A 72,089-nucleotide genomic window follows, 5' to 3' on the forward strand; every position below is an offset into this window, starting at 1 on the left:
TCTGTCCCTGGCCCAGTGCATCATGGGAACAGGGCAGACCAAACTACCAAGCCAATTCTTCACCAGAAAGGAGACAAGCTACCGGGGACTGGTTTCTGGCATTTCAGCCTCTTCGGCCCGGCTTGCTTGAATCCTGATGGAGCAGTGAGAAAGGGACTCATGTCTGAGTATACCCTGCCACACCTATAGTGGCCAAAAACTATACAGAAACGGATAAAAAACGGTGTTGGATCTCTGTCCATCACCACCCCTTGTTGTAAATAATTTTGTCCACCCTAAGCGTGGAAGGGTATACTCAGATGTGAGTCCCTTGCTCATTGCACCATCAGGATTCAAGCAAGCCGGGCCGAAGACGCCTGAAATGGCAGAAACCGGTCCCCGGAAGCTTGTTTCCTTCCCAGTGTAAGAATTGGCTGTTGTAGTCTGGTCTGCCCTGTTCCCATGATGCACTGGGCCAGGGACAGACTATTTTGCATACAGGCAGGTTCTGAAACTGGGATGGTGCAATGAGCTAAAAAACGGTGTTGGATCTAGCCCTGATCTCTTGACTGGGTGAGAGTACTCTGCTTAATTCAGAGACTCTGTCCATCACCACCCCTTGTTGTAAATAATTTTGTCCACCCTAAGCGTGGAAGGGTATACTCAGATGTGAGTCCCTTGCTCATTGCACCATCAGGATTCAAGCAAGCCGGGCCGAAGACGCCTGAAATGGCAGAAACCGGTCCCCGGAAGCTTGTTTCCTTCCCAGTGTAAGAATTGGCTGTTGTAGTCTGGTCTGCCCTGTTCCCATGATGCACTGGGCCAGGGACAGACTAATTTGCATACAGGCAGGTTCTGAAACTGGGATGGTGCAATGAGCCAAAAAACGGTGTTGGATCTAGCCCTGATCTCTTGACTGGGTGAGAGTACTCTGCTTAATTCAGAGACTCTGTCCATCACCACCCCTTGTTGTAAATAATTTTGTCCACCCTAAGCGTGGAAGGGTATACTCAGATGTGAGTCCCTTGCTCATTGCACCATCAGGATTCAAGCAAGCCGGGCCGAAGACGCCTGAAATGGCAGAAACCGGTCCCCGGAAGTTTGTTTCCTTCCCAGTGTAAGAATTGGCTGTTGTAGTCTGGTCTGCCCTGTTCCCATGATGCACTGGGCCAGGGACAGACTAATTTGCATACAGGCAGGTTCTGAAACTGGGATGGTGCAATGAGCTAAAAAACGGTGTTGGATCTAGCCCTGATCTCTTGACTGGGTGAGAGTACTCTGCTTAATTCAGAGACTCTGTCCATCACCACCCCTTGTTGTAAATAATTTTGTCCACCCTAAGCGTGGAAGGGTATACTCAGATGTGAGTCCCTTGCTCATTGCACCATCAGGATTCAAGCAAGACGGGCCGAGGACGCCTGAAATGGCAGAAACCGGTCCCCGGAAGCTTGTTTCCCTCCCAGTGTAAGAATTGGCTGTTGTAGTCTGGTCTGCCCTGTTCCCATGATGCACTGGGCCAGGGACAGACTAATTTGCATACAGGCAGGTTCTGAAACTGGGATGGTGCAATGAGCTAAAAAACGGTGTTGGATCTAGCCCTGATCTCTTGACTGGGTGAGAGTACTCTGCTTAATTCAGAGACTCTGTCCATCACCACCCCTTGTTGTAAATAATTTTGTCCACCCTAAGCGTGGAAGAGTATACTCAGATGTGAGTCCCTTGCTCATTGCACCATCAGGATTCAAGCAAGCCGGGCCGAAGACGCCTGAAATGGCAGAAACCGGTCCCCGGAAGCTTGTTTCCTTCCCAGTGTAAGAATTGGCTGTTGTAGTCTGGTCTGCCCTGTTCCCATGATGCACTGGGCCAGGGACAGACTAATTTGCATACAGGCAGGTTCTGAAACTGGGATGGTGCAATGAGCTAAAAAACGGTGTTGGATCTAGCCCTGATCTCTTGACTGGGTGAGAGTACTCTGCTTAATTCAGAGACTCTGTCCATCACCACCCCTTGTTGTAAATAATTTTGTCCACCCTAAGCGTGGAAGGGTATACTCAGATGTGAGTCCCTTGCTCATTGCACCATCAGGATTCAAGCAAGCCGGGCCGAAGACGCCTGAAATGGCAGAAACCGGTCCCCGGAAGCTTGTTTCCTTCCCAGTGTAAGAATTGGCTGTTGTAGTCTGGTCTGCCCTGTTCCCATGATGCACTGGGCCAGGGACAGACTAATTTGCATACAGGCAGGTTCTGAAACTGGGATGGTGCAATGAGCTAAAAAACGGTGTTGGATCTAGCCCTGATCTCTTGACTGGGTGAGAGTACTCTGCTTAATTCAGAGACTCTGTCCATCACCACCCCTTGTTGTAAATAATTTTGTCCACCCTAAGCGTGGAAGGGTATACTCAGATGTGAGTCCCTTGCTCATTGCACCATCAGGATTCAAGCAAGCCGGGCCGAAGACGCCTGAAATGGCAGAAACCGGTCCCCGGAAGCTTGTTTCCTTCCCAGTGTAAGAATTGGCTGTTGTAGTCTGGTCTGCCCTGTTCCCATGATGCACTGGGCCAGGGACAGACTAATTTGCATACAGGCAGGTTCTGAAACTGGGATGGTGCAATGAGCTAAAAAACGGTGTTGGATCTAGCCCTGATCTCTTGACTGGGTGAGAGTACTCTGCTTAATTCAGAGACTCTGTCCATCACCACCCCTTGTTGTAAATAATTTTGTCCACCCTAAGCGTGGAAGGGTATACTCAGATGTGAGTCCCTTGCTCATTGCACCATCAGGATTCAAGCAAGCCGGGCCGAAGACGCCTGAAATGGCAGAAACCGGTCCCCGGAAGCTTGTTTCCTTCCCAGTGTAAGAATTGGCTGTTGTAGTCTGGTCTGCCCTGTTCCCATGATGCACTGGGCCAGGGACAGACTAATTTGCAAACAGGCAGGTTCTGAAACTGGGATGGTGCAATGAGCTAAAAAACGGTGTTGGATCTAGCCCTGATCTCTTGACTGGGTGAGAGTACTCTGCTTAATTCAGAGACTCTGTCCATCACCACCCCTTGTTGTAAATAATATGGTTTCAGAGGAAAGCAGGAAGTGTGTGTAGCGTTCAATCTGAGCCATACCAATAATCACAGCTGTAAGGGCATGACAGTAAATCACCCCAAACCACACGCTTGTTTGGGCTTTGGATAATATTGATGGGTTGACTTTCTGAACAGACATGGAAAATGTACCAGACTCACAAGTTCACACATCCTACCCTCAGGGACATACCCATTTCAGTGTATGAGGTATTCTAACTTCCCTTAATCATGATGTTAGTAGTATACCTTAGTAAAAATTGAATTCTTTAAATGAAAGAAAATTAGCTAATTGACAATTGGTCAGTATTAAATGAAGATTGAAAAACACAATAAAAGGATTCAATTACTATATCTGTCATAATGCCATGGGCCTTGCTGATCAGCTGCCTTACAGAAGGCAAGCACCTGTTAAAGGTACTGCACTGCTTTGTTTAAATGCTACTACAATCTATGTGTGTATTTCTCAAATTCAGGATGGCCATCTACAAACACACCCAGAGGTTTGAGGTAGCTTACCTATTATTATGAAGATGCGCCTTTGTTCTTGCACAGCGGGTACCTTTATCTCTCATCAACCTGAATCAAGTGTGGGTAGTACTTTTGATGGCACAATAAACAGGAGAACGCTAAGGTGATGTCAGTGATGTTCCGCGCAACATTTACCAACCACAATTGAGCGACACAATCATCAAAAACCTAAAATATCTTGTATTGCAAATACTGCTCAAGTGTTTGGTTAGTTGGTTTTCCTCTATCTGCATATCAGTTTGAGGAGGGATGGCTAGAGGAGATTTGATTATCAATTATCATAATGTTGTACCAGCTTCACTGAAAAGGGGAAATAAACTTTAAATCTTTATCGGCTATAAATATTGATGGAATGACACAAGGACGTACTATATTCTGTGTGAAAAGTGTAACAAATTTCTGAGTGGATGGTAGAACATTTAGCGGTATAAATTGGGCCATTTTGAGGAAGTGCTGAAGAACGACACTGACGTAATGCTCGCTCTTGTAGTTCCCTATATGTATGTATGTATGTTTTGGTATTTCTAAGGTGTAAACCTAGCTGGTCAGCAGTGGGCCACTCTACATGTGGCAAACCTGGTGGGGTTACATTGGAGGGATGGGACAGAGGGTGATGGTAGAGCTAGTGAAAGGGATGAGAAGACAACCTATCTGAGATAGAATTCTAGTTCTGAATTGAATTAGAATAAAGCCTTCCCCTGAAAGTATAGTCTATCATACATGATCACGTCGGTTGCACAGTGTGGGGATGTAATTTTATTGTGTTTTACAAATTTGGTCTAAGAAGTCCATACTTATTCCTCCAAGAAAGCTTCACAGAGGCATAATGGGGAAAATGTCTATAAAAATGTCTTTCCCTAAATCCCTTTTCCATTTCGAGAAACACTATCAGGTTTTTTGTCCTTCTTACCTGGTTAAAACACAATGGCAAAATCAGTGTAATTAAGAATTGTGACCAAAGCAGCAGTCTAGCAGCTAATTTCATGTATAATTTAAAGACCTGTAGGAATCTATGGTAGATGAGTATGCTAACTCTGATTTTGCATCCCAGCAGATAATGGCACTATTCTTCAAATGCTCTGTTAAGGGCCAGTAAATTATGATCATCCCGAGCCTAGTTGAGTTCTGCTGGTGGATTCTGGGACAAGAAGGCTACGGGATACATTAGTTCTGCATTTGTATCTTTCTGCAACAAGTCACCTCCAACCACCACATATGAAACATCTGCTTCAGTAGGGAAGGGCTGCACAGTGGTCAAGTTGTGTAACACCGATGCTGTGGTAAACTTCTCAATGAGAGTTTAAAATACCTATTTTGCCTTTGAGGTCCAGCAAGATTTTTCTTTGGATCATTTTGTATTCCCAAAAGAGTGATTATAAATGAGAGGATTCCTCTGAGTCCTTATAAAACTCAATTATCTCCACTTAGTTATGGTGTTTTCAGGGCTGCAGGATTATTACTTGAATTAGTTTGATATTGTCTTCCATAGTACCTGAATAAATCAAGGTGCCATCAATGTTAACAAGAGCATACTAAGTAGTCTCTGAGCCCATCATTGATGAAGAATTAGAAGGCTGCAGGACCGTAGCAAAGACTTAAGTGCATAACCTAATATTTGTAGAGACCAAATTTTGTCCCGAAGGCTGTTTTCCATTTAGTATCTTCTTTGAGTCTGACTACATGGCAAGTCCCTTGCAGTTCTAATTTGGAATCTACTGTCTCATCCTTCATATGATTCAGTAGCATCAGAGTGGGTAATTCGTATTTATATTGATCAAGTCAAGGTCTCCAAACTCAATTCAGGCCCTCAGCTTTCCCCTTTTTTGAATATGAGAAAGAAGGGAAAGGAGACTGCCTAATTAGAGTGCCTGGAGGACCAAATTTCCCTTGCTACAAGTCTTCCTGTGCTAATTTTCCCTAGTTGTCAAGGCATAGATTCTACTGTATGCTATTGTGAATCTGGGCTGAAGATTAATTATGCATTCAAAATCTGTATGAAATGGCATAGTACTTGCTTTACCTTTGTTGAAGACATCACGGAAATCATGGAATTTAATTGATCCATAGGGGTTAGGTCGTACTGACATGAGGTTGATTTTTGTTCTTTGGAACAAAAGCATGTTTCTTGACAGAACTTGCATTGAAGTGTCAAAATGCCCTTTCTAAAGTCAGTGCCTGGATTATGAAAGAGTAATCAGGCTAGCCCCAGAATTAACTGAAATTATACTATTCTCTATCAGGTCTAAAACAAGGTTCTGAATATGTTCAGTTTGCATGGTTACAATTACAGGAAGGGATGTAAGGGGTCCTGATGTCTTCTCTTGACCATCAATTGTTTGTACTAATTCTAGAGTAGTATTTTTGTGTTTGGCCACTTCAATCAACTCAGCATATAGGATAGATATACGATTTCCTGTTGCACTAGAGTTAACCAGGATTTATGTAATGGTTTTACCTAATATACAATTCAAATGAACTGGTATTGATGGAGCAAGGAGGAGAAACAAAATTTTGTGCACCCCTTGTGAAGTCATACTTCCATATTTATAACATGAACTAATGGAATGACGTGTGGAACTTATCAATTTAGAGTAAAATTACTCCTACACAAGTACAAGTGGGAATTAACTTTGCTTATGTTGCAAATTAACTAACTATGTGATTTTGTCGTGTCCTAAACTAATCAGCAGCTTTGAAATAATAAAATGCAGCATAAAAGTGATTTTGTTTACATATTTTGTGTCAGAAACCGAAGGATAAATAAGTATATTATGCCTAGATGTCGCTTATCTGCTAGGTAACTACTAATGGGGAAAACCTTAGTAAGGGGGGAGGTAAACATAAGGGCTAAAATTCAAAAATTAACGTTCGTTTGTGTTTGTTTCTATGATAGTTCCCATTTTGGCCTGTGAGGCCTGACAAAAGAAGGATGATTTGCTGAACTGCGAATAGAAAATGAACTGAGCATGTGCAGGCCCGACTCCGAGTTCGAATGCGAGCTGCTTGTGCTTGGAGGGAAAGAGGTTCAAGGACAGAGTAGCCTGGAAGTATAGATGGCTGCCAAAAGATGAGCACAATGGTTGAGAACGTGAGAAAGTCCGTCAAAGTAGCTAAGTGAGAAACAGGACTAGGCCGGACGAGGTCCAAAACAATGACCCATTTAAAATCAGGCTGACGGAAGCGGAATAAATGTTGTAATGATGAGATGATGCTCATCCACCCCAAAATTGTCCATTCAGAACTCGAATTTATGTTAAAATTACACTTTTAGATAGATAGAGCTAGTGAAAAAGGTATAAAAAGTGCTGATTTTAGTGAACAAAAAACTCCTTTTCGATTTCCTCCAGAGATGCTGTCCGTATGCTGATTTTTCCTGAGATGTAAGACTTTGAATAATTTTCTATTTCTCTTGAATGAGAGTTACACTCTAGCTATGGGTTTTAGTTAGGGAAGTTAGGAGAAAGAATGAATTTTGGGAACTATCTGTCTTTTGCTAAAATACTTGCATTTCTGAATTTTCTAAAATAAATGAAATTAACTGTTTTTGAAATAAAATTCTTATTTTCCTTTAATGTCGTTTTGAATAAAGAAATAAATAAAATGAATACACTTTTAGACATGTTAAAATTTGCTTTTAATAACAATTAGATAAATGGAGAATTACGCTGTTCTTGAGTTTTCCTACGCCTAATTTTTTACTAGCAGATCCGTCAAACCACAGTGGCGGCGTGTCTAAATAAATGTTTTGTTAAAGAAAACCATGGTAAACTCATTTAAACTGCAGGTGTAAATAGAATAAATATTCTGTTATAGTTTAGACATCCTGCTATGATACAGCAGCTCTCCTTTGAATCTCACTGATCCATGGAGTAAGGTGTAAGTATTTTGTGAGTGACTCGCAGTGTCACGGGTCCCACTGTCGAGCATATGAATGATTTTGTACTTCAGGGAAAGGTGTCATGGTTTTAGAAATTATTTCCAGAGAACCGCTGCACCAGTAATTAGCTTGGTAGCAAAGCTTTGGTTGCTATAGAATTAGCTAGGATTATGTATAAGGTGTTATATAAGGGTTTTTGATGTACAGAATTATGACTAACATCTTTTGAGTTTGTATTACGTTATATGTAATCCTGAAAGGGCTTCCGAGTATTGCATGAAGCTGGTCACTCTGTCTGCAGGCAGAGGAAGTGTGGCAATGAAGTCGCACATCGCATAGTCTGTTTCAAAAAGTAGTATCGTCGTATACTGCGGTGGTATCGTCGTATATCACAAGTGTTGTTGTCGCACATCACTGGTTTAGGGACTTTCCGTATGAAAGGGAAAATGAATAGCGAGGGCAGTCTATAAAATCTCGGCTTTCAAGTACAGGGATCATTGTGTATCCTGATTTAAAACATACTACTGGGAGAGTAATAGAGCTTAACCTGAGCTTGTAAGAAGGGTAAAGTAGAGGAAGTGGTGCTACTGTATTGATGAGTGTAAACATTCTGTGGTAAAGAAGAGGTAAGTGCTTCTACTGGAAATACAGAATACTTGTGTGATTGAGAAAATTCTATCACTTTGTTTAGCGAAACAGACGAATGGACTTGTTTTGTGTAAGTTACTAACCAATTTTGTAAAATATCTTGTAAATACGGCTTCTTGGAAAAAATCTTGTAAAGGAGGGGTCAGTCGGCGCTGCAGAAGCCGGAGTGCTGTTGACGTCAAAAGTGTCATGCTGGGATTGGTCTTCGTGACCAAGACAGGGCAAAGAGCTGATTGGTGCATCACGAAAAGCAGCGAATTATTGGTTAAGCACTAAAGAGACGTATCTTGTTCTAATTGGTATGCTAGTGTGAACCGCGCTGTGATAGGTTGGTGTTACGGAACAGCAACAGGGAAGTACGTGATCTTTTGAAAGACTGCGGGGCAGATTTACAAGCCCCTGGCGCCTCTCTTACTCCACCATTGCGTCACCTTTGTGACGCAGCAGCGGCGCAAAAGATGCACCATTGTGCGGGGTATTTACAATGTGGCGCATCTGGGAGATGCGTCAGGTTGTAAAGCCCTGCGCCAGAAGGAGGCGTTCCATCGCAGGGGGAGGCATTCCGGCGCAGGAACGCCTCCCAAAAGTGGCTGAGTGAAATCTACAAGATTTCACTCATTCACTTTTGGGCCCATGCTGCGTCAAAACCCTGCACCTGCTTGAAGCAGGCGTAAGGATTGACGCAGCATTGTGGAGATAGAGCCCCCCAGCATGCGACGCAACTCCAGCAATGCGTGACGCATCTGTGCCGTTTTTCCCCTATGGTGTGCCGCATTGTAAATGCGGCGCATCCACGGTGGCGGAGCTGCGGCGCACAATCACTGGCGCATCCCTGCTGATATGCAGGGATGCACCTGAAATTGTAAAGCTGTCCCAGGGAATTTACAGAAAAATGGATTACTATTATGGAGAGGAAAAGAAGAAACCTTCATGGCTTAAGAAATTGAAAAATGTGTTTGTGAAGGACAAGGCGATAGTCACAAGAGAGTGAAAATTACTTGCTCTGCCGAAAATGCCTGCTTCCTATATGTTGTCAAAATATGGTTATCATACGTGTTTTTGGTTAGAAAATTGGGTGAGATATACCAGAAATGATGGTGTGTTAGCTTTCCCGGAAGGAGGATCTTTTGATGTGGCAGTTTTGAGAAATATGAGAGAAAAGATGATGAATTTTGACCCAAGACCCAGACCAACTCAGTTCGAAGCTTTAGTTGAATGGGAGGATGAGATGCATAAATTAGAAAGCGAAAGATTGAAAGGACATGTCAGACCAAGAGGTAGATTCCAACATTTATGGGAAGAGACAGATGAGAGTAGAATGCGTAGATGGAGAAATGCTGACATGTGTGATGGCATGTATCCAGTCAGATTAGTGGATGATTATGAAGGGCGGAAATGAACAGAAAAGAGGAAAAATATAGAAACAGGGAGAAAAGGTTATGGTGACAGTGAATCAGAGGATGCTGTGTTAGAAGAAATATTAAATAGGAGACCGCCACCATATCAACCAGGTTCTTTATGGACTACACTTAATACTCCACCCGTAGATGAAAGGATTAATGAAACACCAAGACAATTTTCTAATTTCAGAGATGTACCAGAAAGACTAGAAGTGAGATATAATCCGAGTACTTCAATGACAGAACCAAGACTTACCGGTACTCCAAAGCAAATTAATGAGCAAGGAAGTGTAAATAGGGTAGAAAAACGAGCTGAAGAACAAACAAGTACTGATGAATATATACGAACTACAAATGCGCTGACAGAAAAGATACAAGAACTTACAAAAAATATAGAAGCAGTAACAGTCCCAGTAACGATAGAACCTATAATTCCAGTGTTTGAAAACCAAAGAATAAAAGAACCAAGTTTGACAATCCCTTTACAACAGAGTTTTCAAAAAGTGAGAGGAAATATTTATCCAGATTTGTCAGAAGTTAGACAAACCAATAATTTAAATCCGCCTGACTTAACTTTCAATCAGAGTTTTTCATATGCATATGCAACTGGAGCTGAATCTGACTTGGCTACACCGGAAAAAAGTATAGAAAAAATAGATTTAACGCAGATAGCTGTTGGATCATCAGAACAGGAATTAAGTGATTGGATTAAAACTCTGAAATTAAAAGAGCATGAACCTAAAGTACTGGATGTAGCGAGATTAAAAGTTGACATGGAAGAATTAATTATTGGAACAATTGGAACAGACAGACTAAAAACGTACCAAGATGATGAACTCATGTTCATGTGTAAAAGCATAACATGGAAAGCAAAGTCTGTACATGATCAATTAGAAGGCTTGGCAAATGAATTTGAAATAGAATTTGCAAAGAATAAAACATTTCAGAAATCCTATAGAGTGGATTTTTCAGAAAAAGACATTTTCATCATGAATACTGCCGGAAGGTTAACCCAAATAAAAGAATCAATTGTGCTGTTACGCAGATGGGGAGATGTGAACAAACGGAAAGTAAAATGGACAAAGAAGAAAGAGGAGGCTAGTGATAAATCCACATTAGCGTTTACAGTACGAGAAAGAGAGACAGTCGCAAATGAGTTCCCTGTGAGAGAAATACCTGGAGGAGGATATGTACATATACCATGGAGTAGACAGGATATATTATCATTTACAAATGATTTCCCCAGATTAACCCCTTCGATGCTTGTGACGGAACTGTTCCGTCATCAGTCACGGCTGAGCTGTGCTGATGATGGAACGGTTCCGTCATGACCGCACCCTGTTCTGGAATGTCCAGCACAGGGGCGGAATCGGCGCCGCACGGAAGCGGTTAAGAGAAAAACCAGTAGAATGGTATCGACAAGTGGATCGATTTGTGAAAGTTTCAAAAGTACTATGGGTTGATCTAGATGGATTATTTGACATAGTTGTGCCAGCAGATTTATGGACCAAATGCAAGATAACTGTGAATTGGCCAAAAGAGGAATATCCTCGAGATAAAGTAACAGGTGCTCCATCACCTGAAGTAATGAGCAAATACGAACAAGTGATTGCGTTTTTGAAAAATAAAATTCCACCAAAAGAAACAGATTGGGTAAAGATAGACAGAACTACACAGGAACAAAAGGAATCTGTACATGCATTTTATGAAAGACTATTGTTGATATTTAAACAGAACAGTGGATATGAAGAGTTGAGTGAAAAGGACATGAGTCTTTTATATATTCATTTGTGTATGGATTGCGTTCAGAAATTGGAGATATGATCAGACATAGTATGATAGGATGGCATTCAAGTTCTGTGGATGATGTCTTAAGAAAAGCTAAATATTGTAGTGAAGAGATTGATGCCAAACAAAAGAAGTTAAAAGAAAAGGCCATGTGGGCACAAGTGAAAGTTGCAGAACACCAAGTGGCACAATTGGAAAATAAAAATGCTGATACAAGTCAGGGAAAACCAAAAGGAAATTTCCCTAAAACAAAATTAGTAGGAAACATAGAAGAGCTAAAGAAGAAGTTCCCTTGTCATATTTGCGGCAGAATAGGGCATTGGAGAAAAGAGTGTAAATATCCACCAAGAGATAATCTAGAAAATACATCATTGAATCCACAGGTGCAGAATGAGGTAATTCAGCAGCAACTGCAACAGCAGCAGATAGTTACTCAGCAAAGTCAGGTGCCACAACCGCCACTTCCACACAGTGTAAACCATCAGAGATACAGTGCAGAGACAGGATTCAGCAGAGGCGAACAGGTAAATAGATCGCCCAGAGTGAATGTGAGTCCCCAGTATTGGTTACAAGAGGAAGGTGGGAGTGAGTCGGATGAAAGTTTCTGACGGTGCCTGAGAGGGGAAGAAGAGTGTGTGCTTGGAGCCACTCTTGAGGTAGATCAGTCTGGTCCATTTGTGAACGGAAAGGTGAATGATGTAGAAATAACTTTCCTAGTGGACACTGGTGCTACCCGTTCTACTTAGATCAATGGAAGTCCAAAATCTTCCTCTCTCGGAAGGCCAAATCCAGGTTGCAGGCCTAGCTAATAGGCAAATTAAAACTGCTTTGACACAACCAGTTGAAGTAGAAATCGGACATTTTAAAGACATGCACCGATTTGTGGTGTGTGATAGTAGCCCCGTAAATTTGTTAGGAAGAGACATTTTGTGTAAGATGAACTGTGCCATATATTGCTCACCAGATGGCATAGAGTTACAAACCCCAGATGAAGATAGCCTGTATAAAATGACAATGCTTATGATTGAAGCAGAGCAAAACAAATTGTTCCCTGTGTTTGATCGAGAAAAGATACCTGATGAATTTAAAGAGGTAGTGAAAGAGAGAGTGTGGGATTTCACGGGAGAAGATATTGGGTTGATGAAAGATGTAGATCCTGTAAAAGTCACTGTAAAGGAAGGTGGAAATTACACGAATATTCCTCAGTACAAAATGACTGCAGAAATAATTGAAGGAATAACCCCAGTGATTAACAAAATGATTGAACCTGGCATATAGAGAGAAATAGAGAGTAGTCCTTGTAATTCACCGATTATGGGATTGAAAAAGCCAAATGGAATATTTAGAATTGTACAGGATTTGAGAAAGGTGAATAAAATAGTTGTACCATGTTGTCCGATTGTACCAAATCCAGCAGTGATTTTATATCAAATCCCCATGATGCAGAATGGTACACTGTGATCGATTTGTGTAATGCGTTCTTAACAGTTTCATTGCACCCAGAAAGCCAGCCAATTTTGCATTCAGATTCGGTGATCGTATCTTGGCATGGTGCCGAATTCCTCATGGGTATACGGAAAGTCCATCTATCTTTAATCAGTTGCTAAAGAAATCATTAAAAAGTTTAAGCATGACTAGAGAGTCTGTATTGGTTCAATATATCGATGATCTCCTAGTGGCATCAAAGACAAAAGATGCATGTGTAACAGATACTATTGCATTGCTGAATCATTTGGCAGAAGAGGGATATAAAGTGTCTCCATCAAAATTACAATTTTGTCAGAAAGAAGTGCAATACTTAGGTCATAAGATTGGCAAAGGAATAAGACAAGGTACTGCAGAAACAATTAAAATGATACAAGGAATGCAGCCACCAAAAACCAGAAGGCAAGGGAGGATGTTTCTGGGAATGGTGGGTTATTGTAGACAATGGATTAGTGGATTCTCACTGATTGCAAAGCCATTACAGAGATTAACCAAAGCAGATATCAGAGACCCTATAGTTTTGACCAAAACTGAGATGGAAGCATTTGAACAGTTAAAAATGAGCTTATGTGAAGCTCCCGCTTTAGGGATGCCTGACTATGACAAAGAGTTTGAACTGTACTGCAGTGAACGAGAAGGATGTGCATTGTCAGTACTAATTCAGAGACAGGGAAAACTGAGAAAGACAATAGCATATTTCTCAGCTGTTTTGGACCCTGTTGCAAAAGCATTGCCAGGTTGTCTGAAAGCAGTAGCAGCCACAAGTGTCAGTCTAGAACAAAGTGAAGGAATAGTGATGGGATTTCCTGTACGAGTGTTTGTACCTCACTCCGTGGAGATTCTCCTCACTAGAACAAAAACACAGTATTTGACCAACAATAGGATGACCAAATATGAAAAGGTAATTCTGGGAGCAGAAAATGTGACAATCTCTAGATGTGTAAATGTAAACCCTTCCACATTATTGCCTGACACCATGGAAACAGAAGTGAGAAATGAGGTTGATCACAAGTGTTTAGACGTTCTTGAATACTGTACCAAACCAAGAGCAGACATTAGAGATGAGCCATTGCCTGAATCCGACTATGTGATGTTTGTCGATGGTTCGTGTCTGAGAACAGATGAGGGTGTTCTGAGTGCAGCATATGCTGTCTGTACAGTGGCAGATGTATTGGAAGCTTCTTGTCTGAAAGGAATTCGCTCTGCTCAAATAGCAGAGTTGATTGCCTTGATTCGAGCATGTGAGTTGGGAAAGGAAATCAAGGTAACCATAGTGACCGATAGTCAGTATGGTTTTGGGGTTGTCCATGACTACAGACAACTGTGGTCCCAAGAGGTTATTTGACTTCTGCAGGATCCCCCATACGTAATGCAGAGTTTGTGAGAATGTTGATTGATGCAATTCAGCTGCCTGACAAAATAGCTGTGGTAAAGTGTGCAGCACACAAAAAGGGGGATGACTACATCACCCGAGGTAACAGGTATGTAGATTCAATTGCAAAATACTGTGCCAAAAATCTTGCATCCATTAATCGAGACAGGAAAAAGGAGCATGTTTCAAGTCTTTTAATGGTAACAACTGTCGTTGAGACTTGGCAGGAGGTGAGGCAAATGCAGGAAGAAGCTGATGAGGAAGAAACAAATGTCTGGTTAAAAGCAGGATGCAGACAAAGAGAGGAAGATGAAATCTGGGTTTACAAAGATGAAAGACCAGTAATGCCTGTTAGCATGATCTCAAATATGGCCCGAATGTACCATGGTCAAGCTCATATAGAAAGAGATGCCATGCTTTGCCTATTTAGACAGACATGGTATAATCCAAAATTCAGGATGATTGCTGAGAGCTTGTGCCAAAGATGCCTTGCATGCCAACAGTTTAATCCAAACAGGAGAACAATTGTAAGTTTGGGAACCATAGGACGGGAGGGAGGTCCATTTACACGAATGGAGTTGGATTTCATTGAGATTCCGCCATGTAACAGACTAAGATATGTTTTGGTGTTCATCTGTTTGTTCTCCCGATGGGTAGAGACCTTCCCCACGAGGAGGAATGATGGGCTAACTGTTGCAAAGTTACTCCTAAGGGAAATAATCCCTAGGTTCGGCTTTCCAGTGACGATCGAGACTGATCGTGGCCCCCATTTTCAGAATGAACTCATGCAAATGGTATGTGAAGCACTGGACATTCGACAGAAACTGCATTGTGCTTACAGACCTGAGGCTTCAGGAGCAATGTAGCAGGTAAATGGAACTATTAAGAACATGATTGCTAAAATGTGTTTGGCAACAGGACTGAAGTGGCCAGATGCTTTGCCACTCGTTTTGATGACCCTAAGAAGCATACCTGACAGAAAAACTGGATTGAGTCCACATGAAATCTTGATGGGTAGGGTGATGAGACAGGCATTTGTACTAGCTGAAAAATTGTTGACAAAAAATGATGACATCATACTGGATTATTACAAAAACCTATCTGACGTGGTGACTTCTGTGTTCTATCAGGTGGGAACTGAATCAAACACCAAAGAGAAAAATCCAGCTCATGACCTTGTTCCTGGGGACTGGGTGTGTATAAAGGTGCACCGCAGAAGAAACTGTTTGGTGCCTCGTTGGCAGAGACCACGACAGGTCATTTTGGTTAGCACCACTGCAGTTAAGTGTGCCGGAGTGAAAAGATGGGTACATGCAAGCCATACTATTTGTGTGCCTGAACCTGAAAATCTAAACGAAGAAGGTGAAAACACAACTGACTCAGACTCTGAAGGTGAACCAGAGAGAAGTCCAGATACTGAAGATCTATAGGAACGTTGATATCTGAAAGTATCAGATACTAGCTCTGCATCTGAAGGAGAAGGAGAAAGTCTTGAAGTACCGAATTCTGAAGATCAATCTGAAGATCAAGAATTGGTAAAGACTACCACTAGTGAAGACACTGAGCAAAGTGAAGGTAAAACTGATAAGGGAGAAATCTCTGAAGAACAGTCTGAAAGCTCTGGAAGCAGAAACGAAGATCCTGAGACTGGAAAAGAAGAAAAAACTCACGATAAGGATGAGATTCCAAGTACCAGCTATGGAGATGTTCCTAACAGAGTGAAAGAACTGCCAAAAGAGAAAACTGACTCTGAAAAAGAAAAAGACATTGTAAAGTTTGTTGTAAATGAAACTGTCAAGCACACTGAAAGTGAAACTGATGACAGTGAAGATGAAATTCCATTAAGAAAGAGTTCAAGAAAAAGGGCTTGGAGAGTGGAACATAACACCAAAGACAAAAATAATTTGTAAAGGAGACAATTGGCCTAAAGGAAATGATGGACTGCGATTCAAACTGGTTAACAAAGAAAGAAAGCCAGAGGAGCAGGGTAACGAAATAACCAGTGAAAGAGAGACATTGGGAAAGAAAATAGAGGTTGTCCAAAGGCCAAAAAGAGTGAGAAGACCAAGTCAGAAGTACAAATCACCTGAATGGACCTACATCGTACTACCTCCAATTGAAGAAGTTAACAGCAGTCAAGAGAATCTGAACTGCATAAAGACAAATGAGAAAAGTGAGTAAAGAGACTAAAGCACAGATAAAAGTGGTAATTAAATAAAACATAAGGTAAAACCTGAAATCCTGTTAGAAGAGAAGGCATTGTAAGTGAAAAATATAGTAAGTGACACAAGGTCGAAGAAAACTTGTTAGCAAAACTTGCTGTGTAAAAAAAATTAAAAAAAGTCTACTAATGATCATAAAACAAAATGTTCTATTTTTAGAAAATGGTGCAGAACGTGTTTAGTTTGTACTGGATTACTGATATTGATATGGATAATTTTAGCTATTGTCATTCCTTTCCAAGATAACTTAGTGAAGTTGAAACATAATGTAAGTTCGAGTGAACAAAATGTTGAATCAAAGTCTAACAAACAGCATGTATATAGGCCAGAATTACATCAAGATAGCTCTATAAGTGATTTTACCAAGAACACGTTTTCAAGATTGTTATCTGAGTATGTTAGAACAATGGATGCCAGTGACTGCTATGTGTGTGTAAACTTACCTGCATCTGTTTCTGAGGGGGTGACCTATCATCATCTTCCACTTACATATGGAGTCACGTGTAGTGTGATTGCAAGCCTGTTTTATCAAACAGGTAAACTGGAATATCATTATTCTAATTCGGATGAAGTCTTTGCTAAGCTGAAAATTGATAAGGCATTGAATAAGAAAAAATCTGCTACAGTTATGGGAGAATACTTTTTAGAAATAGATGAATTAAGTCATGACTATGCGTTTAAAAATAATATGACATGTAAAATGAGAGTAGAAGAGAAGCCTTTTTTAGATAAGGTTGAGGAAGGACGAATTGCCTATAAACGTAAAGAAAAGTAAAGCATGAGAAATCCAAATATTGGACATTTAATGATGAAAATATTGATGAAAGAAATGTGAATGTAGCAATAAATATAGACACTCCATTGTTAGGAAAATTCTGTATTAGGAGTGACAACACTATGTATGACAATTATTTTGTGGGAGCAAGTCAATGTAAAGATACTTACAGAATCCAAGGGGGTTGGGAATTTAAAGGGGGAAATGATCCAGTTTTTCCTGGTGTTTACTTCATTTGTGGAAACAAGACTTATTATAGATTACCTGACCACTGGTATGGGACATGTTATGTGGGTTTGGTCTTTCATAAAATCTTTCATGTAGATAGAGGTACAAATGGTATCCATGAAATAGGTAAACCTTTAAGTCGTAGAAAAAGAGAGAGTGTCATAGAAATAATAGGTGATGTTTTTGGAGCACTGATACCAGCAGTGGGAATATCTTTCAATGCAAATCGAATTCAAAGATGGTCAACGATAGTAGATCGTTTGTCAATTGATACAGCAGGTGGATTCCACCGAAATGATTGCTATGAGAACTATGGTAATGCAAAATCGTCTTGCTCTTCACATAATATTAGCAAAAGAAGGAGGAGTTTGTGGAATTTTGAAGGTACAGCACTGCTGCACCTACATTCCAGACAAAAGTCAAAACATTGAAAAGTACATCACAAATATTACAGAGTTGCATAGAGAAATTGAACCCCTGGAGGTTGATGGTATTCTTGAACGACTTGGTAGAAGTTTTACAGCAGTTAAACATTGGTTTCAAGAAATAGGTAGTTCAATTATAGGTAAAATACTAATTCCAGTAACAGTCATAGTACTAGTTATTTTAGTGATAAGATTATGTTGCATATACAGGAAAAGAAGGAATGTTAGAAAGTCATTAAAGAAGATGATCCAAGAAAAACGAGAAAGAGAAAATGGTGATATAGAAATGGAAGCGTTCCGAGAAAAGATTTTTAAAGAGACCAGAGAAAAGGATACTAAAGTGTAGAATATACTAATCTGACGAATATGAAACATGTCTGATATAAATTTGCAAAATTTTGGGAGATATTTGGTGATAAATCACCAAAGGGGGAGTTGATGGAGCAAGGAGGAGAAACAAAATTTTGTGTACCCCTTGTGAAGTCATACTTCCATAATTATAACATGAACTAATGGAATGACGTATGGAACTAATCAATTTAGAGTAAAATTACACCTACACAAGTACACGTGGGAATTAACTTTACTTATGTTGCAATTATAATTAACTAACTATGTGATTTTGTCGTGTCCTAAACTAATCAGCAGCTTTGAAATAATAAAATGCATCATAAAAGTGATTTTGTTTACATATTTTGTGGCAGAAACTGAAGGATAAATAAGTATATTATGCCTAGATGTCGCTTATCTGCTAGGTAACTACTAATAGGGAAAACCTTAGTAAGAGGGGAGGTAAACGTAAGGGCTAAAATTCTAAAATAACGTTCATTTGTGTTTGTTTCTATGATAGTTCCCATTCTGGCCTGTGAGGCCTAGTAAAAGATGGATGATTTGCTGAACTGCGAATAGAAAATGAACTGATTATGCGCAGACCCGACTCCGAGTTCGAATGCGAGCTACTTTTGCTTGGAGTGAAAGAGGTTCAATGACAGGGTAGCCTGGAAGTATAGATGGCTGCCAAAAGATGAGCACAATGGTTCAGAACGCGAGAAAGCCCGGCAAAGTAGCTAAGTGAGAAACAGGACTAGGCCGGTCGAGGCCCAAAACAATGACCCATTTAAAATCAGGCTGACGGAAGCGGATTAAATGTTGTAATGATGAGATGATGCTCATCCACCCCAAAATTGTCCAATCACAACTCGAATTTATGTTGAAAGTTACACTTTTAGATAGATAGAGCTAGTGAAAAATGTATAAAAAGTGCTGATTTTAGTGAACAAAAAACTCCTTTTCGATTTTCTCCAGAGATGCTGTCCGTATGCTGATTTTTCCTGAGATGTAAGACTTAGAATAATTTTCTATTTCTCTTGAATGAGAGTTACACTCTAGCTGATGGTTTTAGTTAGGGAAGTTAGGAGAAAGAATGAATTTTGGGAACTAACTGTCTTTTGCTAAAATACTTGCATTTCTGAAATCTAAAAAAATATCTATTTCAGAATTTTCTAAAATAAATGAAATTAACTGGTTTTGAAATAAAATTCTTATTTTCCTTTAATGTCGTTTTGAATAAAGAAATAAATAAAATGAATAAACTTTTAGACATGTTAAAATTTGCTTTTAATAAAAATTTGATAAATGGAGAAATAAGCTGGTCTTGAGTTTTCCTATGCCTAATTTTTTACTAGCATATCCGTCGACCACAGTGGCGGCGTGTCTAAATAAATGTTTTGTTAAAGAAACCCATGGTAAACTCATTTAAACTGCAGGTGTAAATAGAATAAATATTCTGTTATAGTTTAGACATCCCGCTATGATACAGCAGCTCTCCTTTGAATCTCACCGATCCAAGGAGTAAGGGGTAAGTATTTTGTGAGTGACTCGCAGTGTCATGGGTCCCACTGTCGAGCAAATGTATGATTTTGTACTGTAGGGAAAGGTGTCATGGTTTTAGAAATTATTTCCGGAGAACCGCTGCATCAGTATCAAAAGATGCTAATGGAAGCAAAATGTTGTATGTGCCAGGACTTGCGAGACCATATAAAGAAGGCTGAGAGACATGGTCTGTTTCACTCCAGAGTCTCATTTTCCCTGACTCTGCTCAAGCAGGCACCACTGTTGTTGGTCCTATTATTGGTTTTAAAAGCATTCCTCCATGAAATGGCCCCTTTTTCCAAAAGAAAAAATCAACGCTTTGATCATAGGTTTGCTTTCACTTCTTTGGTGAGCAAGGCCTGAACTTTTCAAATCTCCATAGGTTCAGAACGACTCGTTTCTCTGGGATTTTCAGGCTTCTTTTCATGAATCATGATGCTTGTTGTGTCACTCGTACCCTTTTCTCCTCCTTGGTTAAAATGTGAACCAACATGACTACCAGATCCATGAGTCATGTGTACAACAGTGCCTGGCAACAGTGGCTGTTAAGGCTTCCCTATTTGTATTAGTTTTGCACCAGTTTGGCACCATGCAACTTTATTTTTCACTCAGATTCCTTTGTTTCTTCCCTAGTCTTTTAGAAAGGTTTTGTGTCCCTCGCTTCTCAGTTATTCCCTACAGGACTCTCTGACAACTTCTTAAACCAACCAAAGTATTTCTTCAGTCCCTAGGCAGGTATTTCTAGTTGCAGCCACAATAAGTCTTAGCACTGGTGAACCGAATATTGCTTCTTGATTATAATTGTGTTTCTGGTACGGTTTTGTGACTCATCTTGTGTTCCAATTATATTAACTAAGGTGGAGGCCAGAGTTCCTAATTGTGGAAGTGAATACTCCCCGTCCGGTGGTGTGATACCCCACTCCGTGGATTCCTATGATGACAGAATCTGAAGCCGTGTTTCTAGCCCCTTCCCCTTTTTTTCACTTTATAGGTTGGTTTTTACATCTGTACTGTGAGAGGAAGTAGGCCCAAACCCAAGGTTTTTTAAGGTTGGAGCTAGGTGGATTGACTTTGGATTCTCTCTGCTACCTTATGCATGACAAGCATGGAAAAAGGGAATGAAAGAGACAGAAAGAGAACATGCCTCTTGTGCTCCTTAATCCACAGCAGCCATGTTGGATTTGACCCAGCATTTTCTGGGCCCACGGTAGGAGTTTGGGTTTGGCTCACTTAACCATTAACTTACTTTCTATCTTGGTCCTCCAGTGGATCTGTATACGTCGCACTGAGAGGAAAGAGAGTGATATTTTCTTGACTGATCAATGTTCAGTTTCAATTTACAGTACAAACAATTTGGCTACACAATGATGACCAGGAATTGGTAACTAAGGTCAAGGGTTTTTATTACAAATTAGTCATTAAGTTTAAATAAATCACTCTTAAGACCTTACTGTAGATGTACAAGACAGCAACAGGGAGGTGAGGCATCCTAAAGAAGTTTAGGCAAACAAGAATTGATCAAACAAGGAGCTTGGTTGCTAAAATAAAGGACAATAACATGAGAAACTGATGCTCAGATTCTAATCTCAATTGGTCCTTTTTATAGATTAGCAATCTAAGTCTTCCAAGCACAGACCAAGGTACAGAAATACTCAAGGTTCAGAAATCAAATAACTCTACAGAAATTGATAGGGATAAGGCACAAGAGTATTATTAACACCAGCAGTAGCATTGCAGAAGCGCAGTCAGGAGTCTTCAGTAAGTTGGAAATAAGTGTCAGTCTAAACCACACTTAGGGAAAACATTGGTACATAGGGGAATGTCTTAAAGAGTCCATTCAAAGGCCATAGGGGATGCGGGAAATGGTTCTGGTAGGAGTCCAAGAATGGTTCTTGATAGAGTCTGCAGAAAAGAGTTCAGCAACCAGTTTGCAAGGAATCGGCAAAGGGTGGCTCAGCAGCATTCCAAGAGAGTTCTGAAGATGATCTTGCCAAGTTCAATAGAGTAGTCGATAAATTATAATCCACAAGTCTGTAGGGCAACACCCCTTTGAGTGCATCATCAATAGAGGTCCATTGTATTTGTTTTAATATCTTTGTAGATTCACATGTTGCACATTGCAGCAATAGGGAAAAATCCCACACTGGACATGGGAACACCCTCTTGGTTACACACTCAGAGTAGAGAATAATAGTCCTTTATTCGTCCACAGGGTTCTGATGTGCTTGTAGTCAAATTCCTTTCCCAGGCATGTATCTATTGCTGTTACAAGAAATGCATCTATTCTTAACTAGCAATGTATGAGAACATCTGCAAGAAAAGCAAGTCGGGAAATTTGGGATCAATGTAAATTAATAAATGAAATACAGGCCCTTTGAGCAAGTGCTAACATAAGAAATTAAATCAATGATGCAACTTTAATATGCATCTGCAAATTAAAACATATTTGAATATAATAATAAGCTAGTACTTTTAGTTCATATTTCATAGATCACACAATAAGCAATCAAACTGAACAGTAGTAGGTAAAGATGAGACCTACATTGAAAACACATACATGTAACATTAATGTACACATTGAATAATGTTTATAGTTTGACTTGTACTAAAATGACACACAAATAAGGATCATTGGGAGCTAAGAACTATAGGCCCGATGTAGGTAATCCACATTTACAGACTCTAAAATACCGAATTTTACCGATTCGGTATTCTAGATTCAGTAAATGAGATGTAGCTAAAAATTCGCTATTTTTTACCGAATCGGTAGGATTCGGTAATTACCGATTCGGTAAAAATACCGAATTGTCAAGGGGAACAGGGTGTCACTTTGACACCCTGTTGCACCCCTGATTTTGGCTTGTGTCATGCCCTAAGGGTGTGCTTGCACAGATGTGCATGTACACAGGTATTCGTTATTTACCACCAAATAGTACTTGGTGGTAAATAACGAATCGGTAATGGCCTGTGGCACTGTTTAAAGTGCCACCTACATCTGGATTTACCGATTCGGTAAATTTACCGATTCGGTATTTTACCGAATCGGTAAATTTACCGAATCGGTAAAATTATGGCCACCTACATGTCAAAACCCAAATACCGGTCGGTAACGGCCGACCGGTATTTGGTGACCTACATCTGGCCCTATATTCCTAACAGTTCTACAGACAACATAGCACACATTTAGGAAGCATGAGCAATGTTTCAGCAATGAAATAAACAGGATGGTTTTTGGAGCATTGTATATAAGAACAGTACATTCTACAGTAAAGATTCTCCTGGAACAGAAGTGTCAAACACAGCGTGTGCATAAATCATTATGACACGTAGGACTCGTGCAAAGTGCACTTGCATTTTGTGTGTCAGGTATCATTTGCATTTAGGTTTAGTGATGTATAGAGGGTGGATAGTTTTGTGCTGCACCAATCCCTCCTCTGATGGTGGATCAAGTCTTTACATCAATGTCCAATCAGATGTGCAGATTACAGCTTGTGTCTTAATCATTTTCCTCCTAGAATCCTACAGAAATGTCATGTCATCATAAAGTTTACTCTATCTCTCTTCTAGTTCTACATCTGCTCTTCTACATCTTCTCTCTTTCTTTTCACTCCCTTTTTCACTTGTACATATCTGTACACTTAACAATCATGAACAAACGTATTCCACAAAGAGCAATTTACACCAAGGGTCTCAATATACCTCCAATTATTCCACTCCATAGATTATCAAACCATTTGCCTATAGCAAAAAAAACATTCCCTATTGCTTCCCAAGCACCTGTTGTACCTGTTGCTGTCAACCCTTTCAAACATTTCTTCAGGTCAGTAATGTTGCTAATGTATTTCTTCAGGTCTTAACTCTCTTCTAGTATGTAAGTACAATATTGTTGAACTTTTAACATCCGCCAGACTCCAACCTCCTTTGCGGGAAGGACAACTAGAGCAAGTCTATTTTGCAAAACCATGGATCTAATGGCAACCATTTCTGTGTCGGTAACTAGAAATCCACCCACTAGTAGCCAATATATCAACTACAGTAGAAAGGTTTCTACTTTTTTGTGAGTTGAGTATCACTTCTACAGTTGGGATCAAGGCACCCAAAATATCACCTACAATTTCACTAGCACTAGTTCTCCTCTCCTCAGATGTTTTCCCCAGGTTAAGTCCTCAATTTGGTCCACATGGAACATTTTTGGAAAAACTACTCCTAAATAGCATGTTCAATAGCATCATTTGGGTAATCTGTAGAATGCAATTGTCCCACAAATGAAGTGAACTACATGGAACATGGGATCTGTTCCATCCAAATATAACCCCCAATTTCCTCTAACTTCAAATGTATGGGCACATTCACTGGTTACTACAAAATTTGTTTCGTTTGGGGATTTTCTAATGGTGATACATAATCTCCCTTTATGTTACCAGTCTAGAGCAAGTACAGCCATGTTTCCCACTACTCTATGTTCACTCTCGTCCGTTGCCCATTGCCGAACTTTCGAATGATTAGTAGCTTTAGCTAAGAGAACTCTTCTTCTGTCCTCTACACAGTCAATTAATTTATTTTCTACACTGTTTAAAGAACAGGTTAAGTTGTGTCTGTGTGCTTAGACAGTGTCCAGTGACATAATAGATCTAAAGAAATGTCCCATTAGTTCAGCTGCTGTCTATTCAAGTGTTTCAGCCCGGGAACTTCAGAAAGAACTACATCTTGATTTGAGTAAAAATATTAGAAATTACCTTTCCCATGGAATAGACTCTGTAACAAACTACAAGTAGCTGCATATGTCAAAGGAAGGTGATGATAGGGAAATCTGAGAGTGCTGGAGTTCTGAAGCAATACTTATGAAAACCCATAATCATAGTAGTGCTGAAACTTCAACAAAACATAATCAAGGTGAAAGTCTAAAAATCGTAAGAATAAAAAGAAGTGTCTATAGTACCTGGACAACTGGCAACCTGCATGGAAAAGTGTGAGGTTTCAATACTGTGCCACAAGGCAAAGCTATTAGCACTGAAGCACTAGGTAAAAGTCTGCAGTTGGCACATTAGTCCCAAACGCGGTCTGCAGGTGTGAAACTGTAAAATGCACACAAAGCACAGCACTGAGAATCTTCTTGACTGCCGTAACATGCCCTTCTGGAGTTGAATAAACGTGTAATTTTCATGCTACTAAGGATTGAATCCTTACCAACCCGAACAACTCTAATTAGCCAGTCTCATGTGGTGCCACGTCTGCAAATATGTTAAAGTAACCATGTGTTGGAATTTCTGTATTTCATTTTATAGTCCTGTCTTTCCTGTAATGGTGAGAGAGATCAGTTGGTAAAATGGTTTCAACTTTTAAGCATAGTTTAGCAGGTATGCGCAACCAAACCGAAGTGCCCCATTAAGGCATTTAAATTGTAGACTGTGTTAAGGAGCTAAAGCAACTCAGCAACTATCCGGTTCCTCCACTAGAAAACTAACGTAGAAAAAATCATATAAAAAAAAAACACATGATTTTTTTTTTAAGTTGATTTTATGTTCTACAGTTTCAAGGACATTGTCTATTATTTCTTTGTTTTAATATGTTCAACTAAGGGCTCATCAATTATGTATGTATCATCATCATAGCACGCTGCATGTATCACACAGTCGTGGCGGTATGACTCACGGGTGGGATGCGCAGGGAGAGGGCCACGTGGGGAGGAGAGTCTAATAAAAAAAAATAACACTTACGTTAATTTACCTTTGCCGGCCTGTCCTGTGCAGGCCCGGCCTGGCCGTTGTGGGAACCGGGCAATCCCCCGGTCGGCCGCAAGGGTGGGGGCCGGTTTTGGGCCCTGGGGGCCGGTTTTGTTGCAGAGCCGTTTTTGCAGCATAGCTGCAAAATCGGCCCTGTAACAAAATCGGCCGAAAAGCGGCCCTGGCAAAGGGCTCAACCCCCTTCTCCCTCCCCCCCCTCCCACCCGAGGGTGGGCCGGCCGAGCACTTTGCCAGGGCCGGTTTTGGTTCCCAGTCCGGCCCTGGTCCTGTGTCATCCGGCTGAACAGGAAGCAGCCACAGGCAGGCTCCCTCCTCTCCCCTAAGCCAATCACAATGCTGCAATGGCGGAATTGTGATTGGCTGGGATGCCAACCCAACAGGCTTCTATGGGGAGGCCATTTTCTCTATGTAGGCTGCATGCAGCCTACATAGAGAAAATGCAGAGTGCGTATGATTGGTTTGGTCAGCCCTGGGACCGACCACACAGTCAGCGCACTCAGAGTGGGCAAGCCACTCCTCCCCTGGACTCCTGCAGGACCAGCCAACCAGGCATACCCTTCTGCTTTCTCGCAGTGTGAGAAGGCAGAGCGGGCACATTTTCTCTGCCCACATGGAAGAGACGCCTGTGGTATCACATCATATCACAATTCATGTGTGAGAAGACACCTAGACAATTTGGATTGACTTAGTTGAACGGTCTTCACCTTTTTTCATACCTAACCCCTTAATGTAAAAAACAATTAATCTGGCCCTCCAACGTAGCAAACATATTTGCATATGTATTACATAAATGTGGCGATTTTAAACATATTTAGCAATTCAACCATTGCAGTTATGTTCAATTATTCTTTAAAAAAATAAAACAAAGTACTTATGATTGCCAACATGCTAATGGAAGCCTGGACTACCTAAAATTGTAAAAGTATCCACAGTGTGATCCATTATTGGAAATGAGTGTTATTTGGAGCCCCCCTCTCTTTGACACTTACTTTCATTCATACATGAGTGAAAAAATATTACTGATGGCCAGTTACAGATTGGCTCATAGCTACTCAGTTTTCCTTCACAGCAATAGAGCACTGTTTTGAGCATGATGCTGGTCTCTGTTCCCTAGGGGCACAATAAATGCTTCTCCTGGCTAGAGCATGGCACCCCCCACCCAGATATATTTGAGTACCCCTAGGAGGCCTGCCCACTGGGTAGGGATAACATGTGAACACAAATTAAGTACCCCCAATGTGAAGGCTGTCACCTATTGTGACTCAGACACAATACTCTGTATGCCAGTTGGATTATTTAATCTTTTTGTGCGTAAGCTGTCATTAGACCTGTACTATTAGCTTTTTGAGCTGCATATGTTTTACCCTGTAAGTTGAGGTTTCTGGATCCACAACTAGGTTCTAGGAGCAATCAGGCTTCAAAACGGTCACAATTAGCGTTTCCATGGTAAGTGGGTAAGGAGCTAGCATGCCCTGATATTGCGGCTCAGATAGAATCTTTTATAGGTCCCTTTTAGTATCAAGCTGATTGGAAACAGGCATTAAATTTGCAGTCCATCTGGTAAGAGAATATTATGCCAGATTGCTTCCTTAACCCAATCTGCTTAGTTTTAGGAAAGAGCTGGAACTATGGTGTCCACCTAGAAATGTACATATCCTCAACCGACTGGAGCCCAATTGAAGGGAATGCACCGATTAGTGCAGGCATGGAAAAGGTTTTGTTCTCCCACCCAGTTGGAGCAGGTCTATGTTCCCACTGTGCACTAGGACACCACACTTACCTTGTCCCCGCTCTTGGGTTTTGGACCCTGGGACACAGTCCCTGAGCTATCTCCGTGGGATGGGATCCCTGGGGGCCATTGAATATCTCTGGGAGGAGGGCTATCCCCTGGCAGCCCAAATGCCTGAACACATTTACACCAAATTTGGCAGCAAGCTAGATCTTATTCCAGAAAGCTTGCTTTTGTGATTTGGTGCAATTCTGTTTAGTAGTTTTTGAGCAAGTAATGCTCAAAACTTTGCATATATCATGCTTCAGAGGATCCCGTGGACCCAACAGATCTCAAGCTAAGATCTGATTGGCTGCCATCACATCAGCAACGATGTAGCTGCAGCCATCTTAGTACTCAAGACTCAGTCCCGAGTCCTAGAAATAACACAAAACAGACATAAGGAGGTAGGGTAGGGCTTTGGGATTTTGTTTTTGAAAATCAAAAACATGTAAAAAAGTTTGAAAGATGGTACCATCATTTTGACTGCACTGTAGGTCAAACTTTTAATACATTGGCAGGAACTGTTAAGATGGTGGTTCCGACCAATTGATAGAGTTGCCTGCAGTGCTGGTGGACAGCTAAACATTTGCATCTAGAAGACCTGCCAAAATCTAAATCAGCCGCATAATATGTTCTTGATCAAAAGTACAGACAATTGCAATCAACTTTACCTTTACTGCATCATTTATTAATACTTCCTCTGCCTTTTTCTAAGGGCATGGCTAATCCCGGGATCGCACAACATCTGAGGCAGACAAGGTCTATAGTTTGGTACAAATTGACTACCACCTCAAACGTCATGATTGCCACTTTATCCAAACAGTCTTGGTTATTAGAGATTCAGGTAGACATTCAGATACGTCAATCACTGGCAAGGTTACAATTTTAGGGCTAACTCAACAGAAAGCAGTAGGCCCTTTACAGGTAAATTATTGAGTGTTCTACATATCACACAGACAGTAGTTGATAATGTTAACAAAGATTTTAAAACTACCATAGCTTTAACAAGGGACAATTTAAGAGCAATTATTTATTGTTTATTGTAGAGATACATTCTCTGCCAAGGATGCCATCCTTTGAGTTAATACCTGCTGATAGATTGATGTTGGCTCTCTGTAGTGCCGGCCTCTCTAGCTAGAGGACTCCCTCCACGTCGAATACTCCCAGTGCTACCATGTACATAAAACTGTTGGTCTTCGAAAATCTGGTACTAAAAGAGACATTAATCTATTCCGTGTGATATAATAAAAAAGTAAAGGTTTCCTTTAACCAACTCTAGAAAAAAACTTGTATATCAAAATCAGTGGATAAAGGTGGAGGCCCTGTCATACAGAATACCTAAGACAGTAAGCAAACTATCTCGGAACAACTATGTTTAAACTGATTTTTCTTGGCATTTGTTAATCAAACATTTGTGTAATGTCATCCATTCTGTATTTGTGTGAGGCCATATAAAGTAAAGTCAAGTCGTATTTACATTCTACTAGAATTATGCTGATTGATTTTACATTAATGTTGATGGCTATTTAACACAATGCCTTCAATCTTACATATTCAGGAATAATATTCTATTTCAACATATACTCAAAGTGGTTATTCCATTGTGGGCATGATCTTGCTTCAATGCCCATGCCTTTCTTGTCAAAAGATATACTGCCATTTGTTTATTATTATTATTTGTATATTCTTTGTATTAAAATGTGTTACACAAAAACAATAAAAACAAAACACACCACAATGCCAAATTTAGGATTTACAGGTTCTTCAGAATAGTCTTGTACAATTGTCATCAGAGTGTTACTATTGCAGTAGAGACAGCAGGGGCTGGATCAGTTCCTCACTCTCTCCCCTTCCACCGTGGCTATGCGCCTCTAGCCTGACCCATTGGGGAAGTCCCAGAGGCCGGGGTCTCACAGTCCAGCTTTTGATAGGTCTACCACCAGTGGTGGCTCCTCCGCTAAGGCAGAGGAGCGCCACCCCACTACTTCAGCAGCAAGCTGAACACAAAAGAGAAAATGATAATAACGTTACGTTATTATCATTTTCTTTTTTGTATTCAGCTGTAGTTGAAGCAGTGGCTGAGGGCTGGGTTCCCCGTATCATCTCCATCATCTTGTGTGTTTTGCTGGGTTTCCCACATCACAGGGTGAGAAGCGGTGGCAGCACCCTAAGTGTGCATGATGGTTTCCAAAATTTCTTTGGCCAACCCCCGCCTCATATACCACCCTTTCTGCCTCCATGCAGCGTGTCATGCCGATCTCCCGCTGGCTTTTCATGTGGGGCCAGCGTAGAGTATAAGCTATCTTCTGTGGAGATCCACGTCTCCCAGTATTCCCAGTAATATAAACTGTGATGTAGAGGGGGTGTCAGCATCCAAAATCCATGCAAGCTTAGCAACTACCTTCCCCCAGTATGTCTGTAATTTTGGACATGACAAAATCATGTGGAGAAAGATGCCCACATCCACCCCGCAACGCATACAGTTGGTGGTTCATGCCCTACCCATTCTGAACATTTGTGTTCTAGTGTACTACACCCTGTGAAGTACCTTGAGCTGTATAAGTCTCAGGCTGGCTTTTATTGCCACCTCCTTAGGGTGCATTAGCACTACTTCCCAGTCAATTTCCTCCATGGGACACAGGTATGTTTCCCACCTTGTTCTTAGCGAGCCAAAGTTATCTAGTCTGTTGTTGAGGAAGGTTGCGATACATTAGTGGAATAGCTTTAGTGGCCATGTCCTCCCAGAGTAGCCTATTTTCATCCTCCATTTTATCACACAGTATTCCCTCTGTATGTAGGGCATGATGCATTTGAATGTAGCAAAAGATTTGTATATCTCGCAGATCATACTCTGCCTGTGAGTCCTGAAAAGGTTTAATCTACCTTTCCCCCCATGTCTCCAAGTGTTGAGATCCCTATCAGGTCCAATAAGGATTTCCCTCCCAGAACTTGGAGATCCTTTGGTGTGTCCTGAAGGAAGTGGCCCTTAGGGGCCACCCGTGTTACTTACAACCACCTGCTATGCCTTCCCAAGAATGAGTCGGTCAGACAGTAGAGAATACAGTATATATTTTATTAGCAATACTCTGCAGAGGAGTCCGTCTTGACCTGCACCCTAAGATGTCTGCCGAGGGGCTGGCCCCCCAACAGTCTACAGTGAGTAATCATTCCTCCCGAGCAGACTCCAACCACACCTACAATGGAAAAATACCGGCCTGGGCCGAACATGAACAAAGTGGGTAAAAAGGGATGAGCTACCACCTGCTAGATGGATGTTATCGGCAATTCAAGGTTACTGTGCCGAGCCTCAGCATCTTCTAACGTGGGAGCAGAAACTACACACTTGGATAGGTATGCGAGGGCAGAGTGGCCTATTCATTAACAACAGCCTCGGACAGAAGAGAAATTAATAACGAAATACAGTGTTCTGCTGAGGCAAGCAATACGAGTAATAGGGCTTAGTCCCCTAGCCAGAGTGGGTTCATCAGGGAGGGTTACCCCTCCAACCCACATAAGTACCACCTTCTCCCCAAGAATCCAAGGTGCTTTTTTGGGGTCAAGCAAGTGGGAGTGGAATCATTTAGAGGTATCATAGGTGGGACTTATCCTCCATGATCTACCTCTCTATTCGCATAGCTGGGAAGCACCACTCGTTAACAGGCTAGAATTGGGATGCCCAGTAATATACCCTTAAATCTGGCAGGGAGATACCCCCATTATATATGTTCCTCTGAGAGTGATACACGGAGGGCCCCGTCCCAAAGTAAGGTTTGAAGCGTATTACCAACTTTATTAAGAAATTCCTCCGGTACTGCCCTCAGGGTGTTCTGGAGAACATATAGATATTTGAGTAAGGTGACCAGTTTAAAAAGAGCTACTCTTCCCATAATCGAGAGGGTAGTTGCCTCCAGTGGCCAACATCTTGCCGGAAGGTCTGTAAAAATTTCTATATTCGGTTTGAACATCCCCTGTTAAGTGGATCTAATATCTACTCCTATGTAGCAAAAGCCCTCTCTAGTAGCGGGCATCTGAGTTAGGATCACTATATCTGGGGACCACAGGCCCAGTTTGTATAATACCAATGTATCCAAGTTAATTTTGTATCCCGCGTATTTTTCAAAATTGCAAAACCCTGACAGGACTGCTGGTATATAGACAATTCGGTGAGAGAGATACAATAATATGGTGTCTGTACTAGAAGACCTTCTCTGCCTCCCAGTCGATCACCCTGAAACCCATCAGATCCCCCCTGATCATCAGCCAGCAGGCTGGGGCTCCAGGCACAGAGCAAACAGGAATAGCAAGAGGGGGCATCGCTGGTGGTTCCATCTCTCCAGTCCAAACCCCTCCGATAAGATGCCATTCATCTTGACCCATGCTTCTGGGTTGTGGTATAATATTCATACCCATCAGCAGAACGACAGGCAAATCCCATCCTGACCAGAACATGAATTAGATAGTCTCACCATAAGAAATCAAACACTTTTTCCACGTCCAGTGACACAGTCGGAAAGGCAGTTTTGCATCCCGTAGACGATTTAACCAACAGTGGGGCGGCAGAGATTTTGTCTTGGGGCCCTGCGGGGCATGAACCCAGTCTGACCCCTGTGAACCAACCCAGAAATGACCTTTGCTATTCTGGTCGTCAGGGCCATTGCTAGAATCTTTACCTCTGTGTTCAGAATGGAGAATGGCCTTTAGGAGGAACAGCTGGTGCCAGACTTTCCAGTTTTGGGCAGCACCACTAATATTGCAGTGCGTAGGTCTGGTGGGAACTCCCCACCCTCCAGGGCCCCTGTGAGCATGGAGAGAATTATAAAATTGCACCAGGATGCCATTGGGTCCCAGTGTCTTATCCAGCTGCATTAACCCCAATGCTTTAATCAATTGCTCCAAGGCGAGATCTTGGTCTTCTTTTCATAGCTTCCTGTGTCAGCTGCGGGTGGGACAATTCCACAAGGAAGGCAAGAAAGGTCTCAGTAATACTGTGCAAACTTCTCTGCTATCATCCATCCAAATCCTAGATCAATCCGGCACCTCCAACTCCCCTATCCATGGACCACTAGTTTACATCTACTAAACCCCGCCAGCAGTCTTCTGCCTTATGGCCTACTTCATGCAGTCTTTGTTGGGTAGCTAGGAACTGCTGTGTGGGCAGGTCATGAGTCAGATTGTAATACTCTTTTGTTAGGACCTCCAAGTGGTGCAGCTGCATCCCAATCCCCCGGTAGAACTCAACTCATGGTGGTCACAGTTTGGTGTTCTAGTGCAAGTACGTTCTGCTGTTTTCATCTTTTTTATGAGAGACAATGTTTTGAGCTCTGTCTCGAAGTCCCACTTTGCAGGCCTCACAGAGAATCACTGGGGAGCTCACAGAATCTTTATTTTCCCTGGAACTAAAGCTCAGAGTTAATACGGTGTTTGCTCCCATTCTCGTTATCCTGGAGGGCCCAGCTGCTCAATCGGCAATTAGGCCCCCGGGCAGCAGTTCCTGGCCTGAACTCTAGTTATAGTGGAGCGTGGTCCAAGATGCCTTTAGGCTGTTATTCTACTACTATATTATCTGGGCACTCCCTCATGGGAATGAGTGTATAATCTAGCCGAGAGAATGATCTGTGAGCCCTGAAGAAGCATGAGCATGACCACTCCCCTGGTTGCCCCATTGCAAACGAAAACTGCCCTAATGGTAACAAGTTCTGTGTAGGTGTCAGGCGTGCAGGGGGATCTGTCTATTGAGATATCCATTATCGTGTTGAAGTTCCCCTACTATCCGCGGCTGCCTTCAGCAGGATTGGGCTTACAGCCTCAAACACTTGCCTGTGAACCTTGGGGAAAGCATAAATGGTAAGCACCAGGAGTGCTTTCCAGGCTCTTGTGCACAGCATGACTACAAATCTTCCCAACGGGTTGAGCCATGTCTGCTCCACTTGGAATGTTTTTTTTGGCTAATTCTTCAACCCCTCTTCATCACCTTGTATATCCGCTGTGGGCTAATACTGCTTATTGTCCTCTGTTGAAATAGGGGCCCTTGTTTCTGGCCAGATGTGTCTCCTGGAGCAGTGCCACATCTGGAGATTGTCTCTTGAAGGTATTGTGCGACCATCCCTCTCTTAATCTTATCCAGGAGACTGTTAACATTCCACAATAGGAACGTGAGATGGGCCGCAGCCCCCATCACTTGGGGGGCCATGGAGTCTTCAGCCTCAGTAATGTTTCCCTCCTTCACTCCAGGTGGTTCAGCCTTGCTAGTCATTATTTTTGCTGGGTATAAATTGTTCTGCTTCTAAGTGTGGTAGGCACCCCCGCCCTTTTAATACTTCTGCATTGGCTAATGCCAAGTCCCCATTGCCACCTATGATGTACGGTACATTGATGCATGTTACCATGGTGGTTTGAAACATTAAGCACATTTATAGCAGCCACAACTGTGTAAACAGAACAAAACTGCCAGCATCTTGGGGTAGAACTCCACACTTCTGCCGTGGAAGTATCTGTTGCCCCATTGTATAATGCTCCCCATAGTAACTTAGGAATAAAAGAAGAACACTTCTAGGGGGATACCCCTGCGTGGCTCTTATAGTTCAGCGTATCTATTCAGGGACCGGTTCCCCCCTTCCTTGAGAGACTTTTCATCAGCGGGGTATACCCGCGGCTCCCCACCAGCTCATCACCATCTCCCCATGCCCATTGGGGGTTTCCAATGTATTGTCAATCGACCTGGTCAATGTACTGGGTCGGTTTTTGGCAGGGGTCGGCTCTGGGGGTGGGAGAGGAATTCCCATCAAATGAACGCAAGTCCATTTGGGTATCTGCCTCCTCTCTCAATATGGAGGAATCTCAGCACCTCCCCCACAGTCCAGTCCATGAGGGGCTGTCGTTGACCTTACCCATCTCCGAAAACGCTTGGCCCTGGATGATGGGGCCCTTTGCCAGGTGTCAAAGCCCCCGGAGGGCCTCCCCATTAACCCACCCGGACAGATGTGTTCTTTCCGTGGCCCATCACCAGGCGTCCTCGAAAAAAGATACTCTTTCCCTGGAAGATAATCTTTAGCAAGGCTGGATTTAGGAGCATGTATTTTATCTGCATTGCTCTCAATTTCTGTTTCACTTTAGTGACGGTCTGTGATGCTGTTGCACCACAAAGTATAGTCCTGGAAAATCATCATCCAGTTGTACTCCAGCAACACTGTTTGTTAGCGACGAGCCTCTGTAAGAGTAGCGTCCCTATCAGAAAAATTCAGAAGGCGTAGGATTACCAGCCTGGGTGGAGGCCTCTGCAGTAGTCGGGGTGCCAAGGATCTATGTGTCCTCTCAATGACAAAGCAGGGAGAGAGAGGCCTCTCAGGGACCCAATAGTGGGACCAGCGGGCATGGTATTGCTTTGGGTAATCACCCACCAGCCCCTGCGGGGTCTCACCTACCATATATTGTTCTGCCAATAGCGGCCCTCTGCATCTACCCTTCCGCCCGCTCCAATTGCAGGGCCACAGACAGCAGTCTGACAAAATCTTCTTTGAGGAATTGCAGTTCGTCCTCAACTGACGAGACCCGTGCCTCCACTTCTGCCATCTGGTCAGTTACCTTCCAGAGGTTGGGTTGCAGGAGGGAGATGTTGGACATGGCCCTTTTTTCAGGGTCATCCCTGAATTTTTTACCTTCCTCCTGTATTTTTTCAGACCTGTTGTTGGCTGTTTTATGACTCTGGGCACTTTACCACTGCTGATCAGTGCTAAAGTGCATATGTTCTTTATTGTCAATTGGTGTATTGATTGGTGACTCCATGATTGGGTTATTTGATTTACTTTTCAGACACTAGTACAGTGCACCGTGTGTGCCCAGGGCTTGTAAATCAAATGCTGCTGGTGGGCTTGCAGCATTGGTTGTGCCACCCACAGAAGCACATTGTGCAATGTGTCTCAGGCCTGCCATTGCAGAGCCTGTGTGTGGTCTAGTACTGCCATGTCGACTTTGTAAGTGCACCCTCTTGCCAGTCCCTAAACCTTCCCTTTTCTACATATCAGACACCCCTAAAGTAGGCCCAAGGGCAGGGTGCATTGTAAGTATAAGGTAGGACATGACCTGGTGTGTGTGGCATGTCCTAATAGTGAATTACAGACATTTTCGTTTTTCACTATTGCAAGGCTACCTGTTCCCCAGAGGCCAGAATGGGCAGTTTGATTATAACATCTTATAATCCTAACTGACTCAGGGAACTAGATGGAAATTCAAGTTTACTATGCCTGAACTCAGAATGATAAAATACATCTGTTCGTGAAGTTGGTTTTAACATTCGGTGTTTGAAAATACCACTTTTAGAAAGCAGGAATTTTCTTGTCTGACTATCCATGCCTGCCTCTGCTAGGTTGTGTATTCCTTGTCTGGAGTTTGAGTGACAGGGGCTGGGGGATTTCATGAGCGCGACGCGTGGCGCGGCCGGCGGAAGGTACGTTTTTTAATTAGTACTGTTTTGTGTTTTCCCCCTCCCTTCACTACCCCTATGCCCCCCTCACCCCATCTCATCCCCTCTCACATCCCCTCTCCCCTCTCACATCCCCTCATCCCCCCCGCCCGCCTCTCCACATGGAGTAAACATCTGCCACTACTGGTACTATAGTACAAATATTTTTTTTTACATTTTCCAGTTTGTCTAGCCGCACTATTGGGTTGAAAGAGAGGTGAAAACCTTAGTAAAGAGTAACCACAGATTCTTTTCGAAATGTATTCTTCTCAGTATTTAGAGGCTTCCTACTGCTTATTATACTACAGTCAAAGCAAATGCAGTGAAATATTCTAAAAAAAAGAAGAAAAAAACGACTGTATAACCTGCCAGAAGCCCGGGGTACCCAAATATTTAAGCACCAATGGTTCACAGAGACATATATATTAAGAAGAGGATTTTTTTATTGAATTCAGAAAATTCACATTACATATTCCATGAAATGAAAATGGTGTAAAGTGGAGATTTCTAGAACTATTAACCTTAAAAATGGCGTGGCTCTTCTCAAATACTTGCAAACACATACGTCTGCCTAATTTCTTTATTACACTTAGGGCTCGATTCCGATCTGGGTCGGAAAGCTCTCCAACAGAGATAAGCCTGTCTGCTCGTGCCAAGCTACCAAGGGGGTGAGCAGGGGTTATCCAATGTACTCCCCAAGGGTCCCTATTTGGTCAAAGGTACCATTGACAACTAGAGACCCTCCGTTCTAACAGGAGACCTCCGTCCCAACCCCTTCAATGTGGGTTTTTAAAGCCAAACTAGGGTCCTTGATAGTTTGCAATATGGCACAGTTGGAGTGTATTTCGTCTCTAGGCTGGCTTCCTACCGCTCCCCTGTTGAGGTTGCTTTCTTTGCATATTTGTCTAGGGTCCCCTGTGAGGACTGCACTGCCCCACCTGCACCATGGCTGCAGGAGGCTCCCCCATCCTGGAGTCATCCAAATCCAGGCGAATCAGGCTTCTCTCATGCCTTAGCCCCCCTGTCCAAGAACTCCCCACAACTGTTCCTGGTAAGGTTTGGCACTACCCAAGGGGGAGACTCCATTACCAGCTGGCCCGCTGCACCTCTGTCACTCCAAAAGGGCGCGTGTAGCTGCTGCCTTCTTGGGGCCCTCAACTGCTCTCTGGCTGCCCCTCCTTCCACCCATCATGGGATCGTCACTGTCCTAGCAGCCTGACCCGCCCACACTTCTTGGGCCTCTTCTCTGGTGGGTTCCAACAGGGCAAGTCCCTCCACGCCGGGACCTCCGGCTCATACCTTCCCACTGATGAGAGTGAGGGTGCGGTGCTAGAACCAAAGGCTTCAGCATGGTTAGGCCACTTCACTCCGACCTGTTCACACTTCTCTGGCCTCCTCACTGGTTATCCCAAGGGGGCAAAGATGTCTCACTTCAGTCCCTTTGGTATGTTCCTCAACGGCATAAATATGAGGGGCATGGCTTCATGAACCATGAGTTCTACGGCCTTGCAGGGCTTCCCAGGCCACCAGAACTCCCAAGCTCATCCACTCCTATGCGGCCTCCATTCTCTCACCAAAGTCATGCTGCCCAGCAGTTGTCGGATTCCTGGTGAGGGATATCCCCCTCCTTTTGTTTCCAGCAGCAAGGTTGAGGAGCCGCAGCTCAGGCTTGTTGCGCCCCAGGCTGCATCCGCCCCCACCTTGGTGACTCCTCTGGCGCCCACCGCCAGGTGGGCCCAGCACCCACTTCTCTGCCCCAGTAGGGCAACCAGGGGCAGGGGGAGATCCCAGGGGGGCCAAGTCTGTCCATTCTTGCTGGTGGTCCCCCCAGATGCAGACAGAATAATCACAGCTGGAGTGCAAAGAACCTCGACCGCCATCTTCAGCTACCAAGCCATGCATCCTACTGCCATTACTAAGGATTTTTAATGTGGTGCTATCAATTCGACAGTTCCTAAACTTACAACTTTAGGGGAGCATCAGTTGGTTTTAAATATAGTTATGACTTGTATTTGACCATTTATGTCCTTGTATTAACTTGAGCAAAAGGGCGGTCAAGGCTGAGGGTCCGAGTTACAGTTATGTGGTTTTTTGATGAGGGTCTATAGTTATCTTAGGCTTTGTATTGAGCGTACTTCCTATAGATATCAGATAAACAGGGTATCACATTCCCTCATTTTGATAATGCCACTATGTAGCGCTGGCACTGGCACCCTACTGGCCTATTTAAAGCAGAAATGCAAATGTTGTGGTCCAATCCACGCACATCCCTGCTATCGCACCAAAGAACATCAACTCCTTTGTGACTGCCATTACTCCTGTTCTCCCATTTTTCATGAGCATTAGTAAATCATCAGAATATAGTAAAAACATGTGCATACTGTTCAATAACTGTAGCTAATGGTTCCATTGCCAATGCAAACAGCATTTGTGATGGCGGGCATCCCTGGCAGAGGATTCTGTGTTTTTTCACTGTTTGTAAAATTAGGCACTCAGGGGCATATTTCCAAGGGGATATAGCCACCAGAACGTCACTTTTAGTGCATTCTACAGCACACATAGAAACAGTAAATCACCAGTAAAGATGTTTTATGTGCAGGAAGGTGTCCTTTCCTGCACATAAAAATCCTCCCTGCGGCGCAGGCACCATTGCAACATAATGCAAGGGCGCCTGTGCTGGTTTCTGTGCCGTTTCTTTAGCACTAGTGCTAGCGGAAACGCAGAAGTATGCCATATTTTTGTAATTACGGCGCATGCCTGGGTTTCAAAAATGTTAGAACGCTGCGTTACCAATTTTGGAGTAACACCTCGCTCCGACAATTTATTGTAAATATCCCCCTCTGTCTGCGCTCTGGCCATCCTAATATTAATTGCTGTGTTCCTTTCAGGGATAAAACCATTTTGATCAGAGGTTGTTAGCATGGGCAATAATGTTTGTAATCTCATGACAAAGATCTTACTGAGGATTTTGTAATCACTATTCCTCATAGAGAGCGTTCTTTAAAAGGTTCGGTCAGTGAGGTCTCATCTGGGTAATAGTAGTGAGACTTCCTGTGCTTCTCTCATTGATAGAGGGAGGTGACCAGATTCTAGGGCCATGGTTATCATTTGCACAAATGTCAGAATGTGCGTTTAATGTTAATGATTAAGTGCCACTTAATTGCAGCCCTCTATCAAATATATGAAAATAAATTTTTGAGTTATCCATGAATGCAGATGCAGATAGATTCTTGAATAACAATTAATTTTCATTCTTGAACAGGTTTCCACAGGCTTCAGTCGTAAATACTTTACCCAAGATCTATAAGAGACCTACTACTCCTCCGGGTACCCCTTTCATTTCTGGCTGTGGCTGCATACTTGAACCAGAGGGCAAATATATTAACTTATTCATAGAAGGCTTTTTGTTTGAAACCAGAAGTTACATTTTTGCAGTCTTTATATGGACAATTTTGTATATAATATCAATTCAGCCGCCATATTCACTTATGTAATCAGTTCCTAGAATATATTTTCATGAAATGAAGAAGTGAAAAAAACTTCCTCAATGAATTCTGCCAAAGGAGTAACTTATCTCAACCTACGTTTCACTCACAACTACAGTAAGGCAATCATAGATGATCTTGGACATACATAATACCTTCACAGGGTGTATTGGGCACTATTGAGTACAGTAAATCAATCAAATGTAAAGCCCTGTTACGGCATTTCAGTATTCACTCTAAAGCTTTAATTTAATATCTTCCATTTGGACGGTTTCTTTGTTTTGGACTAACAGCAAATTGAGGGACAGCAATTTCATGGAGCAGACATCATATATAAAAGACCTGGTAAGGGTTAAGGTACCTAAGAAAAATAGTGAAATGTTCACTGAAAACAGCCTGGTACTGTCCACGTGAAAACTAATTTACACCATACCCTAAGATGAGAACACACTAATATGTCTTGTTTCTAGCTTTGGCTTACTGAGAAAGAAAATTACAAAGATTATCAAAAAACACTGGCCCATACTACGAACAAATAATATAGCAACGGAGCTTCTTATGTTCACATTCAAGGAAGTTGATAACTCAAAGAGCCATATTGTGCATGATAGTGACCCAAGACATTGGAGTCAGAATATCCAAGATCTCTATGGCACACCCAATGGGATAGAGCGTTTATGGACTGGTAACTACATGGCTTGATCCTTCACAGAAAAATAACAAACGACTTAGGTGCTTAATTAGAGTTTGTTTGATGAAGGTGAACCGTCAAAAATAGGGTGGCGTATCCTTCCGCCGCAATGAAATACAGTTGGTCTTATGCTGTAGAATCCATTTTGATTCCGGTTCCATTTTGTGACGCTCAGTAGTAGCAACCCTGCAAAGTACTTGCAAATGCCTGTTGGCCTCTAAGTGAACATGAACTGTCTGTAACATTGCTGTAGCCACAAGGTCTTGAGAAATGATAATGTCAACAATATATATGACAAACTGCTGCTGTGCTTCATTTGCTGATTTCATAAATCAATGCCCATGTATAGCCAAAGGTTTTATTCTAATTAAGGATTGGATAAATAATTGAAAAACCACTATTGTTTTGCCGAACAACTGACTCTCATCGGCAGTATATAATTTGCGCAATATGGATGGTAATATATCAACCACCATGTTAACTTCTGTAATTTGACAATGTCTGGCTTGATATTTAGCTCCTCGCAGCTGACGAAGACAAAGTTACACTTGGAATGTTACTGCTGAACAGTTGAAGCCGGCATGACTTGTGGGTGGGGGGCAGGCGTTGATTCGTGTAGGGTAGAGGGGTCGCGCGGGGTGAAGGGGTCAATTTTTGATAGCAAAAAAAACTACTTTTCTGCCAGCCTGGGTCCCGCGTCTTCACTGCCCCTGGCTGCTCTCCTGCCTCCAGAACAGGAAGCAAACAGGTTGGAGGCAGTCTCCCTCCCCTCTCCTAAGTCAAACACAATCCTCTAGGGAGCGTTGTGATTGGTCGGGGATGGCCTGTTCTCCATGTATTACAGCAAACAAATGATGGACGGAATGCTGACAATGCAAACATTTTCCCCCAGTTAAAAGATCTGGGTTAAATCCATCGTTCTTTTGCCCACAACGCCACCCCAGTTTGGACCCAGCCATATGCAAATCAGTCTTGACCCTGTGCCCCATGGGAACAGTCCAGACCAAACTGCCAGACCAGGTCCTCCCTGGACCGAAAACAAGCATCCTGGGACCGGTTTCAGGGTATGTCACCTTTCTTCAGCCAGGCTAGCTTGAATCCAGTAGCACAATGAGCAAGGGACCCACGTCTAGGCATACCCATCCCACTTAGGGAAAAAAGTGTTACAGCAAACAAATGATGGACGGAATGCTGACAATGCAAAAATTCTCCCAGAGTCAAAAGATCTGGGTTAAATCCATCGTTCTTTTGCCCACTACACCACCCCAGTTTGGACCGAGCCAAGTTTCCATGTAGACTGCAATGCAGCCTGCATGGAGAAGTGCAGAGTGCACATGACTGGTTTGGACAGCCCAGAGGGCCGACCAAACCAGTCATGCACACTCAGGAGTGGACAAACCACTCCTGCCCTGCCCGGGCAGCTCCACTCACCCGCCCGCCATGCAGAAAGAAACATAAAATGGTAATAACCAAAAGTTATTACCATTTTATATTTTGGCTTTCTCTCACTGCGAGAAAGCAGTGGGGCGATGCTCCTCTGCCCTAGTGGAGGAGGCGCCTGTTTTTATGATTCTAGGCTTCCACATTGCTGGTGGAGAATTGCAGCTTGATTCGTGTCCCTTAAACAACGTGCAGCCTAAGCACTATTCACGTTGATAGGCATGGACGGTCCAGTGCATTTCTTACGTAGCTAAAGAGTAGGGACATTTTCCCCCACTTTCAGAGGTCTCTGGCTGGCTCCTCCCACCTGTCACAGGTTAGTTGTTTGCAGCTCACGCTTTCACTATTTTCCAGTTTCATTTGCAGTTAGATTCTAACAATACCTTTTAGATAGCAATCTTTTTCTATTCATGTATCTTTTGTGTACATATTGCTGTATGGTATTTATTGCAGTGTTAACAGGATCAAACAAAGTCTCTCTTACTGTTTACATGCTCCAGAACTAGGATTGCTGGTGTATAAAAGCATTATGATCACATTGTTGATACTGTCTATTATCTCCTACACAGGTTGTGTCAGTGCAATAGGGAAGTGTTGGCATGTTCCACTAAGTGGTGCATCATTTTGTACATAGGTTTATGTGGTGACAAAGGGGGGTGTAGTTATGTGGTCACAAGAGGGGATGTAGCACAGTAACATGCTTTGATGGAGCTGCATTATTTTCTGAAGTAGAAACGTTTCTTGTGAGTAAAACAAAGCATGTGCATTCCTGCAGTACAAATGGTACTGTCTCAGTGTTTGTTTGTATTTAGTTTTTGAGTTGTCGTCATTAAGCTTCCTCCAGGCCCTTTCCAGGAATTTACAGATTTTGTTATCTGCCTGTAGAGACTCCTTAAACCAGGGGGCAGAGGGATGCTGTCTGAATGAGGATTTGGGTTTAGCTGGTACATTTCTATCTAAGGAGCCAGTTATTGATTGTGGCTTGATCCAGAGTGATCTTCTGGGCTAGCTGAGTAATTTATTTATTTATATGCTTATATAGCGCCAGACTCGACCCCCGTAGGGGTATCTCCGCGCTTAGATCGCCATGTGTGTCTAAAACAGAGCTTTTAGAGGTGTGAAAAGGTTTATGCTGTCAAAAACAAATGAGTTTTTAATGTCTTCCTAAAGATAGAATGATTCGGGTTTTGTCTCAGTTTGAGGGGGGAGATTGTTCCATAGGGTGGGGCCTATGTAAGAAAGTGCTCGGCCACCTTGCCTTGCTCTTCTGATAGATGGAATTTTTAACAGAGCTTGGTTGCTAGAGCGCAGAGGGCGCGCAGGTTTGTAGAATTTGAATTTTTCCGTCAGATATTGTCGCCCTGAGCCGTAAAGGCATTTGTGTATAGTGCAACAGATCTTGAATCTTGTCCGCTGGCGGATAGGCAGCCAGTGAAGCTTCTCCAGGAGCGGACGGGAGGGTGTTCTGGGCGGGACATTTAGGACCAGTCTTGCTGCGGTATTCTGAGCCACTTGTAGTTTGCTAAGTACGTCTTCATTAGCAGATATAAAAAGGCTGTTACAATAATCCAACCTGCTAACTACCAGGGCCTGGACAAGGGTTTTTCTATGGTCGTCCGGCAAGAAATGAAACACACGTCTCAGAAGTCCGATTGTCCAAAAACAAGAGCCAGTCACCTGGTTCGCGTGTTCCTTCAGTAGCAGTCCCTGATCCATTCGTACGCCCAAGTTCTTCACTGTCTGTTTGGGGATGGGAATGGGTCCCAAATCCAGAGGCCACCAGTCCGGCGACCACAGGAGGGGGGCCTCTCCAAAGAGCATAACCTCGGTCTTGCCCACATTGCATTGTAGGCAATTGGAGGCCATCCAGCTGGATACCGCTCTCATACCCTCAGCAAAAGAGTGTTTAATTGCTGGAGTGAGGGTATGGAATGGAAACAAGAGCTGAGTGTCGTCGGCATACGACACTGGCGTAAATCCATATGTTCTCACGATGTCGGCTAGGGGGGCCACATACACATTAAATAATTTTGGGCTTAGGCATGAGCCCTGTGGAACCCCCTTAGTGAGCTCCCTAGATGTCGAACGATAGGGGCCCAAGCTGACGCTCTGTGAGCGGCCAGAGAGGAAGCTCTCAAGCCAGGACAGCGCCAAACCTCCAATCCCCACCTTCTGCAGTCGACCCAGTAGAATATCATGTGACACCGCGTCGAAGGCTGCGGGCAGGTCCAACAGCACCAGAATCATGGAGCTCCCTCTGTCCTGTGCCATCCTGATGTTATCTGACACAGAGAGGAGTGCCGATTCGGTGCTGTAGTTGGGTCTAAACCCAGATTGAGTGTGGTCAAGACCCCCCGAAGCCTTGATGAATTTAGACAAGTGGGTGTTCACATGTTTCTTGGTCAGTTTACTCAAATACGGCAGAAGAAAGATGGGGCGGAGGTTGGATGGGTCTGTCCATGGCATGGCCGAGTTTTTACCAATTGGATTTACTACCGCTCATTACCATTCTTGGGGTACTTGGCCCTCCTTAAGGGAGAGGTTTAAGATAGTTTGCACCACAGGACAGAGTAGGCTGCTTAAAGAGGCAGCCATTTTGGCCGGAAGAAAATCCAGAGGTGACCCTGTTTTAATGTGGTTCATTAAATAATTTATATCCCCCTGAGTAGCCTCTGGAAAGGCAGTTGATGTATCATTATTACAGGTAGGAGGGCTTAGGGGGAGGTTAACAGTATTACCCTTTAGATTGGTGGCTGTGGTAATTGTTTCGTAAATAGCCTCTATTTTATTTTCGAAAAACAGGGAGATGTTATTGCAAAGAGACTGAGAGAAATAATCTGGGCTTTCACAGGCAGTAGGTTTAACAAAGGTCTGCAAGATCTTATATAGTTCCTTTGAAGAATTGCCTTCCTCCGCTAGTTGTGAAGCGAGGCAGGTTTTCCTGGCCAACCTGATGCTTTTATGATAGGAGGACAAGGCTTTATGATATTCTTTCCTACTTTCCTCAGAGTGGTTTTTCCTCCATGTTTTTTCCAGTTTCCTGCATCCCTGTTTTTCCAGTCTGAGTTGTTCCGTGTACCAAACTTCCTGTTTGGACGTGGGGTACTGTTTAAGGAGTTTCATGGGGGCCAGTAGATCAACCGCCTCCAAAAGGGCGGTATTGAACTTGGATAGGGCGGACTCTGTACTATCTGTGTCTAGAATGGAGGGTTCTCTCCAAACTTCCTGTAGTTCATTCGGTGTCACCTTGTGCCATTGTCTGCGCCATAAGGGGGGGTCGTTTGGCAGGTCTTTCCAGGCCAAGGAGGGAGAATTCACTCATAAGATGGTCAGACCAACTTATTCGGGAGGAGGGACGACACCGTATCTTGGGGAAGTTAGAGAAGATTAAGTCCAATGTGTGACCTCCTATATGAGTGGGGCCACTATTCTGCAATTCCAACCCTAGTGAAGAGAGGTCGGACAGCAGGGACACCGTTTCAGGAAGATTGGGGGAATCTACGTGAAAGTTAAAATCTCCTAGAAGAAGAAAGTTTTCCTTGGCTTTAAAATATTAGGCCAATAGTTCGATTAGGGTTAATGTAAAGCCTGTATCAGACCCCGGCGGACGATAGACTAGTGCTCCCTTCCAGTGATCTTTGGAGCCTGCGCTAATCCTGAAGATCCTAGCTTCCATGAGGGGGCTACTTTGTTCTTCTATTATGGACACCTTCAGCCCTTCTTCATAGATTATGGCAATGCCCCCTCCGATTTTAATCGGGCGATCGAGTCTTTGGATTTTATATCCTGCGGGAATTCCTAGGGTGATAGTAGAGATGGTGTGTGGTTTTAGCCAAGTTTCAGTTAAGAAACATATATCAGGTTTGACTGTGTTAATCAGATCCCAAAGTTCAGAGTGATGCTTTGGTAAGGAGCGGATGTTCAGAAGAAAACATTTCAGACCCTTTGATTCTGGAGTCCCCTTGTGTTGTATCCACTTGATGTGCCGGTGTGTGAGAGGCCTGGAGCCTACAATTAATGCATGAGAAAGGGCCTTCTGGGCATGGCCAGGAGCCGCGGGCACAACCTACTAGTGGCTTTAGTTGGAAACTTTTTAGAGTCTGGGCTGAATACCTGATGCGGCAGTCCCTCATAGCGTCCATGTTGAATCGGGCAGAGTCCATAGCCCCTAGCCCAGTCCAGTTGCGGACGGGCGCAGGCGGGCTACTCTTTGGCTGCTCTTCGGCGCGTCTTCGGCTCCCCTGCGCGCGACCGCTGCACGCTCAGGAGGGGGCGAGGGCTAAATAGCCCAGCAAAAGCAAGCACTAGAGCGCTAACCGCTCCAGCGACCAACAGGAAGTGCCTGGCTCTCCCTGACCCGCCCTCTGCACAAAGGTACTAGCTACCTCGTCGGACCAGGGCGGGCAGGAGTGAAAATCGAGCCCAGGCTTCCCCAACTTCCCAAGGTACTGTCCTCCCCCTAGTAAATCAGGTAGAAAGGAACAAGGAAGCGTGAGATATTTACTGGCGCAGACAGGCTTGTAAATCTAATAATTTTAAAATTCTTACATCAATTTTAAAATTCAGCAGTCAGCAGTGATTAACAATAGCTTTTGTATAAGTTGAGCACAGCGTTTACACACTGCGCGAAGCGCGATTCAGGCACCTCTGGCAAGCAAGCGGCTCGGGACGACTCTGCCACAGTCACCCTACCACAGCTCACAGATGAGAAGGCTCAGCCTAAATAGTTCAGCAAAAGCAAGCACTAGAGCGCTAACCGCTCCAGCGACCAACAGGAAGTGCCTGGCTCTCCCTGACCCGCCCTCCGCACAAAGGTACTAGCTACCTCGTCGGACCGGGGCGGGTAATGGTTTTCAGCAGGCATGAATTAAAGGCGGAAGTATCTAATGTGGCCCAATTTCATGCAGAACTTTAGGCCTGGCTACCTTCTGAGTGGGTGAAGGGTAGAGGGAGATAAAAAAGTGATTGGACCAAAGAAGTGGAATGGAGGGGTCTGAGGTGATGCCAACCACGTTAGAGAAAATGGGGTCAAGCAGATGGCTTGGTTTATGAGTGGAAGAGGAATGCATTAGGTTTAGGGGGTCCAAGTCCTCTATGAGGGTTTCACTAAGTGAACAAGTAGCATCCTCAAAGTACATATTTAAGTCTTTTTAAAGTCGTTAGGACCTATCCTCCCCCAACAATATCGTTCCACCCCTCTCACTGTTACAGTCCCAATGTGAAGAGCTTGCTGACTTCTTCTTTGGGAAGGTTACAGACATTGAGCTGACTCTGGCCTGCTCTAGGTAAGACAGCACCCAGCTGAGCCCTCCCAAACCTAGCTCCAACTCCACCCTACCCTCCCCCAGGGTAGGAAATCCGGTGACAATAGGTGCCCTGGCAAGACTTCAGGCCCTGCCCCCCCTGGACTGCCCTAGTCTGTCGGACCTACTGCAGTCAACCAAGTCTGGTTCTCCTCTTGACTTTCTCCCACCTGCTTGGATATCCTCCTTCCTGATGGACCGCACCTTTCAGGTCTTCTCTTTGAAAGCAGTCTCTGGTTCACATTCTCTTACCTTGGGAGTTCCGCAGGGATCCACCCTTAGCCTTTTGCTCTTTAATATCTATGCCCACCCTTTCACGGACCTGATGGAGGGCTATGGACTAACCCTGTTTTCTTACATAGACGAAACCCAGATCCTCTTTTCCTTATCGCCCGGGCTTGCAGTCAACTCAGATAATCTCAACTCCTGCCTCTGCCTTGTCTACTCCGGGATGAATACCAACTCTCTGGAACTAAATGAAGACAAGACTGAGGTCATGGTGCTTGGCAAAGATCCCCAGCTCTGTGGGCACCAACATTGGCCTGCTTTGCTTGGAAAACCTCATGTACCCACCAATAAATTGAAGAGCTTCGGCTTCTGGCTCAATTCGAGGGAGGACCTGGCCTGGGAGTTCGGGCTGGACTGTTCCAATGGGGAACAGGGTCAAGGTTGATTTGCATAGGGCTGGGTCTAAACTGGACTGGGGAGGCAAGCAAAATAATGATGGATTAAACCCAGATCTGTGAGTGGGGGTGACTGTTTGACAATGTTCAACAATCCGTCCATCATCTTTTTGTGTTCATTTCCACCTTGTCCATGAAGCCTCAAGTGGCTAAAGTAGCTTCTACCTGCTTTGCCACAATGAAATGGCTCAAAAAGATTCTGTGGATTTTGCCATCTGCTGCTAAAAGAAGAGTCATGCAAGCCTTGATATTATCTAGGCTTGATTACGGCAATAGTCAGTACCTGGGGCAGATAAGGCAATTCTAAGACACCTCCAGGTTTCAGAATGCTGCCGGCAGGCTCCTCATCCGCCTTCCCAAACATTCTTCTACCTCTTTCCTTCTTCACCAATGGCGCTGGCTCCCAGTGGATAAGCAAATAAACTTTAGGATGATTTGCTTAATGCACAAAACTAGTTACGGTTTAGGACCTCAGTTCCTGCAAAAACTGACGGTTCCCTACCGTCCTACCTATTCCTTGCGTTCTAGTAATTGACTGCTGTTCACCATCCCCAGAGTCAGACGGACTCAGATGGACACTCGCTCCTTCACCTTTCTGGGATCCTGGCTGTGGAACTCCCTCCCCAAATCCCTGAGATGATGTACCTCCTTACTTGCCTTCAGCAAAAAATTGAAGACCTGTGTGAAAGACAGGGGTGAGTGGAGGTCCACTTTCTATGCATGTGAAGCAGACTTGCTAACTTGGCCTCGGAGTGTTTCTAAGGGCATATTTGACAGCCACACAAAATTATGACGTTTTTGTCATAAAAATGAAAGCAGGAGGCTGGATACGTACTTAACTTTATTCGAGTTTCCAACTTGCTACCCCCAGTCTTGACTATATTCCTTTCAGTGGCAAGACTGTGGGTTCATCTGAGACCACTCACCTATATCACCTACTTTGTCTGTATTCCAGGCTTGTAAGAAGTGTGTGTATGTTACTGTTGCCTGACAGCAAATGTCATTGTCAGTCTATGTCCTGTTGTTCTCTTCTGTCGTGGTTTTGTTTCTGGTTACTAACACTGTTCTGTATTTATTATGTCTTGTAACTTCATTATGTCTACTTTGTATATTTTCTCTTTTACTCTTTGTATTGATTGCTACGTATGAGCAGGCAGGGACAAACTCAGAAGACTGTCTTTCCATTAGTCCGGTGTGATTGTAAGTGACTATGGGCCATATGTATGAAGCAAATTCGCATTCGAATGCGAATTAGCAAAATTATATGTATGAAGTAAAATCTGGTGCAAAATAAGGAATCGCAATATTTGTGATTCCTTATTTTGCAATTGCATTTAAGGAATTGCAAATTTTGCGATTCCTTAAATGCAATGTATGAAGCCAAAAAAATTAGCAAAATGCCCTTAAGGAATCGCAAATTACCACCAACTTCTAGTTGGTGGTAAGTTGCGATTTCTTTGAAAAATGCACATTTCAGCATTTTTCAAAGTGCCATGTGACGCACATACATGCCCTTAGGGCATGTATGTGTGCCACATGTGCACCCATGCATATTTCAGGGGTGCAACAGGGTGTCCTTTGGACACCCCTGCACCCTTGAAATTATTCTCAATTTGCGATTTTCAAATTGCGAATCGCAAAATTGAGAATACCTTCCCATTCATTCCTATGGGCCTCCTGGCCCATAGAAATGAATGGGAAAGTATTCCTTAATTGCAATTCACAATTTGCTAATCGCAATTAAGGAATACTAAGAATTCGCTAAAAAAAAGGCGAATTTGTACATACGTACCAATTTGCGATTCTGACATAGCGATTTCTTAAAAATCGCTATTTCAGAATCGCAAATCGGTACCTTCATACATATGGCCCTATATTAGAGAAGGGTGAGTTATTGCTAGTGGATGAATATGAGTTCGCATGACAGCAAGATTATCTGGCAGTGGTTTTCTCCTGCTTGGTGAACTGAACAAAAGTTAATTTCCCTTTCGTACTATCTTTGTATTTTTATACTTCTTTTTGGGCACATCAATTCAAATTTCAAGGGAGTACACATAGGGGATAATATGCACCAAAAAAATTAAGCATTTAAAGAGCAAATTGACATTCAAAAACCACATTCTCTGAAGCAAGATGGTAGCCGTGTGGGCAGCCGCGTACGGCTCTGCTCCTTTCCACCTTCATTTGGAATTGTCTGAGACGTAGAGTGGAGGGGCACCCACGGTATGAGCAAGTGCTGTGGCTGGTACATAGAGACACAGCTCTGGCCAAGTTGCTTATTGGAAGTCCAAGCGACTATTGTTGCAGCTGTCAGCTGCACAGTTCGGCGTGCCACAAACAAGCCCAGGAACGGAGGGCAGCGTAGTTTCTGATTCCCCAGGTGACTTGAGGCGCGAGCGTCCCTGGGGAGGAGCATACCACCCAGTGCTTTAAATGGGCCGGTACTGTCCGGTACGGAGTGCCAGCACTTTGTTATTTTGAGAGGGAGAGTACCTGCACTTCTCAAGAGAAACGTAATTGTAGAGTACCGCCACTTCTCAGAAACTAGCAGGTGTTCTGGTACAGAGTACCTGCACTTCTATTCTTCCATTTTAAGTACTGATACTACCTGAAAACCTATGGTTGACTCAAAACCAGGCAGGGGAGAGCCTTGCGGCATTATTGCGCAGCTCTGGCCCACCACGCTCGAAAATGGATTGGAGCGGCGGTGGGGAAGGCGATGAAGAAATTGGGCCCAAAAGGCTATGAACCCCAACAGTGGGGTGGGAAATATCCAAAAAGTTGGCTGATCCAGCAACACAGCAGTTTGACCATGCGGCCCAGCCCCCAGGTCAGTGAAACTAAGCAACATAGTGGAAGGAAGGAGTATTGTAGCTGAAGGAATCAGGGTTGAAGGGACTATTCATGAATCGCCTGCTACACTTTTTTCTTTCGCAAACTGAGGGGGTGGCTCTGGTGACGGATATGCCCTCTGGTAGCCTAGTGGCTCTGCCCATCCAATTCACTCCTTGATATGAATGCAAGTGGCCTTGAGGTTGAAGCTAATGTGCATCATAATAACCGGAGCTCTATAAAACAACTGAGATACCAGAAAATGCTATTGTTCAATCACCTGGTTCAATAGGAGGTTTAATGCAAATTTCTATGAAGTAACAGAACTTAGAGAGGGGAGATATGTTCCTTCAATGATTAAAGACAGTATCAAAGATATAAGAGCACTAGTAGATTGAGCAGGAGCTTACAAGTTGCCAGACGAATCCTTAGAGTCAGGGGACAGTTTCTTCTTGCTAAACAGATATCTCTAGTTTAGAGAATCCCGAAGAGGTAACTTATTCATCTTCTCTAGGTAGTAGCTCGAGCAGCTCATCAGACGATTTGAGTTCATTGAGTAAAGTGAGCAAAACACAATAGGAGACTTAAAAATCAAAAGTCAACTGGAGAAATGAGCGAGAATTTATAGGCCCCTGCACTAAAATTAGACTAATCTGCAACACAGAAGGTGTATGTGGAGCCACATAATCAACAACAGGTCTCTCCATCAGCCGCAAATCCACCCCACAGAGAAGCCAACATTGAGGATCATATATAGCTCCATTAAGCAACATCAAGAAGAAACTCGATCTGATGGCCGCAAAGCTAGGATGGCCACAAGAAATTACAGGTAGCAATAAGAAAGATCTCCAAAGCTTGCGTTGATATCGGAGAAAGGATCACTTTGGTCGAAAACCGCACTTCAGTACTGGAGGCAGACCTGGTGGAGCTAAAAAATCAGTCAGAAGGTCATGTGTTTCAAATTTCAGACTTACAATGGAAGTTGGGGGACTTTGAGAACAGCAAGAGATGAAATAATTTGCGGGTTCTGAGTCTTGAGGTGGGAGTCGAAGGCAATGATATAAGGGCTTTTGTGGTAAATCTGCTTAAAAGGGCTTTTCCAATGTAACATCTTAGAATTAGGAAGAAGGGATTGAAAGAGTTCATCAGTGTCCTCTCATCTAAAAATACTAAGTAACTACAGGGAGAAGGAACTGTCAGTACGAGAGCCAACATTGTTTATTTCGGTAACTTTTTGCTCAGGCAGGCTGTCTTCGAGAAAGTGCTTTCTGATGCCAGAAAAAGCTTTGAGGGACATTCCACCTTCACAAGACCGGACGTCTGTCATGTAACTGTAGAAAGAATATGGAGAACTGAGACAACTCATAAAGCGTAGCCAGGAAAAGGGTGCTGAAGCACACCTCATGAATCCCGCCCGCCTGACGATTATTTTTAAAAATAACACCTGTGTGTTTACTTCAAAGAATAAAGCCAAGGAGTTACCTAGACGTACTTGCAGGATCAACTTGAATGGCTGCGGCATAATTAAATAATGATTAGTCTATTATTGGTTGTATAAGGTTTTGATACTTGTTGGTGTTTCTAATAATTGTGCTGTCACTTTCGACTTATTTTTCCTGTCTTTCTTTGAGAGGAATCAAATTGGAGCATAGTTATATGTATAGGTATTTGGGCAGTATTTTTTTTACAGTTGAATAATTTAATATTTATTTCATTCTCATTGTCTCACGCTGTCTGATTGCTTCTAGTTGTAGGAGAGGGTGGGAGGGAGCGAGGGAGGGAGTGGACAGGGAAGGGAGGGGCTTTTATGGGGGTCACAGAGTGGGTGTGGGGTAAAGCATCAAGCTTTATTGTAAATTTTTAGCAATAAGGCCTAACCGCACCATCGATAAATGTGTATCTCCAAGACAACATGGTTTTATACCTGGGAGAGGAACTACTGATCATATTCGTCGAGTCATAGCACTGTTTGATGAAGCAATAGTAATAGGAGACCCCATGACCCTGCCTTTGTTATATGCTGAAAATACTTTTGATAGTGTAGCCTGGGACTATTTGTGGGAGGTTCTGAAGTGGAATAAAATCTGGAGTGGGGTGAAGGTACACAACACAAAAGGACAGAAGAAGGATACATGTATTTTTGAAGTTCAGTAGGCTTTTTCTGGCTGCATGATAGATTACACTCTGAGGACTGAGGGAGATGGAATATTGTATAGGGTTGGGCCGGAGTATGGAATTTGTAAATGGCACAAATACCTATATTGTGTATTGCCACTATTAATATCTGTGGCCAGAATGATAGAGTGAAAAGAAGGAATGTCGCAGAAGGACTGAAAATATTATGCACAGCTACTCTCTGTGCGCAAGCAACTCATGTAGAGGGCTCAAGGAAAAGCTTGCTGTAGTCTCTGGCTTTTATGCTAGCTGCGCACACTACACAAGGAACAAATAAACTCGTGTGGCAATCTTAGAGCATAGGAATATATATAGCTTTAAACCTAGTATTTCTGATAAGTATGGGAAATGGGTGATAGCAGAATGACAGTTTGCCAGTGGAACTGCCCTACTTTGTTCTGTTTATTGACCTAATTTAGATGATCCTATTTTGCTCAACCTTTTGAATATCAATTTGCCTATGGCCAATTCCAATTATATTTTGTGGGGATTTTAATATGTCTGATATGTGGGTCCCATGATTCAACAGAAAAACACTATCTAGGCAGGAAGCCTAGCGTCTTCCGCACACTCCAACAACTTAAGAAAAATCATGGGCTGGTAGACATAGGGCTGAAAATTAAAGCACCAGGGGCCAGATGTAGGTAATTCTATTTTACCACTTCTTAAATACCGAATCATACCGATTCGGTATTTAAGAAGTGGTAAAATAGAGGGGGGGGATGTAGGTAATACAGACTCGGTAAATACCGAATCGTTAAGATTCGGTATTTACCGATTCTGTAAATACCGATTCGGTAATGCCCATTGATTCCTATGGGCATTGAAGCCCATAGGAATCAATTGGCATTACCGAATCGGTATTTACAGAATTGGAAAATACCGATTTCAGCAAGGGTGCAGGGGGTGTCACTTTGACACCCTCTAGCACCCCAAATACAGGCATGTGTGCCATGTGGCCCACAGACATGCCCTAAGGGCATGTCTGTCTGTCACATGGCATAGGTGTGCATGCACACATGTGCATGCACACCTGGATTCGGTATTTTACCACCCAATTGGATTGGGTGGTAAAATACCGATTCTGAAAGGCCTTAGGGACTCAGAAGAGTCCCACCTACATCTGGAAATTACCGAATCGGTAAAAATACTGATTCTGTATTTTACAGATTCGGTAAATTTACCGATTCGGTAAATTTACCGAATCTGTAAAATGATGCCCCTACATCTCAATCACCAAATACCGGTCGGTAACGGCCGAATTCGGCCGTTACCGACCGGTATTTGGGCTCCTACATCTGGCCCCAGATCCTGGATATACTTTTATCTCTACCCCCCCCCCCCCCCCCCCTCCCCATTGGAAGCATGCTTGTCTGGATTCTTTTTTTACGGCACTTAGCCTGGTTACTGAGATACAAATTGAGATAATATCCCTGAGTTAGGTCAGATCATATTACTTTGGTTATTGAATCCCATTTATTTGTGGGGCGGGATCGCCACAGGCTTGGTCATTTCAAAAAAGGGGTCTACTATCCAATGAAGAATATATCGCCCAAATGAACAAATGGATCCCTGAATTCTTGGATAGTAATAGAAGTAGTGCCTCAGTTGGTATAGTTTGGGACACTTTGGAGGTGGGTATAAGGGGGGAACCTCTCAGTTTCAGTTTAAATCGGCAAAAGACTAAATCTCAGTTTTTGAAGAATAAATACAGAGAATTTAGAGATATAGAGGCTCAACTGATTGCAGCTGTTTTAGAAGGGGCTGAGTTACAATAAATTTGGTGCAGGCTTGTGATAGTTAAATCTGGCATCAATAACATCTCGGCAAACAAGCCACCGGAAAAGAATATGGGGCCAGATGTAGGTAAAACTTATTTACCGATTCTTAATTACCGAATTTTACCGATTCGGTAAATAAGAAGTGGGGGTATGTAGGAACATCCAGATGTTCCATTTACCGAATCGTTAAGAATCGGTATTTACCGATTCGGTAAATACCGACCGGTAATGCTCCATTCATTCCTATGGGCTTTGAAGCCCATAGGAATGAATGGGGCATTACCGGTCGGTATTTACCGATTCGGTAAATACCGATTTTGACAAGGGTGCAGGGGGTGTCACTTTGACACCCTCTAGCACCCCCACAAAAGGTTCGGGGGCCATATGGCAGGCATACCTGCCCTAAGGGCAGGTCTGCCTGTCATATGGCACAGGTGTGCATGCACACATGTGCATGCACACCTGAATCGGTATTTTAACATCAAATACAATTTGATGGTAAAATACCGATTTTGTAGGCCTTGTGGGACTCAGAAGAGTCCCACCTACATATCAATTTTACCGATTCGGTAAATATACCGGTCGGTAAATTTACCGACCGGTGTATTTACCGAATCGGTAAAATTACCGATTTTCCCTGTTTACCTGCCCCTACATATCAAATGCCAAATACCGGTCGGTAACGGCCGAATTCGGCCGTTACCGACCGGAAAAACCCTACCTACATCTGGCCCATGGTGTGCATTTGTTGGTGGTATGGACCAGACAAAAAGCAGCGTATTGGGAAATTGCCGAGATTAGGGATATAGGAGGTCCGATATTTTCCCACCCCTTACGGGTCACATTGTGTGTTCCGGGAATTCTGCGAAGATCTGTACCAAGCAGAGGAGGAGATTGACGAGAATGAAATAGCAAAATATTTGGATTCAATCACAGGTAACAGGGTTAATCTTGAATACCGTGAATATCTGAATGCCCCATTTGGAAATGATGAAATCAGGGAGGCACTTAGGGCCAGATGTAGATAGATTTTATTTTACCACCTCTTAAATACCGCATCATACCGACTCGGTATTTAAGAAGTGGTAAAATAAAAGTACAGAGATGTAGGTAAATACAGATGTGCATTTACCGATTCGGAAACAATCGGTATTTACCGATGCGGTAAATACCGACCGGTAAATGCCCATGCATTCCTATGGGCTTTGAAGCCCATAGGAATGATTGGGCATTTACCGGTCGGTATTTACCGCATCGGTAAATACCGATTGACACAAGGGTGCAGGGGGTGTCACTTTGACACCCTCTGGCACCCCCAAAAGAGGCTCGGGTTCCATGTGGCAGGCATACCTGCCCTAAGGGCAGGTCTGCCTGTCATATGGCATAGGTGTGCATGCACACATGTGCAAGCACACCAGAATCGGTATTTTACCATCAAATAGTATTTGATGGTAAAATACCAATTTTTTAATGCTTGTGGGACTCAGAAGAGTCCCACCTACATATCAATTTTCCCTATTCCGTAAAAATACCGACTCGGTATTTTACATAATCGGTAAATTTACCTATCGGTAAATTTACCGAGTCTGTAAAATACAGGGCCCTACATCTCAAATTGCATTTACCGGTCGGTAACGGCCGAATTCGGCCGTTACCGACCAGTAAATGCCTACCTACATCTGGCCCTTAAAGTCCTACCCTTTGGCAAGGTGGTAGCTACATATAAAGTTTCATTGGAATTCTATAAGATCTTTTTGCCGGTCTTAGAGGCACATTTGGTAAAACGTTTTTAACCATACAAAATAGTCAACAAGCTCTGGAATACTGGGCCATGACTAATATAGTAGTGTTTTAAAAGAAAAGGGAAGCTCCCTCAAGATCCTGGGTCATATAGATTTATTACATTAATTAATAGTGGCATCAACCTTTATTGTAATATTTTAGCAACAAGGCTTAGCCGCATCATCAGTAAATTTGTATCTCTGAAACAACATGGCGTTATACCTTGGAGAGGAACTACGGATCATATCTGTCGAGTCATAGCACTGTTTGATGGAGCAATAGTGATAGGAGACCCCTTGACCCTGGCTTTGTTAGATGCCGAAAATATTTTTGATATGGTAGCCTGGGACTATTTGTGAGAGGCTCTGAAGTGGAATAAATTCGGACTGGGCTTTGTTAGGGCCATTCACACGGTTTATAAAAATCCTACAGCCAGGCTTCAAATCATGCAGGGGCATTCTGACCCAGTTCAAATAATGAAAGGTGCGAGACTGGGGTGTCCCTGCTCACCCTTGTTGTTTCCTCTTTATCTAGATCCTTTGATTAGGAAACTGGAATCTAATGTATCAATTAGACTAATGGGATCATCGGGTAACAGCAAAAAACCGGACCCAGAAGGGACAATTTAGAAGGTATAAAATGAAGTTCTAAAAATTGGAAAATTACCCTGGCTATTCCCTGAACCGTAATAGACCCATCTGGTCATTAACAACCGGACAAAATTAGAGGATGGCCGTGTAGTGGATCAGGCAGTTTACCTGGGGGTAAATATCACATCCGATATAGATCAGATAGTGAAATTAAATTTAGCTCCAGTAATCAATAATGCGAGAAAGGACGAGAGGAGGCTGGATAATCTTCATCTTTCAATTGTTGGTCGCTGTATGTGATCAGTATGCAATTCCTGTCTAAAGTTCTGTATCTCTTTAGGAAAATTCCACTAGACTTCGAGAATAGATGGTTTAAGATAAAGGATGACATGGCTAGCAGTTTAGTTGGTCCTACGCCAAGGCCAGAAACGCACTCAGGTTTTTGATGTCACCTAGGGCAAGAGAAGGTTGGGTCGTGCCTATTTTCAGATACTATCACTGGGCAGCTGCCTAACAGAATATGAAATCTCTCATTGGGGATAGCCTGGGTGGTCATCAGTTGGAGGAGGTTTTTCCTCCCATATATGAATTATTAATAGGAGATGAAGCTAAGAATTATAGAACCAAGCTATGACAAAAAGGTTGAATTCAAGACACTACAGGCGGCTTTTAAGATCTGGGCAATTATCAGAAAGAAGATAGGTACTGTGAGAAATAATTATTAGACCCCCTATCTGGAGGTTCCCACCTCTTCCTATGAAATTTCGGGGTTCATGCTGTCTCAGGTGGGAGGCTAGTGGACTTACGAAACTAGCTAATGTTTTTGACGTAAATAAAATACTATAATTTGGGGAACTACAATTGTATTATGGGATCGACAAGAGGGGATTTTTTGAATATCTCCAGGTCCGTGATTTTCTTTAAAAAATGTGGAGGAGTAATTGGTTACACTAAGCACACATTGATGCAGCTTATTTATTTGTAATAATACTGGCTGCAAGATAAGTCAAATTTATGACTTTCTGGATGCTAAATGTCTGATGTTCTTAAGAGGCACCTGGTGAAGTGGCAGTGAAGGCTAGATACCACAGACTGTAGTTTTCTTGAATCACTTAAGCTTGGGTAAACCCACTGTTATCTGGTGGGCTACTAGCGCAACATTATAAAACACTTTTTAATTTGTACTATATTTTGGCAAAAATTGTTACGTGGTGGAGAAACGTATGCATCTGCTGTCCGCGTTGCCAAAGACGGGAAGCAGATCTGGAGCACATGTTTAGTTCTTGCCCAGCATTGGATTATTTTAGGCAAGAGATATGTTGCTTTTTGAGGGTAGTACTTCATTCAGATGTGATAGTAACCGCCCAATTGATACTGTTAGGCGTACATAATAATGCAGGTGGTGGTTTGAGGCAACCCTTTGGCTTTATAGCTATGGCATGTTTCAACCCGGCTCCTCCTACATTTCACAAATGGCTAGCAAGGCTACTCTCGATGTACAATCTGGAAAGTAGTTTATACCAACGAAAAGGCAAGAATGCAAAAAGAAGGGGAAGTAGATTTGGGCCCCCCTGCAGAGGGAGGCAGGAGGAGGGTCCCTTGACCATGAGCTACAAATGTAATTGAATAGGTGCATAATTAATGTAATACCTTTTGAAAGCTATCCTATATTATATAATAGATTTATTGAGAATGATTTTCAAACTTATATGTATGTTTAAAACCACAGTAATCAAGAATCATATACACAAATTCAATAATCAAAGTCCATACATAATTTCATTCTACTTTTATGTATAAAAGTACAAAATCTGTCGAGGTGGCGTTTTGATGGAAACCGGATTGGTTCACACCACCTTCTTCAAGACATTCATATTAAAATCAAGAACTTATATCTGATGGTCTCCAAGCATATAAGAACCTCTGCATTAAGACCCTTTGTCTACTCCCGGTAGAACGTGCCCTGGTTTGATGACCAGGGCCGTGTTCTCCACTCGTTAAAATTACTTGTTTATAGTAGGACAATACATCTCCTGTTGTTTAAAAGTAAATTGTTTGTGTCCTCATTGTATTTATACACATGTACTTCCAGTTCTACCTTGAACCTTCCATTCATACAACTTAGTGGGTATAATTCCACCCAAGGGGTCAGTTTCCTTGTGGATATAATTAAATTGATAGGTAGCCACCTGGAGCCGATTGGATGATCCCTCTCTAAGGCCAATGAATCATGTGTAACAAAACTGACACCTGGGGTGGCTCTTTAAATATTAAATGTTGAATTTTGTTGCATATTATCCCCTATATGTACTTCCTTCAAATTTGAATCGATGTGCTCAAAAAGAAGTATACAAATATGAGATTATATGAAATGGAAATCAACTTTTGGCTAATAAGGATGGCTCTTCTATTGATTGGAGGTTTAGCCTGCTTGTTACCTTTCAAATGTAGAATAATCAATTGTAAAATAAATGTTGGTACAAGGTATGGGGGTATGGCATAATAAAGAAGTGACGATGCATTTTATGACTACGATTTAGTTGCTAGGCCTTTATACATCATTACGGATAATAAAAGGCACATTTCTAGGAGCCATTTTCCTTAACACATTTTACACTGTTGATTTAGTTAATACAGGATCTTATAACTGTGTAAAGAAATGTGGCAAAAAAAGGAAACTGTTGCACCGATCTTTTCTTCTTGCTTAGCTTCACATGCAAAGACTCCGAGGGACAAGGATAGAGATGATTTTATGGATTTGGGAATTTCTCAGGGCACAATTTGAGCCAGAGCTTTCCAGTGCTCAGCACCTGTACTTAATTGTCAACACCAGTGCTTTTCCTGAGCACAAGTTAAGGACACATTTATTTGTGGTAGGCAACGGGAGATTAAGTGATTTGCCCAGAATCACAGGATGTTGAGCCAACTCCCAGACTCGAACCTGGTCCCCCAGCTCCAACGTCGGCAGCTCTAGCCATTGTGCCACATCCTCTACTCACTTTCATGGTTAGTAGTTGGTTCTGTTTTAGGCGGCTCTAACAGGAGAAATGGGCTGGTGCAAGCTGCTTCCTAATGAGAGCCCTGGCACTTATTTTTCTACAGATTAACCACTGCCATTTCTTTTGGCCATTTGAATAGACCACCACCCTATGTTAGGGTGCCAGCAAAGATGCAGCAGATGTGTTCTCTCAATTAATACAAAAAGAGTTTGCAGACTGTGGCCTCCAGATTGTAACACGTAACCATACATTGTACAGCCTATTTCAGGCTGCTACATGCAAATTGACAAATGCTCATAAGGCTCCCTGCAATATTATTTGTCAATGTTCCAAAGAAAGTGCTGCTATTTCCTTCCGTGTGAGCAGTGATCTTGTCTAGCAGCAGAAATATGATGATCCTTAACTGCGACACGCTGTGATGGGCTCTAGAATTAGTTGCCTTATTTTAAATATGGCTGCTCAAAGGCGGGAATGGCGCATGCACCACTATAATTTATTTCAAAAGTTGGAACAGGCTCGCAATAATAAAAGAGATCAGAAAGAAATTGCAAAACCTCTTTTTATAAGACACTTACCAGAAAAGCCACAAGGAATGTGCTGAACTGCTAAATAAGTTAACAGGTCCACATTGCAATATTTCATAATGGCCTTCTGTGTGTTCCCAAGACCAGCTAGCTAAAATGTTGCTTTTAGCACATGACTGGGCAGACAAAGACTCTTTTATTTTCTATGGTCTCTATGACCACTACATAGAGTCTCTGACATGTTGTTCGGTGGTTACCATAGAAACCAGAACATGCTTGATAAGTACCATTGGCCTTCTCGTGTGTTACATGGGAGTCACCTAAATGATTGTCTCACCTTCAACAAACTGTAGATTTAACACGGATGATCAGGAAAGTTAATAAGGAACTTAATGGACAAATACTTTAATTACAACAAATATAAAAAATGAATTCCTCCTGACACACTTACGCCAGATTTAAAAGGTGACAACAATGAGAAAGCAAGCCTGAAGTGCTATCATTGCATGGCCTCTTGATGAAAAGGAGCAGCGTTTGTATCAATGACAATGAGGCCTTCATAGCTTGCATAATGCGTTTTGCATTGATGTTAAAACTTCTAAAATTGAACTATTTAGATGTGGTTGTATTTGCACATGACCGATGCTTCAGCTGCTTTTACAAAGCTTGGGCTATTTGTTTTCCTGGTGAACCTTGAAACATTGTGGGGTGAATGGAACGGTGTGTGCCACTTCTGAACCCCAGAACGTGGTTCAATTGCTATCCATTATTGAAAAATTTTAAATTGTTGTTCATACTTCATGATGTTGCGAGTGTGGTACTGCGGCCAAGAGAAAATTTAGCCACTGGATACCCCTGGCAATGAAATGTTGCACGCCTCCTGGTGGACAAAATAGTAAGTGTGACAAGAATGAGCTATCTGCAACCCCTCCCACCCTCTGTTCTTGCTGTATGCAAGAGCTTAACCACAGAATCTAAAAATACAACTAAGACTGGTAGGCCAGACCCACTTCCTTTCTATGTCTCTCTTAAGAGAAGTTCTAAGTTTAGTTAATCCATAATTGTGGAAAGTGGGAATTTTACTCAGTAGCATCCTGAACTAAGGATGTCTGTTGCATTTCTGCCCCACTATCACCTTTCAGGGCCCAATTCCAAAGTCGGCAGGAAGGGCTCCGACCGATGGTCAGAGCCCTTCTGCCCACATTGGAACCTGCCATTTGGATTCCTTTCCGACCGAGCCATTCTGATAATGTATTGCCCTTTCTTGATAATATGGCCCTTGGTTAACTCCAGCTCCCAAACTGCTTTGTTGCTTTGTCATCCCCGTGCTGTTTATAAAAGAATATACTACCCTGAATGATGTTACATCGTTATCAATTGTTCAAAATAATTTATTGCACTAGAATACATTTCAGCATGCCAAAATATTACGTGATATACTCAAAATATAGAATACACAGCTACTGTGTTGACTTCTGTCGGCTCTAATATTGCCATCTAAAGCTATCCGAATGAAACACGCAACTGATAGACATATTGTCCACACACTATGCACTTTGTATAATGCATTTACTTATTAAGCAATTGTTTTATAGTTAGGGAAATGAGTTTCGGGTTTGTTAGTGTTCCAGAGACTCATCCTAAATGATATATGTAATGATTACATTATACTGCAGAATATTTAGATATAGGTTGCAGCATATGAGGTGAACTATAGATCCCAAGGTAGAGGTGTGCAAAGAGAGGAGGGGTATGGGTAGACTTACATGTAAATTTATGTTTACCAATGACTCTATTTCCATCAAGGACTCATTTGTTCCATTTCCCCCCCAAACTGACAGACTGTGCGAAAGAACTAACATGCGTAAGTGTTAAAAGAACACACTGTCTGTGCATCTGCTGAACTGCCTGTCTTGAATTAATTCCCTTCCTTTTGTTTTGATGGCAATGAGATGCACCCCGTTTGAATTATTAATTTGAGTCCCCACAATGAGTCCTTATTACCATCACTGGTGATTGATGATTTGCTGTCACAGTGCTGCAGGGAACTAACAGAGTACTGCGTTGCCTTCATCTTCACGTTTTGCAGGCCCTTGGGTGTATTTTGCAACCAGAACAGCAACAACAGATTGACATATTCAAGAATGAGCAGTGTGCCTCTGTGACCTAAAACAGGCTATAATATAAGGTAAGGAAAGTCTACTCATTTGCAACCAATGACCAGATAAGATCGCAAACAGAGTGTACATGCAAGTACTAGTGACCTCTTGCGCGAGTGATTGCTGAGACCTCAGTAGGAAATTCCAGGAGTTACCCTGGGCAGTGGCAGTCTTGTGCACCCTTTTGCCTGCAAGAATAGTGACTGAACTTCTCATTGTGTTCAAAGACCATGTAAAGATTCCAGAGACTGATGGTAGAGAAGGAACTTTGAATGACCCAGAAATATCATATGGAATACTTGCTGTTATAAGGACAATACAGGAGTGAACTGAGTTGGGACAAAACTGTAATGGGCTAATGAGTATATTGAATTGTTGACAAAGTATATTGCAGTCCTAAATATCTCTAAATGCTATGTTCGAACACATCTCCCCAGTGGCGTAACAACACTTTGCCCTACCACCCAGAAATGTAGCATATTTTGCTTTGAAACCTCCAACATTTAAATGAAATGCCTCCTTGCTGTCAGCACCACCCCTGCTGCTTGGCATCCTATTCCTCAGCGCCCTTTGCCCAAGCCTTCCATTTTGCCCAAATATGCCAACCTTACGGAGTTGGCTGTCCTATTTTTACACCTTGTTGCTGTGTTATGTGACTTCACCCCTTCCTGTCTTGCGGGGTTCCTATGAGTAATAGAAGGCTGGTCCCTCACGCTCTGCGATTAGTGCTCAGTAGCCTGATGTCATTTACATTGCAGTTCCAGGCCCTAGAAATGCACGCCAAAGTAGCTGAAGATTCAACCAGTGCGTGGCTCGCATCTCTCCCAGGATACACACTCCTGGCACCTGCAGCTGACCCGTGATAATTCTTTATTTCCCTTATTTTAACATATCACTTATAGTCAGCTTTTTCAGTAAATAGGCATGCATTAATTTGCCAGATATTCATATTGCGGGAAGGGCAATGACCAGAGTGCTTTTGACTCATGAACATGGCTTTCTGCCAGCGCATTAACATTTTTCGTGTGAACCAGCTAGGTTGAAGTGTAGGTCATTGTCTTTCTGTAGTTTTGGTTCCCGGCATATACATATGTGGACTTGTTGTCTAAAGGTTCCATTGTTTAGAAAATATTTATGAATGAATGAGGTGGTTGTATATCACATCACGATGTATCTACCTCCTCACTGCTTTAAATGAAAAGGCAGTGCCAGGCTCTGTGGACAAAAGTTGCTTACCACGGTGCGACATGTGGCTAGGATGTCGTCTTTTTTGGTGAAAGCTTGGAGCACTATGATGTAAGTTATTGGGGTCCTTTACTTTTAAGAGTCTGACAGCAGTGCAGGGATTTCTATTTATTAAAGGGATGTTTGAATTTAGCTTAGTCATGGCATTATATACTCCTCAGAGACTTATAATATATATCCTCATAATGTATGACACGTACTTTATCCCATTTCTGCTAATTATAATAATAATAATAACATTTTAAGCCTCTGAGGAGTGACACAGGGCATCTTCACGCAGGCACCTCCTGCATCACAAAATGTCAGCACATACAATATCACACCCTTGGACCCCCAAAATTCCCCAAGTCTAACTCTCCCTCCCCCTTTGATGCCTTCATGTGAGCCACTGAGCCCTCTCCTGAGATCGGTGGCCCACCCTTCTACCCTGCAGTATACATCTCTTCTAGATTTCCATCCACACCCCACACCATCGTCTTGGTACGCCTGTCTTCCTATTGTTTCCTGTCTCCTCCCCTGCAAGCGCCTCGTGCTTAGTTTGAATCACTGTCTCTAAGCGTCCTATCCCTCCCTTGGCTGCCTTGCCTCCTGCCTCTACATCCTTTCCTCCCCCTCCTGTCTCCACAGCTCTATTGTTTCCTGTCATTACTCTCTTTCTGTGACATTTAGTGTTGACTAACATGTCAGAATGACAACCGGTATGCTCGCAACCTGCCTGACTCTCTGTCTCTCGTCACCATAATGCACTCGCAGCTGACATTGTTCCACCTACACCTATGCACGTTGTTGATCTTGTATTCTCAATACTGTACCAGTTTTTGCACTTAATTTGTAATGGCTCTATCCCTTTAGGCTACTTGCCTTCAATACTCTCATTACCCAGCCTGCTGCATAGATGCAGACACCCACTGCCACTAAAAATCTCTACGCTGATTATACAGCGCTCTGAAAAGGGCTTGGGTGGACTTTGCGCTATATAAATCCTTAAATATATACGCAAACAAAGAAATACATATATATACATACATAAATACTTCAGAAATCTACGTAGAAATCCATCATGCTCTGGGTTTCTGACATGGTAGTAGTTAAAACTCTGGCTCGCGTGTTTATTGTGGTGAATCTCCGACTAAAAGTGGTATTTACATGTATGTTCATGGTCTTTAGAAAAAGGAGTGATGCGTGTCGTCGTTCAATCTCGCAACGACCAATAATCAGCTATTACCGGATATTTTGGAAAGCATGGCTTACTTATGCTTTTGGGAGCATCCTTGGTGTTTTAATCCATGGTAACATTCGTACAATATGTAGAATTCGAATTTTAAAGACATGTTTTCGTGACAATATCTACCTCTCAGATAACGCACATTACACCTCCTAGTTCCCCTGTGATGTTAAAATGCCACTCATCGCGTGCGCATAATGTTTGCAGGCGCGGATGCCATGGCAACACCAACAACATGCTCAAAGTCCTCCAGAAGTCGCATTCCAGGTCTCGAGCTCCAAGTGGTATTATTTATCTGGGAGGGGGCTGCAGACCAGGGTTTGTCTCTAAGGAAGGGTCCACTCAGAGGGGACCCCCACAAAACCACTGCATTGGGGGCAGTTCGGGGGGCACGGGCGGTGTTTATAAACAGGAGCTAGAGTCCATCCATTCAATGCACTCTGCCCCCTGCCTAACTAAAGACCCACACTGAGGACCAACCACAGGCCGTGCCCTGCTTGCGCGCTCACTCAGCATTCGCCAACATGGCGCCGCTCGTGTTACCTCACATGTTCGCGGACATTCCGACAGGCTTGGTTCGGAAACTACTGGTGCATATGAGCAAAATGCTATATTAGGGCACGTATTCCTCAGATCAGTGGTCGAAGTGGGGAAAAAAAAGTAGGGGAACTGTGGGCGGAGAATCAGAGGGCGGGCATAAACTGAAGATTGGATCAGTGGGCGGAGTCGGAGGTGTGGCTAGAAATAGCAAAACATATCAATTTTTAGTATGTTTGACATTTCACTGACCTGTTACAGCTTATAATGTTATTTAATTCAAACAATGGATAAACATGTTTATTTGAGGTTTATTATATACGTTACTTACATTTAATACATTTACAATCTGGGACTCGTTTCCAATCACAGAATGTTCCAAATACACTTATAAGTGGAATCATAAGCCATTTGTGTCCGAGCCATGCAGTTCCTTTCATCAGCACTTCTCCTCCCTTTTTCGAACCCTTTCTGAACATAAAATTCAGGTTTAAATTCTATGACAGGAAGCCCCACAATTTTTCTGAACATTATATAAGACAAACAATTTATTGATATTCCGTTCTGCAGTGGTTTGAGCACCTCATTCATTACACTAAAGCCCCGTTCACATTCAGCAGTGGAGGTACTAAAGGTGTCTATAATGTGCACTAATGATTTCAGGCTTCCAGGGATGCAATTTTTATTTTCTTTGTACTCTCTGAAACCAAGGATGTACTGCCTAGTATCAAATACATGCAACCTGCTACAAAGGTTTTGTAATTCTCCCTCACCATATAAGTTGTCTACTGGATCTGGCTAATAAACTGGTTGTAGGAGTTTCATTCTATGTACCAACTCTTTTTTTTCCATTTCGTCAATGTTTGTGGTTGTGCATGTAGAAACATTTGATGCATTAGTCATTGTCATCCTTTTTCACAGGTTATTTGCTAAGCTTCTAAAGAACTGTGCCCTATTGATGCTAACACAGCCTTTGTTCTGTTGCAGTCCTACACAAGTAAACTACATCCGTTCTGCAGCATTTAATGCAGTTGTAGCAAAGGGCCCAGGTGAACCAGCCATTGATGCAAGCACTAAAACCTGCATCTGTATTGAACGATCCGCCTCATATATGATCATATCATGCCGCAGCAGCATTCTAGATAGGTTCCCCAGCTGGAACTTTGCGTTGTGCATGCACCACATTGCAAGGTGCAAGAAGCATGATGCAAGGCCCTTGTAAACATTCCCCTTACTCTGGTGTGCATGCAAATCCAGCATTGCCAATCCCCGGTGAGTTGCATTAGTGCTGCTGGAACAAGGCAAATGGAGGCACCAGTAGGTGAGGCGGACTGGCCTCAAGGGTCCTGTGTCCTCAGTGGCAAAGTCACTGCTGCTCTAGGGTGTGCTGCTTTGTAGGCCTGCCCCAAGACTGGAGGTGACCTTCAGTATGGATTGTGGTGGACAAGGCTTCATGGTTAACCAATACTGGGCACCGGTAAGGTCCACCTGCTGGTACTAAGAGACCAGGGCTTCTAAGGTCTAGTGGGTCTTCTAATGTGTAGCAGGGGTGTGTGCTCCCTCGGGAGAGTGGTCTGATGGACTAGTCATGAAGGTTGAATCAGGTTTCCCAGTTCCAAATTCTGTAGCTCTGGCCATAGTGCCACATCCTCTCCCCCGAACACCCTTTTGCTCCACTGAGTGAAACTCGCACTGTCTTCAGCTACAACCCAATTCTGCCCCAATATAAACACCTGGATGTGACTCAATTCAAATTATGCACTGCCTATAAAAAGTAACAACATTCTGGAAAAGGCAAACACTCATAGGAAATGCAGGATTATGTAAAGCATGAGAAATATAAGCAGGAATGACATGTTACCTGAACACTTTTACTCTCAATGGTCAGAAATCAATGAGTATTTTTTTGTCTCAAACATTGAGGACATGAATACAGGGCTCCTCCTGTACACATGTGTTAAGCAGGGCTCAGAAGAGAAACGGCCCCTTCAAGAGAATTTGATCTGACTCACAGAAACCCACAAGGGCTCCTTCATATTCATGTCAGCCAAATAGCTGCTCAAACATAGTATAGTACATATGTATTCAAGTGTCCTACAAAGGATACCTTTTGAATTGCCCTGCTTGGCCAACTCTTCTACTCACAAAAAACAAGAGCGATATTGACAGTAAAAGGCAAAATTATATTTTCATTCAGGAAGTGAAAAAAAAGCAGTAACCCACTGAGCTATGAACATAACATATTGCTCTTTGATATGCATGGTACACGTTCTTCGCAGCAGGCGTATTAACCCTGTGCGCTACATTAGATAAGTCAAAACTAAAAACTGCCAACAAACAAAACTCCAATCTCTCTCCAGCAGGAAGATGAACAATCTTAAGACTTTTATTGTTGCAGAAAAATGACTCTGCAGTGATTTGTGTGTTTTTAAAAGTGAGTCATTATGTTCCTCGACTAATGGCCCGCAGATCTCCAGGGTGAGTGTTAAACTCATGGAACCAACCTTCTGAATATCCGCACTTGCAACCACCTGCTTAAATTAAGCACTGGCTTCAGGCTTCATCATGAACTGTTTACAACAAGGGGTGGTGATGGACAGAGTCTCTGAATTAAGCAGAGTACTCTCACCCAGTCAAGAGATCAGGGCTAGATCCAACACCGTTTTTTAGCTCATTGCACCATCCCAGTTTCAGAACCTGGCTGTATGCAAATTAGTCTGTCCCTGGCCCAGTGCATCATGGGAACAGGGCAGACCAGACTACAAAAGCCAATTCTTACACTGGGAAGGAAACAAGCTTCCGGGGACCGGTTTCTGCCATTTCAGGCGTCTTCGGCCCGGCTTGCTTGAATCCTGATGGTGCAATGAGCAAGGGACTCACATCTGAGTATACCCTTCCACGCTTAGGGTGGACAAAATTATTTACAACAAGGGGTGGTGATGGACAGAGTCTCTGAATTAAGCAGAGTACTCTCACCCAGTCAAGAGATCAGGGCTAGATCCAACACCGTTTTTTAGCTCATTGCACCATCCCAGTTTCAGAACCTGGCTGTATGCAAATTAGTCTGTCCCTGGCCCAGTGCATCATGGGAACAGGGCAGACCAGACTACAAAAGCCAATTCTTACACTGGGAAGGAAACAAGCTTCCGGGGACCGGTTTCTGCCATTTCAGGCGTCTTCGGCCCGGCTTGCTTGAATCCTGATGGTGCAATGAGCAAGGGACTCACATCTGAGTATACCCTTCCACGCTTAGGGTGGACAAAATTATTTACAACAAGGGGTGGTGATGGACAGAGTCTCTGAATTAAGCAGAGTACTCTCACCCAGTCAAGAGATCAGGGCTAGATCCAACACCGTTTTTTAGCTCATTGCACCATCCCAGTTTCAGAACCTGGCTGTATGCAAATTAGTCTGTCCCTGGCCCAGTGCATCATGGGAACAGGGCAGACCAGACTACAAAAGCCAATTCTTACACTGGGAAGGAAACAAGCTTCCGGGGACCGGTTTCTGCCATTTCAGGCGTCTTCGGCCTGGCTTGCTTGAATCCTGATGGTGCAATGAGCAAGGGACTCACATCTGAGTATACCCTTCCACGCTTAGGGTGGACAAAATTATTTACAACAAGGGGTGGTGATGGACAGAGTCTCTGAATTAAGCAGAGTACTCTCAACCAGTCAAGAGATCAGGGCTAGATCCAACACCGTTTTTTAGCTCATTGCACCATCCCAGTTTCAGAACCTGGCTGTATGCAAATTAGTCTGTCCCTGGCCCAGTGCATCATGGGAACAGGGCAGACCAGACTACAAAAGCCAATTCTTACACTGGGAAGGAAACAAGCTTCCGGGGACCGGTTTCTGCCATTTCAGGCGTCTTCGGCCCGGCTTGCTTGAATCCTGATGGTGCAATGAGCAAGGGACTCACATCTGAGTATACCCTTCCACGCTTAGGGTGGACAAAATTATTTACAACAAGGGGTGGTGATGGACAGAGTCTCTGAATTAAGCAGAGTACTCTCACCCAGTCAAGAGATCAGGGCTAGATCCAACACCGTTTTTTAGCTCATTGCACCATCCCAGTTTCAGAACCTGGCTGTATGCAAATTAGTCTGTCCCTGGCCCAGTGCATCATGGGAACAGGGCAGACCAGACTACAAAAGCCAATTCTTACACTGGGAAGGAAACAAGCTTCCGGGGACCGGTTTCTGCCATTTCAGGCGTCTTCGGCCCGGCTTGCTTGAATCCTGATGGTGCAATGAGCAAGGGACTCACATCTGAGTATACCCTTCCACGCTTAGGGTGGACAAAATTATTTACAACAAGGGGTGGTGATGGACAGAGTCTCTGAATTAAGCAGAGTACTCTCACCCAGTCAAGAGATCAGGGCTAGATCCAACACCGTTTTTTAGCTCATTGCACCATCCCAGTTTCAGAACCTGGCTGTATGCAAATTAGTCTGTCCCTGGCCCAGTGCATCATGGGAACAGGGCAGACCAGACTACAAAAGCCAATTCTTACACTGGGAAGGAAACAAGCTTCCGGGGACCGGTTTCTGCCATTTCAGGCGTCTTCGGCCCGGCTTGCTTGAATCCTGATGGTGCAATGAGCAAGGGACTCACATCTGAGTATACCCTTCCACGCTTAGGGTGGACAAAATTATTTACAACAAGGGGTGGTGATGGACAGAGTCTCTGAATTAAGCAGAGTACTCTCACCCAGTCAAGAGATCAGGGCTAGATCCAACACCGTTTTTTAGCTCATTGCACCATCCCAGTTTCAGAACCTGGCTGTATGCAAATTAGTCTGTCCCTGGCCCAGTGCATCATGGGAACAGGGCAGACCAGACTACAAAAGCCAATTCTTACACTGGGAAGGAAACAAGCTTCCGGGGACCGGTTTCTGCCATTTCAGGCGTCTTCGGCCCGGCTTGCTTGAATCCTGATGGTGCAATGAGCAAGGGACTCACATCTGAGTATACCCTTCCACGCTTAGGGTGGACAAAATTATTTACAACAAGGGGTGGTGATGGACAGAGTCTCTGAATTAAGCAGAGTACTCTCACCCAGTCAAGAGATCAGGGCTAGATCCAACACCGTTTTTTAGCTCATTGCACCATCCCAGTTTCAGAACCTGGCTGTATGCAAATTAGTCTGTCCCTGGCCCAGTGCATCATGGGAACAGGGCAGACCAGACTACAAAAGCCAATTCTTACACTGGGAAGGAAACAAGCTTCCGGGGACCGGTTTCTGCCATTTCAGGCGTCTTCGGCCCGGCTTGCTTGAATCCTGATGGTGCAATGAGCAAGGGACTCACATCTGAGTATACCCTTCCACGCTTAAGGTGGACAAAATTATTTACAACAAGGGGTGGTGATGGACAGAGTCTCTGAATTAAGCAGAGTACTCTCACCCAGTCAAGAGATCAGGGCTAGATCCAACACCGTTTTTTAGCTCATTGCACCATCCCAGTTTCAGAACCTGGCTGTATGCAAATTAGTCTGTCCCTGGCCCAGTGCATCATGGGAACAGGGCAGACCAGACTACAAAAGCCAATTCTTACACTGGGAAGGAAACAAGCTTCCGGGGACCGGTTTCTGCCATTTCAGGCGTCTTCGGCCCGGCTTGCTTGAATCCTGATGGTGCAATGAGCAAGGGACTCACATCTGAGTATACCCTTCCACGCTTAGGGTGGACAAAATTATTTACAACAAGGGGTGGTGATGGACAGAGTCTCTGAAATAAGTCCCCGGTAGCTTGTCTCCTTTCTGGTGAAGAATTGGCTTGGTAGTTTGGTCTGCCCTGTTCCCATGATGCACTAGACTAATTTGCATATAGCCAGGTTCTGAGCTGGGATGGGGCAGTGAGATAAATAACGGTGATGGATCAAGCCCTGATCTTTGGACTGGGTAAGAGTGGTCTGCTTAATTCAGACACTCTGTTCATCACCACCCCCTTTTCTGTATCGTTTTTGGCCACTATAGGTGTGGCAGGGTATACTCAGACATGAGTCCCTTTCTCACTGCTCCATCAGGATTCAAGCAAGCCGGGCCGAAGAGGCTGAAATGCCAGAAACCGGTCCCCGGTAGCTTGTCTCCTTTCTGGTGAAGAATTGGCTTGGTAGTTTGGTCTGCCCTGTTCCCATGATGCACTGGGCCAGGGACAGACTAATTTGCATATAGCCAGGTTCTGAGCTGGGATGGGGCAGTGAGATAAATAACGGTGATGGATCAAGCCCTGATCTTTGGACTGGGTAAGAGTGGTCTGCTTAATTCAGACACTCTGTTCATCACCACCCCCTTTTCTGTATCGTTTTTGGCCACTATAGGTGTGGCAGGGTATACTCAGACATGAGTCCCTTTCTCACTGCTCCATCAGGATTCAAGCAAGCCGGGCCGAAGAGGCTGAAATGCCAGAAACCGGTCCCCGGTAGCTTGTCTCCTTTCTGGTGAAGAATTGGCTTGGTAGTTTGGTCTGCCCTGTTCCCATGATGCACTGGGCCAGGGACAGACTAATTTGCATATAGCCAGGTTCTGAGCTGGGATGGGGCAGTGAGATAAATAACGGTGATGGATCAAGCCCTGATCTTTGGACTGGGTAAGAGTGGTCTGCTTAATTCAGACACTCTGTTCATCACCACCCCCTTTTCTGTATCGTTTTTGGCCACTATAGGTGTGGCAGGGTATACTCAGACATGAGTCCCTTTCTCACTGCTCCATCAGGATTCAAGCAAGCCGGGCCGAAGAGGCTGAAATGCCAGAAACCGGTCCCCGGTAGCTTGTCTCCTTTCTGGTGAAGAATTGGCTTGGTAGTTTGGTCTGCCCTGTTCCCATGATGCACTGGGCCAGGGACAGACTAATTTGCATATAGCCAGGTTCTGAGCTGGGATGGGGCAGTGAGATAAATAACGGTGATGGATCAAGCCCTGATCTTTGGACTGGGTAAGAGTGGTCTGCTTAATTCAGACACTCTGTTCATCACCACCCCCTTTTCTGTATC

Source organism: Lissotriton helveticus, chromosome 6 (genome assembly GCF_964261635.1).
Source record: "Lissotriton helveticus chromosome 6, aLisHel1.1, whole genome shotgun sequence".
NCBI lineage: Eukaryota > Metazoa > Chordata > Amphibia > Caudata > Salamandridae > Lissotriton > Lissotriton helveticus.